Source organism: Poecilia mexicana, unplaced genomic scaffold (genome assembly GCF_051168715.1).
Source record: "Poecilia mexicana isolate PSO_F unplaced genomic scaffold, ASM5116871v1 scaffold_5, whole genome shotgun sequence".
NCBI lineage: Eukaryota > Metazoa > Chordata > Actinopteri > Cyprinodontiformes > Poeciliidae > Poecilia > Poecilia mexicana.
In genome coordinates, this window is record NW_028263374.1 from 29,124,215 (window position 1) to 29,196,303 (window position 72,089).

General features: G+C 39.5%; 1 protein-coding gene across 1 annotated transcript; it reads left to right on the top strand.

Moving 5' to 3' along the window:
- Positions 1–2,020: 2,020 nt before the first annotated feature.
- On the top strand, positions 2,021–32,723 carry LOC106933055 (receptor-type tyrosine-protein phosphatase T-like). Its single transcript, XM_088006000.1, has 14 exons — positions 2,021–2,155; positions 5,434–5,544; positions 7,606–7,642; positions 8,121–8,218; positions 8,359–8,475; positions 15,108–15,262; positions 18,077–18,212; positions 19,495–19,644; positions 21,989–22,162; positions 22,246–22,377; positions 22,494–22,619; positions 24,424–24,587; positions 29,022–29,157; positions 29,994–32,723. The coding sequence occupies exons 1-14, from the start codon at positions 2,021–2,023 to the stop codon at positions 30,045–30,047; spliced, it is 1,725 nt and encodes a 574-aa protein (XP_087862126.1). The 3' UTR covers positions 30,048–32,723.
- The last annotated feature ends 39,366 nt before the right edge of the window (positions 32,724–72,089 follow it).

Genomic DNA, 72,089 nt, shown 5'->3' on the forward strand with positions numbered 1-72,089 from the left:
TGCAGAAATAGCTGCCAAGTCTTTGTCCCAAACCACACAGGCCATGTATTACTGGTGTTTGGAGCAAGAGATGTTTGTTTCCCCAAAAAAAGATTAAAGATTTGCTTTCTTATCGGCATTCTGACTCTAAAAGATGTATAAAATGTCGAGTCCTATCTGAACAAATCCTTATTCAGTTTGCTGTAGAAACCTCTCTCTCTCTCTCTCTCTCTCTCTATATATATATATATATATATATATATATATATATATATATATATATATAAAATTAACTTTTTTGTGATATCAAACTAGGAAGCAATGTTTGAAATTTTGCCTCAAAAATCTCAAATATTGTGAGTTAATAGAAGACATTTATAGAACCATAATATCATCATTATTATATTTATATATAAAATTACAAAATGTCCTCTGTGATGATTCTGGCATTCACAAAGTGGAGATAATTTAACTGTAAAAAGTGGTTTGATTTGATGTGAGAAAACGATTTTGTCTTTCATACAGTTTGTGTAAATATATAATTTCAGCTGTATTTCTGTATTAAAGTGGTCCAGCTTTGTGTTGTGCTATGTAAAGCTGTATGACCTCTGATGTAGAAAACAACCCTCTCCGTCTTGCTGTGTGCACCAAACAGTCATTAGACTCTGGTTACTCCCTCTCATTTGTGTTCAGCAGCGGTCTGCAGGCTCTCACTCGGCTAAAATGTGATCTGATGTCTCCAAATTGCAGCTTTCTGCTGCATTCCAGTGACTCCGAGTCCGTCCAAGATATAAAAAAGAAACAATTTTATTTGGCCTTTTCGGGACCCTCAAGTTAACAAGTTCTCCACTACAAAAACTTTCTTACAGCGGCTGCAAGGGTAACGACAAGAATTTCAAAGAAGATGGAGGCAAATGAAAAGCAGAGAGTCGAGGGGCCAAAGGAGGAAAGAGAGGAGATGCAAGGTTATAAAGAGAGGGAGACTCTGCCAAGGAGTGGAGCTCATTAATGAGTAATGGGTTGGTGACTCTTTGCCCTTGGACACCTCAGCTTCTGATGACTTTGTTGTTACTCCAGTCCAGCGCCACAGATGCCAGCGTGGGGCAGCCTGCTCTCTGGGTGCAGGATCAGTTCCTGGCGACAGATAAACAGACTAACCACAGATCTCTGCTTTAAAAATCTCGCTCCACTTATACTGTACAAGCGAAAGCTTTACATTCAGTCATGATTGTTGCGAACATGATATTAATAAAAGATGATTGTGACCTTGTCTTTTTCAGTGTGAACCAAATGGTAAACCTTTTCTTTGGTGTGGCCTGTCTGTGCCACCCTCTTTTTTTCAGTCCAGTTTATGTGCAGCCATTTCTCAGCCGATTGCTTCGAGTTGAATCCTGGAGGTCAGTGGCTTGATGTTGCTGGGCGAGAATGTAGCGGCAGCAGACAGTCGCTTGTATGGTGTCGTTGACTTTACAGCAGCCAGACACAAAGCAGAGAGCGCATGTAGCGACAGTGGAGAGGAAAAACTCCCCGTTAACAGGAACAAACCTCCGGCAGAACCAGAACCGGCTCAAGGCTTGAGCCAGGAAGACTTAGTGAAACATCAAAGTGTTTTTCTTTTACTTTGCACTTCATACAACTAAGCATTTCCTCTCAAACATAGCAATATGTTTATTGTTTCATTATATGTCAAGTAAATTTTTTTGTATACTTTGTATATGCACAAATATTTACTAATTAGGGAAAAGAAAATCATTTCTCTTTGTCTCAAGAGGCGTTTTTATCCCTGATATACTGTACACAGACTACAGAAAGATCCAACCCACTGTCAGCCTCTTCAAACCTGTGGCCTGTGTCCAGATCTGCAGTGTTTGCGAGCCAGTACCTCCTGCCATTTCAGCCCAATTAGAAGCTCCCCTTCCTGGGCAGAGAGCAGCAGAAAGGGCCCCTCCTTCCTTCCAGCCTTATATCTGTTGCTCTCCTGTTATGACAGCCTCTGACACGAGGTCTGTGTAATTACTGCTGCCTGAAGGAGCAAGACAGTATGGGGCAAGACAGAGGGAAGGGAGGAAGAGATACAGCAGAGGGAAAGCACAGAGGAAGAGGAGAGACGTGTGGACAGGATCGGCTCGGGAAAAGAGGAGAGAAGCGGAAGCGTAGAAGTCAGGAGAAGGAGAGAGTGAGCAGACGGCTGGCAGACGACCTCCTGCTGTTTGTTTGTACATGCGGTGTGGAAAGAAGAGTTACAAAGTGTGAGTGAGCTGATAGCTGATGACAGTATCTAGTACCAGTAGAGTGGATTCATGCTGCTGTCCCGGTGGCCACTCAGCCGGAGCAGCAAGATTTCTCTCATTAGAAAAACACAAGACAGATAATTCTCAAGGCGATCCGAGACGATAATTAGACGGTTTTTTCTGCACAATGTTCCAAATGAGTTATAGACTGCAAAAACACAAAATCTTTCCAAGTATTTTGGTCTAGTTTCTAGTGCAAACATCGTGATACTCTTGAAAAAAGACAAAACTAACTTACAAGTAAAAACGTTCTAGTTCCACTGGCAGATTATTTCACATATGACATGGGAAAAATGTCTTGTTATAAGTATCAGTATTCAAGAGGCACAAGCTGCTGCATCCTGCTGAAAAGGTACTTGTGAGTTAGTTGCACTGATCCAGAGTGCTGAAGGTTTTGTTGTAACATTTGAACTTCTTTGCGTAGTGAGAACATGAAGCCCCAACAAACCTGGAAGTTATCCCAGGTCTGAACCGACGACACACACACACACACACACACGTTTGTTTTGCTATCTTTGTGGGGACTTTCCATTGACTTCCATTCATTTCTACAGCCTAAACCTGACCTTTACCCTTTTCCTAACCCTAACCATCACATACCTAACCCTAACCAACCAAAACTCAATTCATACCTTAGCCCTAACTCTGACCCCTGACCCAAAAACAGGGTTTCTCCTCGTGGGGACCAGGCTCCGGTCCCCACGATTGGTCCCCACAACGTAGTATATGTCAGGAAAATCGTCCCCACAAGGTATTACAAACAAACGCACACACACACACACACACACACACACACACGGCTCCATGTTTGTTTTGGTGACTTCTAACTAAAACTCCTCGGTTAAAAAAAGAAAAGCATCCCTTCAATTTCTGAATTACATCTAAGCATTTCAATCCACTGCAGACTTCACTCTGAGGCTGCCGTGAATAGAAAAGTCACATCTATTCCAAGATGTTCACTCAAACTCCCAAAATGTCAACGCCTACTTGACAAAATAATTGCGCCCATGTAGCCGCAGCGAGCAAAGAGGAAATGGTCTCAGTTGAAGGTCTGAGTCATCGGCTGAACAATAGATTCTCTAAAAGCTGCTGTTGACGGAGAGATTTACAGAGTTCTGAAAAGCTAAGCTTTGAATTTAAAATCGATAACACGTGATTCTGTTTTCATAAATTTATTATGCACAGGCTCAGTTTTGTGGACTCAGCTACATAAAGCAAGGTTCAAGTGTTCAGTAGGATTCTGCACCAAAGGGGGACAAAACAGAGACAAAATGGATATTTTTGAAGCTACGTTTCAAACAACCACCTTTGCATTAGTAAAGCAATGCTCCTCTTTTTTCAGCCTGTTAACTTGATGACTGTCAGTAATTTATACTTTCCAGTTTCTTCTCTAAGCTTTATTTCAGTTCTCCTCTTCTTGTTATTTTCACATTATCATATTACCTCACAGTGGGGGCGGTAAAAAAAAATCCGTGTTAAGCAAGCAGCCAAAGACTGTAGGTGACGGGGAACAAACTAGAGATAATCAGTCTGAATTATGCCCACCTCATCTGCAATTACCTCCTGTTGCTATGACACGACTAAGCCAAATGACTGCCTCCCATTATATGTAATCACTCTCATGTGCATCCGAATATTATAGATGGCTATTACTGAGCCCAGGACAAAATAATGACTTTCAGAAGTGGAAAAAGAAAAAAAAGAAGAAGCTGATTTATTTCTTGTGACATGTAATGAGGATGGAGTTTGAGTGTGAAGGTGAAGTTGGTGCTTCATTTTTTTGGTCAGAGTGGAACAGTTGGTTAACATTATCATATACAATAAATTAAAATATTATTGAAAAGTGCATTTATTTCAGGGGTTCATCAGGTTGAATTACATACGATGGTCTGGAAAGTCACAACACTTTTGACTTTAAATGAGTCTTTGTGCTCATGGATATTCTCTGGTCTAAGCTGGTTGGGTCCATTTTGCATCCATCCAGTGATCAGCTGGTTCCCTGTCAGCTGAAGAGAACGACTCCACACCATGATGCTGCCACCACTGATCCAAGCAGATCAACTGAATCTGGTCGCCACTGCTTGCATCTTTAGGTGAATTGAACAGGTTACACCATCTGACTGCTTTGAACCTCTGCAGAGGTTTATGACTGAGCTGCCTTCTCTTTGGCCTCCATGTTGTTTGCCTACTAATGTTCTCTATTAAAAATGCAGATCGACTCAAACTAGTTTTTCTTGGTTGCACTGGATTTTATTTAAAGATAATTAGAGTAAATGGTGGTAAAAAGAAGCACTTGTCAGATGCATTTTTAACTATGAAAACCATGTTTTTTTTACTGCTGTTTGGAAAATAAGGTTCTATTTTTTGTTACACACAATGTTTGTTGGACTTTCTTGCATAATGACAAAGAAGTTCTAATTCTAAAATCTCTATAAAACATGTTGAAGATTGTTGTGACATGAAATGTAAATTTTGCAACATAAAACTGGTTTGTTTATGCTCACGCCCATCATGTTGCATTCCATGATGCATCTAAAAGCATCATGGAAGTGTCATCTACATTTTATTGAGAGAGAAAATTGTTCTCTTTTAAATTTCAATGACCTTGGAATGTGTTTTATAAACTGCTACTGACTTAATGAAGTAAATCTCTGAATACGTTTATGGTAGATTGGGAAAAGTGTTTTCCAGCATTAAAAGAGCCGCTTCTTGTAAAACAATCTCTCTCTTGATGGTTATTTGGCAGCAAATAAAAGTGTTTGCTGAGAGCAGCGGCTTGTAATGGAAACAGCATTTCTGACACATCCAAATAATGTTGGTTTTGAATTGCATCGGGGAGTTCTTTTATGTTGCTTCTAACAAATCTATCGAGTTCATCAGAGAGAAGCTGCTGTGGGACTGAATGAAATGAAACCATACTGAACCAAACCATGCAGATTCCTGCTCCGTCACCAGGTTCTGTTTCATTTTGATGTCAGATCCTGTTGCTGTGTTTTTCAATTTATTTTAAATTGTTTTGACACCTTTTATAGAAATTGTCTCCAGTGCATACATCTTCTTAAAGAGGACTGATTGTGTGTGTGATGTCATGATTCTGCCCCTGGTAGTCAGATCCCCACCTGCACAGTTAGCTTCTCCGATCTGTGGGTAAAAGTAACTTTAGGCTTGTTGTATTTTTGTGCTATCTGATCCCACAGACGATCACACCAGAGTCCGACTGCAGCTGCTGGATGGAGACCCCCACTCCGACTACATCAACGCCAACTATATCGATGTGAGTTAACACACACACACACACACACACCGATTACAATAAACACAATATCATTCTGGGGAATGTAGGCGGAGGGAAGACTTTAACCAGTCGACCTCAGCAAGGTTTTTGTTTTAATATCTTATATTGTAATAATCTAAAGATCTGCTCGCACCAACAAAGACTTGCACTTAGATTCAGGTCTAGACCTGCAGCAAAGACTTAAAATACAAACTCTGACCACTTCCTAAACCCTCATCGTAGCATTTGATGATCCACTAAAAGATTAATTAACTTAGTCACGTTGGAATCTGGAAATTCATGTAACTTTTCTTCATTTCTATTCCCTCCTCAATGCTCATTATTATTCCCCTCAGTTTATCAAATTTTATTCATTGTATCATGATTGTATTGAGTGCTCTAATGAATTTATTGGAGTCTCTAATGATGAATGCCTTTTTTATTAAGATGTAAGGAACGAGGAATGTGGAAAACTAAAATCTGAGCATCAAACTGTCTCAGTTAAGAAACACAAGGAGGATTTTAATAGCAACAAAAACGTATTAAAGTATTAATCTCAGCCCAGTTATCTACCTAACTAGGAGTAGTGATAACATCAATGGAATAAATGGTGTTTAGAAAGTTACTGACAGAAAAAAAGGATCCATTTTTATAATCCATTATTTAAATGACAACCTTGGTTTATTCAGAGAGAAGCGGAGAGTCGGAGGACAAAACAGGAAAAATAGAGCTGGAAAAAAGGGAAACACACAAATAGGTGGTGAAGGAAATGAAAACAAAATGGTAAATTTGAGCTTCTTTGATATCTGAAGTCAGACTATTGAATTCATAAGTGTTTCACCAAAAGAAAATAATTTCAAAATCAAACGAGATATCAATATTTAAAAAGTATTTAATGAAAGATTGAAAGGAAGAAGAAACACTGATTGTGCTCAGAGACAAATTTTACTACACTTGAATATATTGAGAAGACAAAAAGGAAGAACACCCCAAAGAAGAAGGTGAACCACAAAAATGCTCTACAGAGACTTTTATGCTTTAATTATAAAAATATTAACAAAACAACCAAGATTCAAAAATAGTCTCAAGCAATGATTCAGCAGCTTCTGAAACCGTCTCCTGTAACTGTAGCTGCGTTTCTGTTGACCATATTTTGTGCAAATTGGAATTCAGAAAATAAATTTACTTGATGGATAAATGGCAATTTTGAAAAAAGTCACATTTTTTGATAATTTTTCTGTGTGGATGAGGTGGTTTTTCAGACATGTGCATCCAACACTTTGCATCCATGGAGTAACTGCAGCAGGTTCTGCAGGAAGCCTCAGCATCACAGAGTTCACCAAAAGTTGAGTTTGTTGTTCAAGTGTTGAATCCACAGATCTTCTGACTGTTGTTTCCCTAAAACGCTGCGTGCTTAGAGACTCCCCAGTATAAAGGTCTCTGATGCCTGAATAAGGAATCTTCTGACGGCTGATAGTGCTGGTTCCATGGCTGGAACATGAATATATCCCATGTAAATATGTACATCTATCACCACTTTGATTTTTAATGACTTATTGTGTGAACAAACTTATTGATTTTAATGGCATTTCCTATGAAATTGAAACACAACAATTGTGAAATTGTGTTTTTCAACATTAGCTCGATATTGAAAAGGTTTTGTACACATTTTTATTGGAAATTCAGATATTGTGTTATATTGTAGGAATTTTTCCCAAGGTTTTTCACATTATTCCACTTCACTAAAGCTTGCAGAGATGTTTGGTTTGTTGATCTTTTAAGTTCCCACACCGACATTTTAGTCAGTTTCTTCCTGTTTGATTGGCTCACATTGTTTGATTGGCACACACAGAAGCTTTATATGAAGTGGGATCATGGATTATTCAAGCCAAACCATCAGCCCTCCACCACTGTGCTTCACAGCTGTTATCAGTTTTACTGTATTCTGATGCATAAAACCCTGAAACTAAATGAAATTAGAAAAAAAGAAAAATGCATTAAGCAAAAATGTGACCAGAAGGTAAGGAATCTTTTTAATGCCTTGTTCCTTCTGACTCACAGGGCTATCACAGACCCAGACATTACATCGCAACACAAGGTAATTAAACTGGTGCAGTAAGCATATGACAAGCTGAAGTGTGGTTTGTGTGTGTGTGTGTGTGTGTGTGTGTGTGTATGAGTGTGTGTTGCCGCCACCAGCATGGCGTCACTTCGGAGTGGAAGGCTGTTACGGCAGCCTCCTAAATCTAAACTGCTGTATAAAATCCCCCTGACAAATTTAAGACCCCATTACCTCAACCCCCCAAAACTGCTATCTGGGATTGATGGTGTGTGTGTGTGTGTGTGTGTGTGTGTGTGTGTGTGTGTGTGTGTGCGCGCGTGCATATGCAGTTGTGCTGTGCTTGTGTGTTTGTAACAGTCTGCATTATCACTGCTGATATTTTCCTTTCTAACATGAGTTTGCCCCCATCTGCACACGCGCAACATGCGCGCACACACACGCACGCACGCACACACACACACACACACACACACACACACACATCAGCACTGATTTTGTGTGTTTCGTCTGTCAGGACCCATGCAGGAAACGGTGAGGGATTTCTGGAGGATGGTTTGGCAGGAAAACTCGGCCTCTATCGTCATGGTTACGAATCTGGTGGAGGTGGGAAGGGTGAGTTCAGCGCTATAAAACTGATTGTGTCCTGAGATTATGACCTGGAAACTTTTATTTTCCGTCTTGCAGCTGGACTTTCAGGTTGGTGATTATCACCAGGCACTCTGCTTAAATCTGTGTAAATGGTGCTTTTTCAGGTGAAATGTGTTCGTTACTGGCCTGATGAGACGGAGGTTTATGGAGACATCAAGGTGACCCTGATAGAAACCGAGCCTCTGGCTGAATACGTCATCCGGACATTCACTGTCCAAAAGGTAAACAGGACTTCCTTCATCTGGCAGATTTCACCAACCAGACTGGGATTGTGAAGTTGCTCCTTCCTCTCACTGTAAAGACAGTTGATGTCTCTGTTTACGTAATATGAAGATTTGATGCTAATATGCTCAGATTGAAGGACAAAACAAGGAAAGGAAGTTTTTTTCTATGCTATATATTTTTTTAAATCCTGAATTTCCTCCGTTTCTTTTTTGGAGCCTGCTTTTTATACACAGGGTTTCTGCACATCTTGAAAGTCTTTACGTATCAAAAATTAAGGCTTCAAAATGTCTTAAAATTTTAATTTTTACATAAATTCATTAATTACAGGTGTTGAATTTTGTCGTGGCAGAACCTTGTAATATTGCGTTTTATGTAGGTTTTTTTTCTGTGGCCAAAGACAGACAGTTGAGGCTTCTGGTAGCATTCTGCCTACATAGCCTTAATAGCTAGCTAACTTTTATGTGTCTACCGTGGGTAAGTGCAGATTTCTCACCAGTTCGCCTGATGACGTTCGCCTTGATGCTACATGCATTCTGTGCAAAAAAAAGCTCGGCCCTATTGGGATAAACATGCAGGAAGCCAAATGCAGTGTGAGAAGCACAAAGCTTCTGCCAAGAGCCACAAACAGACTCCAGAAATGTCAGTTTTGATCCTCTGGTGTGGCTAAAGCTCCCCTGAAAATGGTTGTCGGTGATTCTACCAGAACTGATCCAAGAACATTTGGTGTGACGCAAACTCAGAAGTCGGAGGTTTAGTGGATTTTAAACACTCTGGTCAAGCGCCAGTACTAACCATTTAGGAATTTTATTTGAACAAAGCTGTTCCAGTATCTATAGTTAATCTCACAGGTTAACTATAGATAACCTGTGAGATTATCTAGTATTTCTTAGTATTTCTTTCTCAAGTTATCCATTCGTACAAATATATAATGTGCAATTTTATTTTGTACTTTAGTCATGACACAGGTCTTAAATTTTATTCTTCTTGGCCTCAAGGAGTCTTAAATTTAATTCCTCATGGTTTGAGAAAGTCTTAAATTTCATTCATACTGGTCTTAAAAGATCTTACATTTCATTTATAATGGTCTTTAAAAGTCTTAAATTTCATTCTTATTGGTCTTAAAGATCTTATATTTCATGTATAATGGTCTTTTAAAGACCATTATACATGAAATGTAAGATCTTTAAGACCAGTATGGATGAAATTTAAGACTTTTAAAGTCTTAAATTTCATTCTTATTGGTCTTAAAGATCTTATATTTCATTTATAATGGTCTTTAAAAGTCTTAAATGTCATCCATACTGGTCTTAAAGATCTTACATTTCATTTATAATGGTCTTTAAAAGTCTTAAATTTCATCCATACTGGTCTTAAAGATCTTACATTTCATTCATACTGGTCTTAAAGATCTTACATTTCATTTATAATGGTCTTTAAAAGTCTTAAATTTCATCCATACTGGTCTTAAAGATCTTACATTTCATTTATAATGGTCTTTAAAAGTCTTAAATTTCATTCTTATTGGTCTTAAAGATCTTATATTTCATTTATAATGGTCTTTAAAAGTCTTAAATTGCATCCATACTGGCCTTAAAAGATCTTATATTTCATTTATAATGGTCTTTAAAAGTCTTAAATTTCAGTTGGTGAAACGCTGCAGAAACACTTCTATATGCAATAATCTTTTTTTTTTTGCTTTGTATGCAGTTAAATTAAGGGACAAAGTTTTTTGAAGCGTCCAGATTAAATCTGTATTTCTTGTGAGAGTTTAGACATTTCTGTTTGAGGAAACAGAAGAAAACTTCATCGAAAGCAGGACAACTTCGTTTCTCTGACCAAAATTGCCTCAAAATCACATTTTTATATACCTACATCTTAAAACATATTTTTTGACTTCTGTCACATTTTTATTTTTTTTGCTTTTCTGCACTTCACCCTGTTTCTTCCCCCATCCCATATTTCCTTCCTTCTTTCACTCATACGAAAGCAGCTTATCAAGACAAGTCCTCAAGCCTTTGCCGTCAGCGCATTTAGCAAGCCATTAATCCAAAGCACCTCCATGTGTGGGTGTTGGGTGTGTGTGAGTGTGTGTGTAAGTTTCAAAGGAAAGCTGATTTCGAAATGCCTGTCATTTATTTCACCATGCAATAATACATGCAAACGCACACACTCAGATTCTGAATTTTCCATCTCCGCTCTGAAGAAGCTCCTGTTACTGCCTGGGTGTGAAAAACAAAGCAAAGGGAAGACAAAGGCAGAGAGAGAGAGAGAGAAAACAGGTTCGAGGCAACAATTAAATTGCTTCACTTGCAGTGAATAATGAGAACAGGATCTTAATGAAAACATTTATTAATGGCACATCCAAAGAGATTAACCGAGCAGAGAGTAAGGAAGGCCGACAGGGTCTCAAAGAAAGAGAAAATATGCAAATGCATCTGCAAGAGAGAGAGCAGGATAGATGGAGGACAGGAAAAAAGATCACAAAAGGTAGCTTGTGTTTGAGAGTCAGGATCAGTTGTAAAGAAAAGCTGTGGGTGAGGGAGGAACATTTCTGTTCCACGGATTGCCAGACATTATTTTCAAAGAGTTCATTTTATCTGTGAAAGTGGAATTTTCACAAAACATGCAGAAAAGAAGATTGCAACTTTAGTTTCACTGCGTCTCTTTCTCACTGTGCAAAACAGATGTCACCTTGTAGACATGCATGTGTAGCTGGAGACAATTTCTTTCATGAAGCATTTGTTGTTGTAGACCATCACACAGAATCCATTAAAATTGGATTTATCTAGTAAACAACACTTTGAAGTGTGGAAATCAAATATTTTTGTGAAGCCAAAGATTTGGGAGTGTAGCAGGATTATAGTAGTTTAGGGTTTTTCATTAGTTTAGTTTAGACTTTTTGTTTGTCTAACTAGTTTTAATTAGTTTTAGCAGGTTTGATAGTTTTTGGTAATTATTAGCCACATATTATTAATTATAGCAGTTAGTTTTTCATACTTTGGGTAACTTTAAGTGCAGAATTCAAACAGATTAAAGAATCGTATTGTCATGATGGAGACTCATCCGTTCTCCATGCTGAGTTCTCCATGTGCAACGTTAAAGAGTCAGTGAGTTAAATTAATTAATTCCATTTATTAATACCAAAATACAGCTGGTCCATTTCAAGCCACCTCTGGGAGACAAAAAGGGACCAAAGAACAATTTGATCTCGTTTATCTAAGCTGCGGCCCAAAGAGGCGTTCCCCAGTGGGCCACTTCCTCTGAGCGCAGCTCTCATTTGCATTTCCTAACATGTCATTTCCTTTAGGTTTAGCTTAGCAACCAGCTAAAAGAGATAGAAGAAAAATGTATTTATTCTCAACAGAAGTTACCATTTTAAGTTACAGTTAAGGTCCAAGGCACAACTGCAATAAAGACTCACATCTAATAACAGAACTGAGTCATGTTGTGACAAAGCAGACGTGCTTTGTTTCTTTATTAATGAGAGAAAATGGCTAATGACACACATTTGGTTGAACTCTGGAGTGATTACAGTGACATTTTAGAGTAACATCTGCAGAAATTATTCATTATGTCTTTGAAAAATCTGGATGTAGAGCCGATTCACTCAAAATGAAATAAATCGTGTTATTAATAAATGGTAAAGAAATGCTCCATGAAATCTAAAGAAAAAATCTAAAAACAGCACTGATGAAAACTGACAGGAGTTATGCACCGCAGTGGTTTTAGTTTGTCTAATCTGACCTGTAATCAGGCGCCAGTTGGACCATAAATGGTTCTTAAATATGTTCCGGCTCAGAAAAGCTCAGAGCAGATTGATTTGAGGTGCAGCTGCGGTCGGCTTTGTTACAACCAGGAAGGTCTGATGGAACGAAGGACTGGAGAACATTATGCTTTTCATGAAGCACAGAGCAATTCATGTTTCTCCCAGAAATAAAACACTTACTTAGTTTTCCAAGGTCATTATTTTTGAATGCTTACGCAGTTTTCTTTTCTAGTATTAGAAAAATGATGAAGCTTCCAGTGTTTCAGCACAAGAAAATAAACAACAAATCTGTTCTTTTCCATCATGACATCTGTTCTGATGCTTTCTTTCAGGTAAACTCTCCCTCTGTGTTTTGTGAACAATTGTTTTCCTATTTCAATCAACTTGCAGAGAAATGACAGGGAAAACGTAATACAACGTAATTGGTTATTGTCCTCACAGAACAATCTCCTCGATGTCAGAGTGAACCTGTAAGTAAAAATCTAATGATTGTTGCAACTTTCTCATCCAGTCGTCCCAAAATATCCAGATTCACAGCAAAGGGCCGGGTCAGCGGCTCTCACCAGGTAGTCAGAGCTCCGTCTGGTTGGAGCAGGAGAGGATGAAAATATTTATGCAAAAAGAGAAAATGTGGTGAAAATTTGTATAGAATCTCATAAAATTATGGATTCATTTCATTATATCATGTGCTGACAGGAGCTGTTAAAATAACTGCAGATGTTTGAAGGAATTATTCTCATTTTTCACTGCGAGGGGCAATTCTGGATTCTCATTTTCCTTCGAACATTTTAATGTTTTTGTTTTATTTTTTCAACCCAAGTATCGTGAATCTGAGGCCATGTTTTTATGTCGCCTATTGATTTAGAGAAGTAATTTCAACATCATAGAGAAGAGTCGATCGATGCAAAGTCGACTAATCTCATTACCTTGTGGTTTTCTGGGTTTTCCGCTGCCTTTTGTCCTTCCTCTCCCTCTTCACTCAATACTCTGGTTTTTACTTCCGTCTTTTCTTTCCTTCGTTTCCTTTGTAGTCCCTGTTTCCCTTCCTTTACCGTCTCTCCTCTTCTTCCTGTCTCTCAATCTAATCATTTATTCCTTGAACTTTACGCTTTCTTACACTCGTTTTCTTGACTTTTATTCCTTCTCTTTTCACTGCTTCTTCTCAAGCCATCATTATGCTAAAAAACACCTTGAGCCAGGATGAGGGATGCAATAACAACAGTTTCATTTCAGTTTCTATTCTTGGAGCGTAAACTGAACTTGGGAGATCATGACTCTCCGTTTTAAACCGCTCTCAGTTTAGAAGCATAAAAGGAAATCGATTGTTCTGAATAATTAAAGAAAGAGCACACCGTGTTGTAGGGGAACGGGAGGAAAAGGAAACAAAATCCCAAAGTGTGTCGCAGATCTATGTTCAAAATAGAAACAGAGATTTAGGCTGACATATCATAGTAAAAAGAAAGTACACCCTCTGACACTTTCATAAAAGCAATTTAGTCTTTTCTGGGTTCTATTTTGTTTTTTAAGTGTAAAAAACACATCAGATTATGTCTCATTTATTAATGAAGAAGCAAAAAGGGAAAAACTGAGTCAATAACTAATTGACATTAGTTCATTAATGGAACAGATTCTACGACCACCATGTTCAGCAGCAATGACCCATTAGGTCATTTTCTGGAAGACTGTCAGGAGTTTTGTATTCAGACAATCTTCCACTTCACACCTGCTCGCCGACTCTCTCCTGGGGCCTCAGGTATCTTCTGTGGCTGCAGCCTTTGACCTCCGTTCCCTGATCAAAATAAAAACAGCACCTTTTCTCTGTCATTTCGTTTCAACAATTTGACTTTCTTAGTTTTTTCCTGATAATTTGAAGTTTTTCAGACTTTCAAGCTGGTATTGCCACATTAAAGAATAAAATGTTGAATATTGAAATTCACAGAGAATCAGTGGCGATATGGAGGCGTAGGGAAACGTTTGTGCCTTTAGTCTCACTGCAGCGTTTTGGACCAACTCAGACAGACAGAGGGAGAACATGTTGGCCTTTAGACGCCAGCAGTTAAAAGAAATTATCAGATTTTGGGGAATGTTTGTCCTGCTCATCACGGACGCCATTTTTTATTTATAACAGTAATACAGTAAAAAGTATTTCTCATCATTATTTCAATCAATCTGCTATTTTGTCTCCAGAAATGTAGTTTAGAGTTTACCGTCAGCACGGAGAATTTTCATTTTATTTCCAGTATTTATGCAAAACTCTGCCTCCACTGGAGGTAACATGCTTTTAAATTTGCCTCACAGTTGCTGTTTTTTCCTCTTGACTAAGCTATATTTAGATTTGTACTTTTACATTAACGTACGCTCCACCCAAAGGACTTAGGAGGATGCTAGTCTCCTTGGTAGCAAACTGGGAAGCTGAACTGGACGATGGCATTTCTTTCTGTAAGTTTCTCCCTAAAGAACCATCATGAGATTTGTGAAATCAATTAATCTTTTTTATGGAGCTTGAGTGGCCTTCAGTTTCCCCAAATCTCCCCTGTAAATTAAGCAAATGAGCCACGATAAGTCTTCCTGCCTCTCAGTCCCAGAAGTGGCCCCGAGCGCCGTCTTGACATCCACAAGATTGATTTATTTTCCATGTGAAACCAGACACATCAAGGCCCTTGTATTCCTGAAAATCCCTGCTGTAAATTAGGGTCCTGAACCGTGATGTGTCTTCTTGTCAGTTTGCCCCAAAAGAGGAAAAAAGCTTTGTGACATACCTGCATTTATCATAATCAGGAGAGAAAATGGCCACCACTCTTCACCAGCAGGTGGAATCCTTTCCTGAGTTTTCACTGCACGGCGTGTCGGCATGTTTTTCAGAAGGGCCACCATGAGATCCGTGAACTTCGCCAGTTTCACTTCACCAGCTGGCCGGATCACGGCGTTCCCTGTTACGCCACGGGACTGCTGGGCTTCATACGGCAGGTCAAGTTCCTCAACCCTCCGGACGCCGGACCCATCGCGGTGCACTGCAGGTAACAGAACGCGCTGAGATGGCCTAAATAAAACAAAGTGCTAATCTGCCCATTCAGCTTTCATGTTTCTGCAGCCCCTGATCTTTCATGAAACTAATTTGGAAAAATATCTTTAGAAAGGTGAACTATGAACTTTGACCTTAGCGTTAGCGTCTGTGTTGCTGCAGCATGTTTAGCAATCAGATGCTATTTTAGGCTTGACTGACTTCACCGATATGCTAACTCCTGTTAGCACAACTTGAACACTAAAGTCTTTTCCAGCTACCATCAGATCGATTTTGAAGCAAAAATAAATCACTAGCCCAGAGAAGCATCCTGTCGCTTGTGCGTCAGATTTACTGCCGTACCAGAAACACGTGAATACAAAGGTTCTGGACTTTTAGATGTTGAAATATTTTAACCAATATTTGATGCTTTAAAAATATAAAAGCAAAAATGTAAATTTCAATTCATTACTTTGTTTTATCCACCACAATATTTAACATTTCTCTGAAGTCGTCTGGTTGCTTGGTGCCTTCAGAAAAGTCACCAAAAAGGCCAAGTTGTTACTCAAGCTCGAATAATAAACCCTCTGGTGGGATCTGACATGAAGTTTGAACTGAATTTCAAAATTCATTTGAAATAATTGAAACTTGTATTAATGCAAAGTGTAGATCTCAGCAGGAGACTACACAAAATAAATGTCAACACCAGCCATTATTAGTAAATAATGGAGGCAAAATACTGTCAGAGGCGCCTGTTTTCAAAATTCTCATTCACTTATCAAATGTTTTTGTGTTCTTCTCTCTGACCTATTTTTCCTTTTTTGGTATTTTTTCCACACTGACCCATTTTCTTTTGCATTTGGCTGTGAAGCAGCGGTTGCATCTATTATATAAAATAAAAGGCAAACGTGCTGCAAAGTCGGATTGTTGAAAGTTCAGACTGTTGTCAAATTGGGGCACAGTGTGCAGATTCTTTTTCTTTAAGCATCTAAAATAACTGAATGTTGTTGTCCCATGTCAGAAGACCTGACCAAGCAGTTGGGAAATCACTTGTATGTAAATTAAAAAATTTCAGTGCAATATGCATGCAGTGCATATTGCACTGAAAGCTCAAAGCTCAAAGCTTTTTGTTAAAACTCAGCCATTTCTGATAACCTTAAATCTTTAAAGTCCAAACATATTTGACAGAACAGTTTTGTTAAATCAAAACTTTGAGAGACCTGGTAATCAGTAAAACCTCTTCTACAAATCTTTATTAAATGTTTTCTTGGCCTTTTATTTCTACAATATTTGTTGCTCCCCTGTTAATGTCTCACTTACACAAATATACAATGTTTCAAACACACACTTGTGGATTCCTCATCCACTTTATAGAAGTAAGAAGAAGCAGAAAAAGTGCAGCATAACCAGAGAATGGAAGAAAACAGCAGACAGACAAATGAAGAGAGCCGACACGTAAACAGACGAGCGTGGAGGAAGTGGACAGACAGGCAGGAAGTTATGGCAGTCACTTCCAATTTCCGGGGGCACTCTAACGCCGTTGGCCTGTGTCACAAAGCTTTCAAACACACACACACACACACCCAACAGTATTCTGGTCTCTACATTAATCACAGCCGCTGACAGGTAATCTGCTGAGGCGCTTTCTATCTCTCCTTCCCTCCCTCTCTCTCTCTCTCCTTGTTTTCTCTCTCTCCAGCCGTCTCTGAAAACTGTCATAAGGATGCAGAATGAAAGATGGATCTCTTTCCTCCGCTTCCCTCCATGCCTCTTTTCTTTGGTTTCCTCTCCATCCCTTCACCTGTCCCTCTTCTCCTCCCTGTTATGATCACGTCTATCACTCACAGTAACATCTTCACATCGTTCCATGGTTCTGCTTCCTTCTCTCCTCGACTCATTCGCTCCATCTCTTCATCTGTTGGTCTGCCTCGTCTCCCGTCTCTTATGTCCAGGTGTTGCTGTTCAGTTCTGTCACTTGGATACTGAAGTGTCTTTATGTGTGTGGATGATGGAGGAAAACAGTATTTGTGTTTGAGCCTTTGCTAAGTTTGTGTGTTTTGCAGGGAAACGACCCAAGAGCTGTAGAAAGGAGGGAACTTTTCCTCAGACTTTAACGAGGTTTTGGTTAAAGGCAGCAGAAGGGTTTGGGGTAGGGTAGGGGTTAGGGTTAAGGGTGAGGGTTAGGGTTTGGGGTAGGGGTTAGGGTTAAGGGTAAAGGTAGGGGTTAGGGTTAAGGGTAAAGGTTAGGGTTAGGGTTTGGGTTTGGAGCCACAGCTCTGTCACACTTCAGAAATACCAGCCACTATTAAAGCTAAATATTGAAATGTTGGCCTTATGGCTACACAATCAATGTTTATTACACTTTTCTTTTTTTATTTTAAACGTCCTTGTAGTTCTAAATTGAATGTTGTTTTCCAAAGATTAATGTAAAGTTAGTGGATAGTGGTTATGATTTGACTCACTTTTTTATCTTAAACATCCAAATTACTGCCAAGCTGCTGATGTGGCCTAAACTCTTATTCAGGTTTTACTCCACACTGTTGTTTTCATTATTATTATGAGGCACAGCAGCGAAACCTGAAACTGCTGCTGCCAAGGTGCTAAGGTTGTTGCTAGGTAACCAAAGAGTGAGTTAGTTTATTTCTATCAGACGTATTGATCACGTGTCGGTGACGATAGATATTGTAATTGTTTTATTGCCCAGCCGTAATGATGATCAGATTTCTTGTTTATTGGCTCGTCGGTTTTGAATAAATAATTTTTTTAAGCTTTCATAAAACTAGACGTTTTGCTAACAAGCGAGTTGAATCTTTTCCATGTGTTTCTGCAGCGCTGGTGCAGGGAGGACAGGTTGCTTCATCGCTGTGGACATCATGCTGGACATGGCAGAGAACGAAGGAGTGGTGGACATTTTCAACTGCATTCGTGAACTGAGATCCCAACGGGTCAACATGGTCCAGACAGAGGTAGGAGGAAAATATGCACAGTACCAAAGTTGTTACCCAAAGGTAACTTGAAGGAGTGAGAACCTGATGCTGTTGGTTTAATGTCCTTAAACCACCAGATTCCCTCGAGTTGTTTTTGTGATCCAGTTAGAATCATTGTTCTCCAGTGTTTATTCAGCAGCTCTAAATGAGCCTGATCAGTCATTATTAACGAGACGGGTTGCAACTGTTGGCCTCGTCGTTTTGGAACAGAGGTATTCATGTCCTTCCTAAGCTGCTCTAAGCCCATCTAATCCATCCCGGATTTCCATTTGTGCCTTTAATGAAACTAGTGCGCTTCCAAAAAAATGAACTTTTCCACCATTAGGAGGAGAACAGCCTGACTGCTTTAAGCTTCAAGACTAAATGACTTTTGAATGCATTGGAAGTGTTTGGTTCATGAAACCCACCCAGAGCATCACATGGAGGGTTTTCTGTTATGTTGACAACGGTGCTGTTACTGCTACCTTTTTGTGTGTGTGCCTCTTGAAACCAAGCTAAATGCATCCTGCCCTGCCTGTTTAAATGTGTGGGAGCAATTTGTGTCAGCGTACAAGCAGTTCGCCTCTATTATAATCCTGCTCCGCACAACACAAAGCAATTAATCTTTTAAAAGGCGCAGGGAAAAGTGTGTGTGTCACTCATCTGTTTGCGCGTGTCTTTCTGCATGTGGATGTGTATTTGAATGCCACTAAAGTAGGTAATGACCAACAGAGGTCACTTTGATAATGCTTTTAAACTCGCCTCTCCACTCGAAGGGCAACAAATCAAAATTCAGCAGAGACGGAAGCTGAGCGATAACATTGGAGGCAAATTGAAAATGCAAGAAGCTGCAGACAAACACGTGTGGGACACGGACAAAAAACCTGAACTGACACAAGATAAAGCAGCCAGCTGTGAATTAGTATGCACTTTGTCTGCTGCAGCTCTCACCTGAGGGTTTAGGGGTTCAGACAGGAAAGACCAAACTTCACCATAAAGGACCAATGCACTGCAGCACTCCCTGCTCCATCAGCTCTGTCTTAGTCTGCCGTAACAGCAGTAGAATGCAAATTCTGTATTTATATGCATAAACAAACAGAAACTGAGTTCCAGGCTTGCTTACTTTTGATCGAGTGTTGAAAATGCTGCTGGGCCAAAAATACATCGTTTACTCAACAAGTGACATTTGTTGCTGCTCTGAACAAGTTCAAGGCTGAGCAGCTGTTTGCTCACCATGTCAGGAGACAGAAAACAGCCAGACTTTCTGTTGTTGGTGTTGCAGGAGCAGTATGTGTTTGTTCATGACGCCATCTTGGAGGCGTGTCTATGTGGGAACACAGCGATTCCAGTGTGCGAGTTCAGAGCGGTTTACTACAATATCAGCAGACTGGATCCACAGACCAACTCCAGCCAGATTAAAGACGAGTTCCAGGTAAGTCCAGGGAAACGTTTTTGTTCTCAAAAAGGCAAAAAAGTTTTTATCCCTTGTCGAGAAAAGTCGAGCTCAGCCCACTTCCCCATGCTGGAGATTTTAGTTTAATAATAACAATAAATAAAGTTATCTTTAAAACTGATTACACAGGTGACATCAAGACCCAACAGTAGAGTCAGACGGTAATAAAATTAATCTGGTTGTGTGTGTTGTTATTGTGTCCTGCTTTAATTCTACTTTTTTCTATATAATCATAAAAAAAATCATAGTCAGGCAGAAGGAGAGTTATGAAACAGGAAAAGCAGGTTTCCTGGAAAAAGAGGAAGTTTCCAGCATGCAGTGGTTAAAAATAGTTCAAACTGCTCATTTTGAGCTCTAAAGGTTTAAGGAATAAAAACTAGACATTTTGAGTAATTGGATAAAACCCAGAGTAAAATACTTAAATTAATAATGATAACTTATGATTAAGCCGATAATTAATATTGGTTTAACCGGTGGTTGATGTTGGTTTGATTATAAGAATATTTACACTTACTCTTATACTTATGGAAGTACTTAAAGGAGAAAGAAGTAACTGTAACATGGTGTCAAATGATTAGAATAATGAATTATTCTTGGTTTCTTTTCAGAAATGTCTGTAATAACTCACATTATGATTATAAGAGTAACTAATAAGTAATGATTATTATAATATTATAAATGAATGCTAAACCAGATAAACTAAAAGGTTATAAATGTGATTTTGACATTAAACTTGAAATGGTGTAAAGTGTGTAACTGTAACTAAAGGTCACTGATGTTGTGTTGGAGGTAGATGGTAGGTGAAAGGTCAGGGGGAAAGAGGAACTGATGGGAGAGCGGAGGTATCCAACGCCTTATTGCTAAACTTCAACTTACCTAAGAGAAGGTTAGACACAAGAGGGCTGTTGAGCAACTCGGGGACACTGGTACAGACATCAGGTCATGTCCAAAGATGGTGATGGATATGAGATTATCGGTCCAAGCAGTCAGCCAATGAAACAGGCACAGCAACAAAGCTAGCCAATGCAAATGCACCAAAAGGGTGGATTAACCCTTTATAAGGTGAGTGCAAAGAGGAGTCTTTGGTTGGATCCTTCAGGCAGCTTCGAGCCAAGATCGAGATGGACAAAGAACTCTGCAGCTGAAGAAGAGCCGGGGCCACAGAACCGAAGACTGTTCTGCACATGGGGACCAACCCGTTAGCCCCGCAACATGTGGCTTCAAATCGCACTTTTCTCAGCTGGGTTCGAGACCCCAAAGACAAAGCCAAAGACAAAGACCAAGGCAAAGATGAAGATAAAGACAAAGATAAAGAACAAAGGCAAAGAGGAAGAACTGGTGTGTTCCTTCCATGAGACCAGCCCTTCTACATCTCGAAGGACCAGAAAGATGGTGAGACGAGGAGAAAGGAGCTACAGAGCTGCAAGACAAGAAGGAGAGGGCCGCTACGAGCATGAGGAAGTCACCCTGAGGCCCGAGACCTGCCGCTCTGACTCAGTACTCTTCCTGTACTGGGAGCCTCCTGCTGCTGCAACACCTTTTTCATCATCAGGCCAGTTCTGGGGTTCAAAATGCCAAACACCATCCGTCTCTTTCAAAGTTTATCTTTTTTAGTTCACAGTGTCAGCATTAGGGAAAGATAGGCTAGATTATTGATTTTACTTATTTGATTATTTCTGCTACTGATTTAAGCTGCACTGACCCTTGTAAAATTGCCTTACTAATAAAATAATTAGCATTAAGAAAATCTAAAAGATGTTGTGGACATTCAGTTAATGAGTCACCTTAAAGTTCTTTGATGGTTGTAAAATAGCTATGAAGTTTGATTCTGGGAGGAGAAAGTGGAAAATGTTTTATAGGTTGCTTTTAGCCAAAACTAAAACAACACCCTTGGGACTCGCCCGAGTCACTAAAACCAACCTGGTTCAATAACAAGTGCAAGTTGTAATAAGAGAAAGAGCGACCGTTAACAGGTGTGCTCTGTGAAACTAGCTGATTCTGGGCTACTCTATCTGGCTAATTCACAGGGTGAAAAAGGGTGGGACATCTGGATGGAGGTCGTTAGAAACCAGGCTAGTCTTTCTCGCACCCAGCTTAAACAGAGTTTACTTCAGTTCTGGGTAGGGTAAATCTCGGCAGATTTAGGAAACTCAATTCACCCGTTAGACGGAGAGCTGGGAGCAACATCTCCCTCCTCTCAGAAGAGGAAGTAGAGAGAGAGAAGGGGGGGGGGAGGTGTTGTGCAACAACACCCTTTAATTCAAGAATGTGTTTTTTTTAGCTGAATCGTAACAATTTAATTTATTGTTTATGAATCTGATAGACGCTGAATATAGTGACACCTAGAGTTCGTCCAGAGGACTGCAGCGTGGGCTTACTGCCGCGGAACCATGATAAGAACCGCAGCATGGACGTTCTGTCTGCTGACCGATGTCTGCCTTTTCTCATATCTGTTGATGGAGAGAGCTCCAACTACATCAACGCTGCATTAATGGACGTAAGTTTAAACACACTTCTGATGTTCTCCATAACTTCAGTGCTCTGGTTACCGTTTACCTGTAGACCACATTAACCTTCCAGAGCCACAAACAGCCAGCAGCCTTCATTGTTACCCAGCATCCTTTGCCAAACACCATGGGGGATTTCTGGAGGCTGGTGTTTGACTACAACTGCTCCTCCATTGTCATGCTCAACGAGATGGATGCAGCACAGGTACAACATGCACTATGTTTTAGGACTGCTGCCATCTACTGGCAGACATGTCAGATTGAATAAATAATGATGTAAAGGCATTGAAATCCTAGAGCCTGTCTCTTCTGATGTCATAGTTATGTATGCAGTACTGGCCGGAGAAGAACTCGTGCTGCTACGGCCCGATCCAAGTGGAGTTCATATCAGCGGACATCGATGAAGACATCATCAACCGGATCTTCAGGATCTGCAACATGGCTCGGGTCCGGAGTTTTCCTTGTTAATCCACAACAGTTTCACTGAACGCAGCCTGAATGTTTGAAACTCAGGTCGGCAGTGACACACTTCACATCGCCACATCTGGTTCAAAATGTGCCAATGTTTGAGATACGGTGAAATGTTCTGACCTGGAAGCCAACTCAGGTTTAGGCAGATCAGTTTAATGCTCAATAGATGCCAAAGGACAAAACAAAATGATTTTATTTGAAAAGAAACTGAGGCCTGGTTACTATTTACATCATGCAGCATTTGAGGTATTGCTGAAACGATTAATCGTGATTAATCAATTAGTAAATTAGTTGATTCTTTTATTCACTGCATAATCGTTAACTGAATTATACAGACTCAAAAAGACCATTTTCTGAAAGAACAGAACAGAGCAGCAATTGAGCTGAAATTGAATATGTTTGTAGCATTTCAGTAAATAGAAAAATCTCCTAGTAAGCACCTTTTCCAATCCACTTATTAATCTGTTTAAATAAATAAAACACCAAATTAGCCCTTCACTGTACTGACACGTTCAGCAGAAATGCCTCAGTTTTTCACATTAAAAGTATTTTTTAGCTGCAGATGCATTCTTTGCTACAAATAATCAAACATACATGCAAGGAAAGCTTTATTATTCCACTTTAGGTAAGAAAATGTTAATTTTCTCATTTAAAAAAAGGAATTAAATTTCTCACTCGCATATTTCTGTGTGTTTCTAATATTGCACTTTTTAAACGAATAGTTAGTTGCAGCCCTAGTTTGGAGTAGAGCTGGTTCAGATCTTTGTTCTCCTTGATCGACTTTTGAAGGAGCGTTCTTTAGGATGAGACTTTCCCTCACCTTTCCCATCTGCCTCACTTCCCTTTGTTACTCCCTTCTCATCTCATCCATGACGGTACGACTCCAGTGCTGCCCTCTCGTCTGTGAGCTCCTATAGCGCTTAGTGAACTCTCCTCCCACCTCCTCTCTCGCTCTTCCTCTCTCAAACACATCACCAGTGTAGTGTGAAATGGCTCATATCATCGCCATAACAGCACATCTCACTCTGCTAGAGTCTGAAGTACCAACCACTAAGCCATCAAATGAGGGAAACTGTGAAAGAGGGGAAAAGAGGAAAAAGATATAAAATATACAAATTAGTGGGAAAGAGAGAAGACAGATAAAAAGGTGAGAGGAGTAAATCAGCAGGTCTGGATCAATCTGGATGTATAAAATAAAATACATTTATTGTCTTTCACTGATGAAATTATTTATTAGGTTGAGTGGATTTACTCAGCAGAAATGAATTAAGCAGTTTTAATAAAATTATCAGTTATATGGTATTCAGTCGTCCTGCTTTGTATTCACCACATTTTCAATTTACTGACAAAAACCACCAGGCATCAGGTTTAACTGCTCTGATTTTTGGAAGAGAAAACAGCCCACAGCATCATACTTCCTCCACCAGACTTAACAGGGGCTTGGTAATGGTACCCTTAATTATGCCACTGGCTCTCTGACACTGATGCTGAACAGACAATTTAATTCAAATACAAGTTTAATCAAATTCACTTTTCTTTAAAGTACATTTGATCAAAAAACAAAGTCAAAACGAGCATCTTTTGTGACCTCTAGTAATATATTTTCTACCTATTCAACTTTTACAGTTGTAGATATTTTAGGTGCACAGCTGCTTTCTAAAACAGAGACGTGTGTTTCTGTTCTGAACAGAAACACACATATGCATGTGTCAGCAGATGACACATGCATATTGTCATCTGCTGCATTAACAGTCTTTTACATTCCCTCCTTTCTTCACAGCCACAGGACGGTTACCGCCTGGTGCAGCACTTTCAGTTCATTGGCTGGCCCGCCTACAGGGACACGCCTCTTTCCAAGCGCTCCATCCTCCAGTTGGTCAGGAGGTTGGCCAAGTGGCAGGAGCAGTACGACGGAGGAGACGGGAGGACTGTGGTGCACTGCCTGTGAGTACAGACAAAACAAAGACATTTTAAATGTTATTCAGGTTAAACTGGACCGTTTTCTAAGACAAACAAGACAAAAGACAAAGTTTATACATCTGAACCAGCACTTAGCTGGATTACACAACATTATTACACAATTACTAATACAATTTTCTAAAAAAACGTTGCTGAGACTTAACTCAGCAACTTTATGAACAGTATTCAAACAGGCAAAGTTTGAATTGAACAGATGGCTGCACTGAGGACTAATCATCTGCACCACACAGATATTTGTTAGAGCTAAAGATGATTTGTTGTTAGATTGAGAGAAATCTAAAGCCTGACGTGCGTCTCAACAGTAGATCATTATCCAGGTTTAGCTTTGTTTCAGACATGTATTCATATGTAGTTTAATAATTAAAACATGGTGAGAAGCTTTTAGTTTCCTGTTAAGGAAAACGATAATCCCAGTCATGATGCTTTACTGTTAATTTATTTACATAGCAACATTTCAGCAACAGGGCAGATCAAAATGCTTTACATCATAAAAACATAACAGCTATAAAACAAGCAGTAAATTTTACATTTTGCCAAATGCCATCATCAAAATCATAAATCAAATATACATTTTTGGGCCTGATCTTTAGCTCCCAGCTGTGCATCGACTCTGGATCGTTCCTGTTTCGGCCCAAAGATGATAACTTTAGTTTGTTTCTTTCTGTTCAGCTGGAGAAAATGATGGCAGCTCCACATTTTACCTGTTCTGATCACGTGTTCAGTGCTTGGATGGTTCAGAATCACCTGGTAACATTGAAAAGTCTGTATGAACGAAGCAAAGTGAAGCTACAATTTCATCATTTTCAAAAAGTTTAATTTCAGTTTTAAAACATTTTTTCTGTGGACAGACCAGAACAATTCACCGTTCCCCTGTTGAAGGACCCAAGTCAAGACAGGAAACGGTCTAAAACATGCAGTTTGTTGACCCCACAGCTGGAGCGGTCCAACGATTTAAAGGAATAATTTAGGATTGGGGTTCTATGAAGTAGTCATCAGTAGTCAGTACCTTTCCTGCAGCTGGGATTCTGACATCTTGTCCTGGGCCCAAAAAGCAGCTTTAGCCTTAGAAAACAACATATGAACCTAATAGAAGAGGAAACTTCTATTTGGATTAGTTAAGCTTCCAAAAATATATTCGACAAAAAGCATGAACATGAAACGGTGCCGATCCTCTGGTCTTGATAGCCTTCAGGTTATCCCAGCAGAGCGGAGAGGCTCAAACAGACTCAGACAAGTTGTTTTGTGTGGAAACACTAACTTTGACTTTCTGATGTATTAAATTCATTTTTCTCTCAGCTCATTGTGGCAATAAAGTCTCATCTACCAACAAAAGCTCCACACTATTAGATTTTCCCTTTAAATATCAGTTGAGAAACGCCGTTTACAAACTTGGTTCTGAGTCATTTAATAGCAATTTCATCCTTATGCACAGCTTAAAGAAGAAAAACCCGAATCTTCTGCACCAACACTGCAACAAATTACACAGATCATTTATCTTTACTGTTCGGAGGAGCTTCTGTTGTGTTACAGCTCATGCAGTAAAACAATCCTTCAATGTCCACTTTTGAAATTTATAACACTGTTGGTTACAGGCTGATTACACACACTCAAATTCACAAACTGCTGAGCTCCATAAAAATCCATCTGAGCAAAACAAATGAGGTAAAACAGCAGGAATACACACCGTCTCCCATTTCAAACTGGTGGAGGAACAAGAAACTGCTGTCAGGTCCTGTAGGTTAAATTACTCAATATAATGTCCACAAAATTAGGTATAGGTTCATTTTCATTGCCCTGATTAAACAGAAGTTAAGGTCACTGGGCTGGAGTTTCACTTTCAGTTAAAAGTTCAATCCAGACATTAAGTTTTATACAGGAAAATGAAGTGCTTCTGTGAAGACACTGACTAATCAAACAAAGCGATTGATTCTGCTCCTCTGTAACATCAGTAATAATAATAAAAGATGATGATTCAATTAGCAGCAGGTGAACATTGATTCCCTCTCCCCCACCGCGCTTCACGTCTCAATTTAAGCAAATAAACCAGAATCTGTTTGTTCAGTCATCAAAGCAAGTTGGATAAAGCAGAGTTATAATGTTTGAAACTAGCGTAAGTTGAGACCTTCTTGAAGACATGATCATAAAATATGTGGATTTATAAGAACATTCAGAGTCGAGGCACCGGAAGAGGAGCAGTCAGTTCACTGCTAACGACCGAAAAATGATGTTTGATTTATTTGTGATGGTTTTAAACATCTGCAGATGCCATTTCACTTCAACCACCATGAGATCTGTGCACCGCTGCTGCCTGTTGAGTCACATTGAACACGTTCCACTCTGCTGCCTGGTAATGTTCAGTTTGCATATTAAATATCAAAATCTGTGTTAACTCCACAATAACCACAACCTAAATTAGAGAAACACGTTTTAAACATAGTAAACACGTTTTCCTCCAGGATCCCACCACCAGCTGCTGAGGAAAGCAGTCGCTTCATTTGCCGTCTTCTATGATAAAAATAATTTATTAATCTTTTACACTGAAGTGCTTTGGTGGATTAACTCCTACTCAGTCCTACACATGGACCATTACATCAGGAAGCTTATGTTCTTTGAAGGCATATGTATCAATCAGACTTTATTTTCTTATCATTAGTAAAAAGATTTTAAAAAATTACTGTAAGTTTGATACCAGCTACTTAATTTAAATATAGAATAAAGGTAAAAGTTAGAGGTCGGTGCACACCGAGGGATTCGAGTTATTTTTTTGTCCAGCGTTTAAACTAATATTTTGTAAAACCTTTCAGAGAAAACAAGGTTTAAATAAGAACTTTATTATTCATTTCTATCAGTTCATTTTCCCAGCAGCAGTCAGACGGAGTCTGGTCATTACCTTTGCTAATTTTACTGAGCAGCGTCAGAGTAATCCACAAACATCAGTGTGGATCCAAGTACAACCTGAAACAACAGCCAGGAAACAGAAATATTCATAACCTTTGATTTCTGGGACCTAATTACCAGAATAATACAAATTCAGATCTAAGAAACAGTTTGCAAATGAAATTCTCTGTGGCTTTAATTAGATTTCTAGTGCAGCAACTTTTAGATATTCACAGTACAAAGTGCTGGACTTTTCTCATACATATCCGATTATAGTATGAAAGTTATTCAGTTGTCTTGACCCTACTGGCCACTCGAGTCCTGACCCGTTTTAAATCAAATCAGCTTTCCTGCTTCTTCTTCTTCAGTAATTAGGTTCATCACATTAATGTCTTTTAGCCCTAAGATGTAACCTAACGCACTATTGCAAAATGGATTTAAAATATTATTTCTCCTGCACCTTCATGTTAATTTTTATCCCAAAGCAGAAAAAAACCATCAGAAGTAGATAAAGAATTGCTAAAGGAAAACCTTTGCATTCTAAATCTGGTCTCAAAGCAGAGAGGACCTGAGGTGTTGCATCGCTTTCTGAAACAAAACTGAAAATTACACATACCTCACAACAAAAAATATTATTTAAAGCTTCTGTTAGTTTGACACCATCTAAGCTAAGGATCCAGGAGCCGAATCCCTCCTGGCATTAATGTTTTACACAGAAAGTAGCTTCAGCTAATCATTACCCAGGTGGCATTTGGCTTCAACCTAAATGACTTAGTGGTGAAGACTTAGTTAATCTCTGCACTACTAATAGATTTTAACACATTAAACCATTTTTATTTTAGTTTTTACAAAAAGCTGGAACCTTTTTGTGTTTCTGTTACATCCATAAATCTGACAAACAAGCAACATCTGCAAACAGCAGCGGATGACAGAGCCTCTTCTCTCGGCCCACTAGGGATCAATTTCTGCTTCAAAAACCGATCTGATGATGGGAAAGACAAGGGTTTTGTTAAAGTTGGGCTAAAAGGAGCTAGCTGGTTAGCGAAGCTATTCAAGTGTAGAATAGCATCCCAATGGCAAACATGTTGCAGCAGCACCTACAGCTCTGCTCTGGTGGATCTGCTGCATCCATAACCTGCGACGTCTGAGGCTTCATGGCTTGTGACAAAATGTGACATTTTGGGGCCTTTTATTGTCTCCAGTCCAGGGATTATCTGGACATGATCCATGTACCAAGTAAAAAAACAACTCATTGAATAAATACTTACTGAAAGCAGGTTGGATTGAAAATTACACACAAATCAAGAGAAATATTACTTTTGTACAGCAAATTCTCATTCAGAACAATATTTGACGTGGGACATTTATGTTTTTGTTCAGCCTAAAAAATTGAGATCTATTTTTCATTTCAGTGTTTCATGTTTTGTACAACTTGTTCTATTTGTGACATTTGATGGTTTTCAGAATACTTCCAGGTTTGTAAGTGATAAAGACCTTCGGTCTCGTTGTTCTGCTCTGCAGCACTGGAGGAGGACGCTCTGGGACGTTTTGTGCCATCTGCAGCATCAATGAGATGATCCAGCAGCAGAACATTGTGGATGTTTTCCACACAGTCAAGACACTGAGGAACAACAAGACAAACATGGTGGAGACGATGGTGAGAATTAGGGAGCTTCTGGACAGAATACCAACAAACTTTAAATAAGTCAGATTTTACAAGAGATGGCGTTAGATTTAAAGCTAATTTGCAAATTGAGACAGATGAAAAACATTAGGTTTAAATTATTAGGTACAGTCCAAACCTTGAGTTATCACCAAAGGGATTCATTTCTCCATTCTCACCAAATGCTTTTAGTTAGAGCAGAAAGCTGAAAGAGGTCGAGCAAAACTCACCAATAAAGCAGCTTCAAGGTGAAATATGAACAAAACGTAGAGTTATGGGTCACCGCAGGAAAATGAGCTTTCATGAAAAATCAGAGCAGAGCTGTGAAGTCAGGATGTTCACATCCAAGGTAATGAGCTTTAGTAAATGAGCTTTTTTTAATGTAAAAAAGAAACTTTTCAAAAGTCATAAGTTCATGAATAAGAGCATCTGATTGGTCATTTATGTCCTTTTATGAGTAGTAATTGTAATTTTATGGTTTATCTCCTTACTTATGCCTCAGAGGCCAAGTTTTTACTCCAGAAATATAACGGACATATTTCACTACTTTTTACTTTAGTCAAGATTATCCATACGTCTGGCATGTTTAGATGATAGTTTTTCTTTTGCAGCCAAGAAGTTTTCTAATCTAATTTTAAATGAGACAGATGCGTCCCAAAGGACAAAAAAAAGAAAAAATTAAAATTGATGGTAATAACTGGTTTTATATTGTTTAGAAATGGTTTTAATCGGCCACCGACTATCACGTTTTTAACTTTTGTAGTTCAAGTTGAATTTCTGAGCCGTTCAGATTAAATAAACTGATCCGCTTTGCTTGGTCTTCTCCTCAGGAACAGTACAAGTTCTGCTATGAAGTGGCTTTAGAGGCTCTGAACTCCTTCTGATCCGACGCCTCCCGTTTTTCTCAGAGCTACCCTGAGACACCCGGAGTGAAAACCTGCTGAGCTGAACTCAACCTGAGAGCGTGTGTGCGCATCCTTTTGGTGTGCCTGTGACCTGTACAGAGGACGGGGGGGAAGCCGCCAACAAACACACTCATTGTTTTGTGTGTGCATTTGCTTCAGCAAGACAATGGACTTTACATGCTTGTATAAAGAGAAATTATGTTAAATTGAGATGTTTAAAAAAAAAAAAGCCAATTTTTTCCCTCTGTTTTCTTTCTCTTTCCTCTCTGCCAGGCTGTGATGTGACTAATGTACAGTATTTCCTTTTTAGATATATTCTACGCCTTGAATGTTGTCTCCCTCTGAAGGCTCGAAGCACACTGGAAGATTTTACAGAGTTAAAGTCACGTTAAAATAAATCTAATTTTTTATAGCATATTTGCTCTTTGACCGAAACAAACTGTTACTAATGCAACAAAATTAGGTTTACCAGTTCAGAAAACAACAACATGGATCAACATGTCCTACCTTTGAAGGCCAAAGCAACTCTGAATTTTTCCTCTTTCTGGATCTGTACACTGATGAAGTGAGTCTTCCAGTGTGCATCCTCTCTTTCTGTAAATAAGATAAGGCAACCACAGTCAAACAAACAAACACCAGAACAAAATCATTTCGCTGCAGCTCTGAGAAGCTGTTTGTCATTTTCATTCATTTATAATTTGGTGCGTTTTCTTTCTACAGCCTGTACATGTGTGAAAATAAGATTTTTTTATATTTTGCATTTTCAGCTGCTGGAACAGGATCCAGGTGGTTGATTGTTACGTTAAAAAAAAGTATCTGTTTTGGAAAGAAACCTGCGTCCATCAAACTATCGGTGATGCATTTGCATGTGTGACACTTTGAGCTCAGCTGAGCAGGACTAGCCTGTGGAAAGGTGTAAATATGGAGAGAGGAAACCTTTTTCGCACTATTTTTGCAATGAAAGATGGATTTGATCCATTTAAGATATGTGCTCACCAAGTCTGATCAGAAAGAAATTTACTCTGTTAAGTGTCCTTGATTTCCATCCAATTATGAAGCCATGCTCTAAGGTTTAGAGGTGAAGTTTCAGTGTCAGCCCTCCACTTTCTAATCATCAAAATGACAAAGATATGGTTCACATGCATTTTTACTCTGCTAAAAGGAGAGCAGGTTTAAAAAATCTCGGATTTTTGGGTAGAAAATTGTTTCAGCCTATAAACAGAGAACCTACATGAGGTGAAATGTGGATCTAATGAGAATTTTCCAGGTGGTAGAGACCGTAGGCATCTGTTCCCTCCCATTTAGTCAGAGGATAGAGGAAATGCACCCTGTTGGCGTTATCAGACTTTACACACCAGGACACAATAAAAATGGTCGTCTTTACCAGGTTCTACGATGATTCAAATGCAGTAATCACCCATCTGCTAAATGGGGAACGCAGTGTCACGCACACTTCTGCTAATGCGCTAATAGCAGAGCTAATATTCCTCGACCATTTTAGCCAACTATGAAAACATTTAGTGCACTTACATTGGATAAATTCTAAAGCTAATTTACTTGCCAATCTTCAGTTGAATAAAGTTTGGGTTATCGACCGTTACAAATTCACTTTCATTCTATTGGCTGAGAGGTTGCCAGGCGACTGTGCCAAAAGGCAGTTCCATATTTCTTAAGTCAGCAGAGTCTGAGCAGAGACTAATTGTGAGCGTGAGGAGAAGTTTTGAGTACAAGCGTTACAAGTTTTGAAACGAAAGACATGAAGTCCTGCTTTCAAAATATAAGTAAGCAAAAATATTAAAAGTTTTGAGAACAGAAGACATGAAGTCCTGCTTTCAGACTGAAAATGTGTGCTCTTGGATTATGACAGCAGTGAAAGGCTTGATCAGCTTGATTTTATGAAAAACCTTCAGAAACAAATGTCTGCAAACACAAACAGAAGCAACTTTGTAAGGAAGAGTAGCTGAGAATTTCCTTCACACTGGGTGATTACTGAAAATATTAGATTATTGGATCTGCTTATAACGTCTTCATTTTGGCATATTTGTTTTGATACCTGTGGAGGTTTTAGGGCGTTTTTATAAACTTGAGGTCAGATTTCAATTGTTTTGGAATTTGTTTTTCTTGTTTCCTGATATCTAAAACATTAACAATGAAACAGGGATTTTCCTCCTAACCTAACTTTACCTTAAGCCTTTTAGAACCTGAAAGTATATAATTCACTCCTTTGTTGGTTATTTTGTTCAGAATCAAAAAAAGCAGCAAAACGTATAGAATAATACGACAGTCTTTGTTTACGTTCCCTTCTGCCCCCCAGCTCGAGTCCATTTGGACTTATGGACCTACTGAGACAGACTATAACAGTTCTATACTGAAGACAGCATGAATGACAGAAATCTTTATCCATTTTTCATTTTTACAGAGGCTTTATTTTACTTTATGTGCTTGATTCACGGCTCTTAACTTGTACTATATTTTATTTCTGATCCATTCATTGTGAGGTTTTGTCCTGAATTTGTACATTTCTTTTGTAAAATTCTTACTCTGATGATTATTTGTCAAGCAAAGTGCTGTTTAGATCTGGTGATGCCATTTTCATTGGTTGTTTAGTTGTTTGAAATGTGGTTAACAGTAAATAAAGGGACCAAAACACTGGAATCTTGCTGCTGTTCCTTTTTACAGTTTCATAACAGATCTAATATTCATATAGGAACGTGGTTTTTCCAGAGTAACTGGAGAAAACTCACATGCAGGAAAACTCCGAGCAGAAAGTCCTCAGGCTGGGACTCCAAACCAGGAACTTGCTACCAACTTCACCACAAGACCTTCCAAGGAATCCATTAAAACAAAATTTGTCCCAGTGATCACCAGGAAAGAGTGAAATAGCTGTTGGACCAGAGGGTATTTGGACGTACTTCACGCTGTGGAGGTTTGCGTCTACTCAATGCAGACCCATAGCGCACAAAAGTGTATTTTTGTTTCGGTACTCTTGCTTACTGGGAAAGTTTTCACACCAAACTGTTTTCTATTCAACACAGAGCTGAAGAGGTTGAGATTTGGCACAAACCTCAATGCAGAATGTGAAGGCTGAGCTACAAACACGCTTTTGAAAGTTTGTGTTGACCAAATGGTGTGGCTGTTATACTTGATGTACTGAATGTTGTTGCTCTTTTCTCCAAAAAGGAGCCCTGACAGAGGGAAGCGCTGGTACAGGTGAACCTGCTCTGTAAGAGCATCTTCCAAATTGTCCAATTTGACTGAAAGGTGTCTGCGACCAAGTTACAGAAATTGCATGACCAGGCATGGTAAGGTTGGAGACTGTGTGAATGCATCAACTAAACCTAGCTGAACTGCCAGTCAGACAGGCGGTCAGTGGCTGCGCCGGTGGAGAACAAATGGAGCTAGGTGTCCAATCAGCTCACTAAATTTACCAGCATCTATTAGGATTGTGGAAAATGAAGGAAGAAATGTTGCCAAATGGTTCACTTCAGTGTGAAATACAAACCGTCCATGAACAGTTTACGGTTCAGAGTCTATATCACCCACAGATTATGCAGAGTACGGCCAAATATGTGGGAGCCTTTACTTATGAATCATTACCACCAAGTGATGAGGCAAATCCTGTCAACAGGAGACTGGAAATATAAGATCAGGCTGTATTTAGGCAAATGTGGCCTGGTTGAATTTGATACTGTATATGTGAGATTAACCCAACTTGTAAAGTTACCATTTGGTTTGAACTGAAACTAAATAAAACTAATTTTAACCTAAATTATTCAATGAATCTGTATTAATAAAAGGTCAACTTGTGATGTCCAAACAAATATTACATTTTTACCACACTAACCAAAGACTTAATATGAACAAAGTGTTGCTTTAATTCAATATTAGTGTCAAGCACACACCTTCATGTCTAAGACCTATAATAGCTCACACACACTTTACCAGACAAATCCATCTGCAGACAGTTTTGGGAGCAGACTTTACTTAAGAGAAATATTGTGGCATTTTATGATTATGGGATCTTGCCATGCCTCTGCCTCGAGGTGAAACTAGGAGATAATAACATGTTAACGAGTTTGGCAATCATAATAACACTAAATTATCAGACTCAATCCTGAGGTATTACCCATTGTTCCCACTTTCTCATAAAACTAACAGTGAGTTATATTACCTGCTTTTAATAACTTAAGAAAATATTCATCCTTTTACACAATTCCATTTTTCTAAAGTGAGAATTAACTATAATTAACCAAATTATTTAAATCAGTCAAAATCAAACTGACATGACAAATTGTAGTGATAAAGTGCATTTGCTTTTAAGAAACGGAGTTATTGTGATTAAAAATACAAGAACCTACCTGGAGGCTGAGCTCCCGTTGAAGAAAGTCTGTCTTCACAATTTCATGTTTTATATTCAGTAACTTGCTTCTGGATCAGCAGGACTGTCGAACAGAAAAAAATGAAAAGTTCGGTCATGAAAAATAAACCAGGTTAAGGAATATTTCATCACTCACTGGGTTCAATCAGGGGGACACAGCCGAACAAAATTAAGGAAAGAAACTGCAAAAAGGAACGTTTCAAACCAACAGGACTTCATCAGAAGGGACCAGGTTTACTTAGCATCCGACCATCATGCTCTCCCATTATGTTCCCCAACATAAAAATAAACCTTTGGTCTTTCCAGAGTGATTTTTTTTGCTTTTCTAATCAATCAGACGGTGATCACTGCAGCGCCAAGCCAACAGCCTCATCCTTTATTTAGCTGCTTGATTCCCAAGGAGCTCATAAATATGCATGAGGCTGCGATTAGCATAGGCACCAAGGACGGGGCCTGTACCTCGGCATTATGACGATCAATCAGAAACACCGAGGGGCCCCACAGAGGGAAGCTGTCTGTCAGTTCGGCTTTGGGCTCAGTTGAAGCTCACACACACATCAAAAAGAGGTATCCTCAAAGCACACACAACACACACCTCACCCAGGCCCACAAACGTCTCAGTCACCGTCTATCAGCTCCCATTCTTTACTCACTTTCCTGTTTTCTGAGCCGACTTTGTAATGAGTTCGAAAATTGGCCCATTTCATTTGCTCTCACTGAAATGTCATTATCTGGGTCTGAGAGGGAGGGGCCCGCACTGCCGCTGTAATATATTTGTTCCACTCAAACAGGGTTATTAATATTTCCTCTACCCTGGAAATGTGTAACAAGGTTATTGGAAGTCTGCAGCACATCCAATTCATCTCCCTCTGTCGGTTTTAGACTCATTGTGAAAATTTGATTCCTCTTTAATGTGCCTGACGCTCTTATGCACTTCTTATTCTGAATCTTTGTGCTCTCTCAGCTGCAGATGCATCGCGTCACGGCGTGTTGGAAACGTGAGCAGATTTTAGGGAGACCTCAGCAAACTTCAGGATTCTTTGGGATGTCCTTTATGAACATGTTTGACGTTCAGTGGCGTGTAGAGTAGGGCACCCGAACCCTGCCCTGTCATTTCCAAAGCTTAAACTTCAATTGGATTTTATGTGATAAACACACTGTAGTGCTCGGAAATTTTAGCTAAATTCTGCACTATTTTCAGATCTGTTGCATTAAGTCAATTTTTTGTAGAACCTTTTGCTGTGATTGCAGCTCTAAGTCTTTTGGGGTATGTATGTTTCTAAAGTTATTGCATTTCTTTGCAAAATAGCTAAAACGCCATCAAATTGGTTGGATGCTACCATAGAAACGATGTTATTGTTTATGTCCAAGTGAGAGGAAAGTAGGTCAGTTATAAAATATATTAAGGTTTGTGGTTGTGACCTAAATCCACCAAATAAATTTATTCCATGCATTAAAACTTCTCCAGATCAGTAAAAGTAGTTCATGATTGAAATCATTGATCAAAATAAAAAGGTATAATCATTCGACCCAGCAGTATTTTGTTGTTATAAAACACTGCTACTCACTGACGGAGGTCGACGTTTATGCATTAACAATAATTTACTGGTTTTAGGAATCTGATTTAATTACAGTTCCTGAGTTAAATCCATGCCTCTGCAGCTCAGCTGACAGCTTTGTGAAATGTTTTCGCTTGACTTCTGTTTTGTTTTCTTGGTGCCTCCAGGCACCAACAAAACGCCAAACTTGTTAAGAGAATAACTCCAATTAGACGGCAGCTGCAGCGTCTGATGTTTTGACTGCTCACTCTTGTGACACCGGATATGGTTGTGAAACAACAGAACAGCTGCTCTGGTCAAATCCAGCCCCTTTTTTCTTCTCTCCAGGATGGCGATTAATTAAAGCAGGAAGGCTGTCAAATCCAACACAGAGGAGTAATTACCAGACGCTTCGTGCAAAAGGTTGTGCTGACGGCGCCGTGGATGTTTGGAAACAAGAAAAAACTCCTCATCTTTAGGATAATTACAAAACAGCAGAACAGCCAGATGTGTTATGTTCCTACAAATTTCTGTGTACCCTTTTAGATATTTCAACATCCTTCAATTGATAAATTGAAGTAACGTAACTAGAAACAAAGCACTAAACTTCAGCTGATTCTAAAACTAAATAAATGTACCCTTCTGTTATAAATTTATATACCAAGGTTTTGTGAAATTATGGCTTAAAAAACCCTACTTTGCATAAAACCTGGTGATCCCTGCAGACCGACTGGAAAAACCCAAATCAGTGTTTAAACCTTTGACAGTTGCATTAAATATTAGATAATGTTTGAAAGTCAGAGTAACAGAAACAGTTTAAGAATAAAATCAGGATGTGTGTGTGAGTGTGTGTGAGTGTCAAAGTAATGAGGCACAGCAGCATTTTGGAGCTTCATGAAGTTTCCATAAAATTAGTGAACTATATAATGACAAACTGAGTTTGCATTTCTACTTGAGATTAAATTTTTGAATCACCAACTTCAATTAGCTGAACATCTGAAGGACATAGCTGTGGAAAACTGAACATTTAAGGCTGAGGAAGTTGGAGAGATGGAAAAGGTAAATCTAATCACGTACTAATTGAGTTATAGCCAGAGTGCTGAATCTAAGTTAGAGTTTGCTCCACTGAAATCAGCCTAATTGTCTCCCTCTGTACTTATCTGCTTTGTTAGAGACTGACGGCCATGATGATTATTACTCAGGCAGACTGTCTGGAAATGAAGCTCCTTGACGGGGCTTTGTGTGTAGTTTACCGACTCCCATTAAAGAGCTCAGTATCACAGAGCGCATGCAGCCAGACATTCAGTCAGAGAGCTGACAGTACAGCCTTTGTGCTGTGTAGGTGTGTGTGTGTGTGTGTGTGTGTGTGTGTGTGTATCCAGCGCTAATTTCAGAGAGCTTACTTATGCGTGCCGAGCTTAACGGAGTGTGTTGGCCTATAGGACCCCTTCAATAGTTATTGTTGTTCAGAATGATTGTGTGTGTGGATTTTCTGTGGACAGGAGTGAGACTCTCAGACGAAGAGGTTTAAGAAAATAAGATAGAATGGACTGGAACAAGAAATGGATCAGGACAAATGGGATGAGAGAAATGGAGAAAAAAAGTCATTTACTCAGCATTTAATGGCATTGGCCATAAAATACGGAATAAACTATGCAGTCAGTAAACAATACGTTTTGAAACAGAACTAAATGTCAACATCTGACGTAAAGTAAATGTCAGACTGTGTATTACATGTTTACGATCTGGTCAGAAACTCCAGAGCGTCTCCAGCACGTCCCACTGGGAAGATAGGCCAGAGAGCAGCCAGAGCTCACTGGAGGGAAGATGCATCCCGTCTGGGATGGGAACACCGCGGAATCCCCAGGACGAACTGGAGGGAAGATGCATCCCGTCTGGGATGGGAACACCGCGGGATCTCCAGGACGAACTGGAGGGAAGATGCATCCCGTCTGGGATGGGAACACCGCGGGATCTCCAGGACGAACTGGAGGGAAGATGCATCCCGTCTGGGATGGGAACACCGCGGGATCCCCAGGACGAACTGGAGGGAAGATGCATCCCGTCTGGGATGGGAACACCGCGGGATCCCCAGGACGAACTGGAGGGAAGATGCATCCCGTCTGGGATGGGAACACCGCGGGATCCCCAGGACGAACTGGAGGGAAGATGCATCCCGTCTGGGATGGGAACACCGCGGGATCCCCAGGACGAACTGGAGGGAAGATGCATCCCGTCTGGGATGGGAACACCGCGGGATCTCCAGGACGAACTGGAGGGAAGATGCATCCCGTCTGGGATGGGAACACCGCGGGATCCCCAGGACGAACTGGAGGGAAGATGCATCCCGTCTGGGATGGGAACACCGCGGGATCCCCAGGACGAACTGGAGGGAAGATGCATCCCGTCTGGGATGGGAACACCGCGGGATCCCCAGGACGAACTGGAGGGAAGATGCATCCCGTCTGGGATGGGAACACCGCGGGATCCCCAGGACGAACTGGAGGGAAGATGCATCCCGTCTGGGATGGGAACACCGCGGGATCCCCAGGACGAACTGGAGGGAAGATGCATCCCGTCTGGGATGGGAACACCGCGGGATCCCCAGGACGAACTGGAGGGAAGATGCATCCCGTCTGGGATGGGAACACCGCGGGATCCCCAGGACGAACTGGAGGGAAGATGCATCCCGTCTGGGATGGGAACACCGCGGGATCTCCAGGACGAACTGGAGGGACAGGGATGTCTGGAGTTCCCTCCTAAACCTGGTGCCCCTACCATCCCATCTCAAAGAACCAGACGATGGATGGAACCTTTAAGCAGGTATTAAACATGGAGTTCAAATGGATTTTGATGCGTCAACCTGTAAAGCCACGTTTATAGTTGAGGCTTTGAACTGGGCGAGAGGATGATGACCCCCTCACCTGGTCATACAAGCCCAAGTTTTTCTAACTTGGCACAGATTTCATACGCCACCATCAACTCAAAATGGACACTTTGGAAGGTGATCTCTGTACAGCAGGTTTGTTTGTACCGTCATTTATACAATCACTCTATGAGGGCTCTTTTTGGAGAAAACTGCACCAACTTATGCATCAAGTATAAAAGTCACACTCAACATGAACCCTTAACAGGGTCAAGAGACGTCAGCTTTAAGAGGAGATCCTGGCACTGCTGAGATTTCATGTCCAATAATGTCACAGTGGCCCAGTTCAACATTAAGACATGTTCTTTGGAATTAAGAAGGGTTTCTGTATGGGCGGGTGTGCGTGTGTGTGTGTGTGTGTGTGTGTGTGTGTGTGTGTGTGTGTGTGTGTGCGTGTGTGTGTGTGTGTGTGCGTGCGCGCATATATTCGTGGGTATCCTGGTCTTCAATGTTTGAGCTTGACATTCTGATGACCTGTAGAGGATGATTGCCAGCAATCACATCTCTGGACTGTCCTCCTCCCCTCTTTTAGAGACACCATTGCTCACCGTTGGTCCTTTTCTCTGGCTCAGATTCTCACACACACACACACACACACACACACACACACACACACACACACACACACACACACACACACACACACACACATAATAGGGGTTCATTTCACAGCACATTGCCACCATTATTTGCCATTTCTACCGACAGGCATAATCATGGAGACTGAGATGAGTATAGGGTGAAATGATTCCCTCTCCAGTCAGATCAACCTGCCCTCACTCTGTCTCCCTGTGTGCTTTTGCAAAACACTGCATGCATTTTAGAGTTTAGTAGTTGTGCGTTGTTTTTTTTTTTATCTTCCATGCATGCATTTTTTTTGTTGTTAATTTTGTTTGAAGGATGAATTGTACAAAAAACAAAAAACATTTCTTCCTTGCTGATTATTAGGGCCAGCAGCATGGTGCAGTGTGATTGGTTGGTTTGTGGATGTACAGCTATAAACTAACTACATGGTTGTTGCTCCCTTTCTGCTTCATCGTTGTAAGTTTATTTTCCTAAATAAACTTTAATGAAATGCTTAAGACCATGCATGGTTTGGTGTTTGAGGTGATCCCAGGAAGGCGGTAGGAAAGTTGCTTGGTGTAGTGGGGATGACTTCCTGAAAGGCATCTCTGGAGCCGACTTTCATTTTGATCAGTTCCTTTGCTCTCAATCCATGATGAAGCATGGAAATACACAGTGGCCCAAAAGAGGAGCCTTATTTGTCAGGAAGAAGTCCTTTAGGTCACAGGCGTAAAGTTTGTTGTCCTGCTAAGGAACCAAAGGTCATGACCCAAATGAAGGTCCCCAGTCAAGAGACATGCAACAATTCCACCTGTGGCTTGATGCTGTTGCACAATCTGAAGCTTCAGTGAAGGACTATTCACTGAATAGTGAATAGTCTGTAAAACCGTTTTTACAGATAAAGTGGATTATCCTCACTGGCTTCAGTCATTATCAGTGAAACCTTTAGTTTGCGTCCAGATGTAGCCATGTGAAATTAGTTTTAAAACCTAATTTTCTGGATCTTATAATACATTTTAAATGACTTTCTGGACCCAACCTGAGCACCACTGGAGCTCTACAAAAACCCTCCAGCAATAACAGACCGAATGTCTTTTTACCTTTGCCATTAGGAACACAAGACAGCATTATTGACCACTGGTTCTTTCAGCAGGACAACTCTATTATTTCAGAAAATGACATGAAAGCCAGAAAACAGCAGGTAGCTCATGTGTCTTGTGTTTTTATGTTGTTGTGTTTTTGATGATCTGGCTGTGACAGGTGTATTATCCATCTGCCTTCTGCAGAGTCTGCACTGCTCTGAATGTCGAGGTTTCTTCTACTCCCTCTCCACAGCAGCAGCTTGCGTTTTAAGGCCAAGAAAAGAATTTGGGATGAATATTTTGGATTAATTGCAAAACGGAGACATAATGTGGATTAGTTTCAAGATACAAACTCCTCTGTGTCTTGGTAAAAAAACTTGTCTTAGCAGTTATGCGCTCCTCCTCACCTGAATATCGTACATAGTTTAGCATTTTGTCCACACTGCAGGTCAGTCAATGACTGAAAAGCTCCTTTTGTTTTAGAATCACCGATAATTTTTGTTGATTGTGTCAAGTTTATTTTTTAAGATGGAGCATTGGATATTAACATCCATCCATTTTAGCTTCGTTATTCAAGTTTTAGCCACATGTTAAGTTCAAGACTTTGCTATTCTATTGTGCCACACTTTGTAATGCAAGATAAAGAGTTTTATAATGTTTTACAATGAGATTCCATGAATTTTGCTAAACCATTTCGAGAAGAATTGATCCATTTAAGAAAAATATTTGACTGCAGAATGAAGCACACGAAGTGTAAGAATGGGTTCAGGAAAGACCATTTCTGGCTGAGGAGGAGGAGATGTTCTGTCCTCAGGCTCGCTTGTGGGTTTATTGCAAGACTAAACAGAGATTCAGTTTTTCCTCCATAGAGGAAGGATTTTGTCCTCAATTCTGGATGTGATGGTTGGTGTAATTTAACTCCTGGGGAGGAACACGGTGCCACAGCTGGGTCACTGGAAAGCATCGGTTCACCAAAATGCCAAGGAGATTATTTCTACACGCAAAATGAGAGGAGTTGGGGAAAAGGGCAAGATTTGAAAAGAAGAAAAGATGAGATAAATGTTGATAAAAGTTCAGGCCAGAGTTTGATTCATCAGATCCAGATGCTGATTCTCTGTAGAGTCTATAGTAACGTTAAAAGACACTTTAATGTTAAAATCAATGTGTGAGTTCACAATCTGTTCTGTGGAGTTAGGATAGCTGAAACTAGGAGAAGATTAAACCACACAGATTTTATCTGGAAAATTGAGTTTTTCATTCTACCAAAGCACGTCTTCAGGGAGGTAACAGTAAAAGAGACAGAAACCATCAACGTCTGATTCGTGTTGAATCATTCTGAATGGACTTCATCCATTAATTCAGTAAAAGTTGCAGAGGGTTTATCAGCCAGCTCTCCAGCCCTGCTTTCTCTAAAACCCTGTAAATGATGCGCAGTCAAACTATTTTTATGCGCTGGTATTCTTTAAAGAAATGTGTCCTGGAGCTGTGTTTATGATATACAGCCATGATAAAAACACACCTTTTATTCTGTTTCCATGTTTTTAAAGATCCACTGCTCTAAAACATTTTTACTACATTTAATACATGGAATCGTTCTCAAAGTTTGAGCTTTCACCTGATCGGTGCCCATTTTGAGCTTATTAAGCAATGCGCCGTTTCAGCATCGTATTGCTGAAATGAGCTGCTGCTGGCCCCGCCCTCTCGTGTTTACATCATCACCTCAGACACATGAAGATGGCTACAAGCAGACGGACAGTGGTACATCTGTGAAGCGGAGCCTCCTGAACAACCAACAGGCCCCAACCCCTGAGGAATTAAACGATCTGATGAACATTTAAATTATTACCGACTCAAACTGAGGGTTCTGCTCCGCTTCCGTCCAGCTGCTGACATCAGCACAAAAACCTTTTTCCCCCTCAAATGTAGCCTTTTTCTAAAAATATACATTTGTGAGATGTTGAGCAAATCAGAATATCGACGTGTTTTCACAAACGCTCTACAACTTTCAGTTTACTAAAAATCCGGCAGGTCGTTGGAGTCTTTGTCCATCAGCTAAAGGTTTTCATATTTTCCAGAAGCAACAGCAGCGCAGTACACTAAGCCTGTTGCTAAAAACGTGTAAATATGGGAAGGTCACAGAAATGGATTGAGGTGTTGAGCTTTACAGTACGGCTGTGGCTGCTGGAGGATGGACGGTGTCCAGCAGGGAGCTGGACGAGGACGGCGTCATTATAATTCAGAGTCGAAGCCTGACTTATCACCTTCTGGTCCCCCGCTAGGTGCTTTCCAGCCCATACTAATGTGCGCACACACCCTGCTGCACAAATATGCCCTCAGCATCATCACGGCAGGTGGAAACATGACCCCTCGTCCTGCTGCGTGAATCACAGCACACATGCCGAACACAAATATGCTAATATATGCATAATCCTTCACATATGCCCAGATGTCGCTACACAGATGATTACTCAATTCTGCAGAAGGTGAACACACACACAAACAAACACACAGAGGGAGATAAAAAAGGAATGACCCTTGACCTTTCCTGCTGCAGTGATGTCTTTAGGAAAGCAACATCCTTCCTGAACTGTTTTCTTTGGCTTGTTTGGGGAGATAATGCTCTTACTGTCCTACTGTTTTTTACTCAGCTGCTCTTCCTGCCTTATTCAGTCTCTCCCATCCACATTAGGGTCCACTCAGCAGTGCAGACAGGACGCGACATCAGGGTGACCTCCTGGTCTCCCTGTTAAGGCCTCCTGCAGCTGCAGGTAATAGAAAAATGGGACAGATGGAGAAAAGACCAGCGAGGGTCCCTGACGGATCAGCAGCCTGTTTACCTGGCAGGCATCACCGAGGTTTGTGACGAGAAAGTCTTCAATTCCATCCTCTGAATTTACCCTAAATTATTGTCAGGTTGCCATGACAGCGGAAACAAACTCACAATAACCTACTTTTTAAATAAGAATTAAAAACAACAGAAAAACTATTTCTTCTTCTGCATTAACAGAAGAATTAGGACACATGTAGACCAGGGCAAGCGGATATTACTTTATTACTTTTTAAATATGGGTGTCACCCACTCGTACTCTAATGTGGGTTGTGAGACACTTAGGGTTTATCTTTTCAACATAGTTTTTAAAAGTACTTATAACTGTCTATCTAGTCACCAAATATACAATAATATGCATTAATAGGCACAGAGGAAACTGTAATGGCACTAAAGCAAAGGCCAGTATCCACAGTCGTCCTGATTCCTACTCTTAGCAGCCAATTATTGCTAAGGAAAATAAATGCTGCTTCTGAATCGGCTGCTTTCCAAACACCAGCCCACATCAAACCAAGCAGCATTGGGTCTCAGTGTTTCTAAGCTTTAGGAAGCTGAAATGTCAGGTACCAGAGATGGACCTCTTAGAAAATCTGAAGACCTTTAAGCTTAATAAGACAGCTAGTACTCTGTGACTTAATGAAACCATTTTCATCCTTTTGCAACGTTCATGTTTGGATTGTAGCTTCATGTTATTGCCGGTCCATAACCCAGACCTGCTGAAGAGGTTGTTGTCCTCAGACAGATGTGGGGCGCTGATTGCATTCTGTCAGACAAATTTACAGCAATGAAGGTGGCATGTGTTTGTCCTATCTATATGATAACAAGCTGTGGAGCTACGGCATTGTTATTCTGAACGCTGCTCTTTGTAGACGCTGATTACACAGATCTATCATCTAGAAAGACATCTGCAATTGTTTTTCCAACCCACTGCAATCAACAGATGCTCAATCAAGTTTGCATCCCAACATTCACGTTTTGCCTCAAACACTGGACAGATACGTGGCGAGGTCCGGCTCCGACCGCAAAGGTGAACGACAACGAGCAGGAGGCTCGTCATCAGCACCAGAGCTGAGTGAGGAGGAGGAAATCAGAAGGTTATTTGGGGAGAACTACATGTTTAGTGATTGAATTAAGAGACAAAAAGAAAATCCAGATTTACAGAATTCCTTTAAAAATTGTGAACTATTTCTGTGCCTGTTAGAAAATATCTCGTCTTTCTGACTTTATGAAATTAAAGAAGCAGGAAGAGATCATGTTTTTGGTAGGAATGGCTCCAGAGGAGTTTGGTAAAGTAAAACTCTGTTTTTGCTCGCCTTCAGAGTGCTCTAGGAAGTTTTGTCTACTTGCAAATTTATTGTTTTTGCTTTTTGCTCACACTTAAAACTTTCAGATAAACGTCATTTTGTTATCAAAGAGTTTTCAAATGATTAATGCATTAAGGGATAAAAAGCTGTATAAACCGCTCCTATGTGACAGAACAACCGAACTCCTGTTAAATTAATGATCATCATGTTTATGGAGAGCGGCTCCATTTTAAGTGAGAAGACCCAGAGAATCAAGAATCACTTTTACTGGACTCGCCTGACAACATGAAGCAGGTTCTCTAAAGTCAGAACTTATCGTGTCACGTTTCGATTTAAAGACATTCAAGAATAGTTGATTAAAAAAATGTTGCGTTATCAGTGTAGATTTAAAGCCATTTACGGTTTTTGGTTTCCACAAACCACAATCTTTTCTCTGAATGTTACAGACATTCATAGTAACAAGAACTTCACTTTTCTCTAAATCTTTATTGAAACACTTTATCATAATGGATTAATTGCTTACTTTGCATTTAGCAGCCTTCAGAAATACCCCAGTGGGGTTGCAAAACAAACAGGAAACAAACTACAGGGATGCAGGAGAAAAGCTCTACTTTTTGATTTGGTTGAATCAGAAAACATGTGAAATGTCTCACTAATATTTTATTGTGCAGGGAACAGAACATCAACAGCAGTCTGAAACTAGATTATAACTGTTTGTACCGATTTTATGTTACATTTTGTAATTTTTGATTCAAATGAGAACTTTTTTTTGTCTCCAAAACTCAAAGTGAGCTGCTCACAGTGATCAGTTCACAAATACAGACATAGATTTTTTGTGCATGGGTGATTGTGATGTACTGAGAACACGGCACAGAAAGTTCTGCTCAAGATTAAATATACTTTATTCTAAAACAAAGCGCCAAGCTGAAGGGTGTGCAGACCCAGTCCTGACCTGTCGTCGTGCAACACATGAAAAAGTAATGGCTCAGAGTTTGTGAGAAAAGGGCGAACTGTGAAGCTACATCCAGGTCTGATCGCTAAGGAAAGTGACTTTTTTCTGTTCTCAGGCTGTAATCTGAGCACAGCATGGGTTTATCTACCAAGAAACTAAACCAGGGCACTTTAAGTGCCTGATTCTTTCTGACTGGGTGGGTAAAGGAGGGGGTATTATGCAAAATCAACATTCCCTCATTAAAAACATACCTGCAGAGTAGCTTTGAATCTTTCATGCATATTTGAGAAATCCTTTAATCTCCCATGGCAACCAGTCAGGGTAGCCCAAACTATGGCAACGTACTGCCTGTCTACACAAAACTCCACCTTGGAGCCGCCGTCTCCAGGCCGAGCGTCTGCTCCACAGAGCACCCCTCCCCCACTCAGTTCCTCTAGACTAGTGGCAGCAGCAATTAGCAAACAATGGGACTGCACCTGCTGGTCTTATATGACAAACAGCATCAAAAGACAGCATGGAGAAGCATTGTTGTGATGAAATGCTGAAAGGGGAGTGTTGGAAAGGGTAGGAGGTTCTTAAAGAGACAGAGGCCAATTTTCAAATTTCCTTCGCCTTTGACAGTTTTTTCCATCACCACTGAAGGTAACAGTTCATTGACCATGCCATAAAATGGCACCATGTGCCTGGAAAACACGCAACACCTTCCCATTATGGTTTACTAAGTGGAGAATTATTCTGTAATATTCTAAGGATTATTCTGATAGTCAGGTATTTATAAAATACGAAGCCCAGTTCCACCGAAAAAGATACAAAACTTAATGCTGTATTTCAAACCTATCACTTTTACAGAGAAAAACATCATTTTTCTCAACATATTGAACAGAATTTGGAGGGACAACATCACTGCCAACCTCTGCTTCATGCAGCATCACTGCCTTCTCACATTTTCTCTTATATCTGGTCAGAGTTGTTCTTGAATCCAAAAACTGTCGTAGTGAAGCACAAGCTTCCGTTTCAGGCCACATATATTCTCTGATTATTGCCCTGGACATGTTTATTTAAATCAGAGTTCCTACACTGCAGTAAAGAGAAAACTTTTTTCCCAGAACAGAAGGTAGACATCTTTATGGACAGAGTGGTGAACATTTTTCACATCCTTATGGCTCCGTTATGGATACGTCATCCCTGAGAACCGCAGCAGGTTCCTGCAAACGTACAAACCCTCTCTCAAAGGATAGCTGTGGAACTGGAGATAAAGAGCCAGCTTTGCAGCGAACATAAAACAAGCACTGCTCTGTGTAGATAAACTGTCTCTCTGTGGTCTCTTGCAATGATTTAGAGTAGACTCGAAAGAGGTTCAAACAATATAATGAAAGTGACAAAACACCACAAGTCATTGGCGGTCGGTTAGACGTTCTGATGTTAAATCAGCTCTGATCCCACAGCTGAGCACGTGGTTGCAAACCTTTTGGATGATGTCCAGTCTATTCTGGACAAACTCTTGTTGTTTCTGCTGCTGCTGGTGTAAATCATGCTCGGCCTGTTCATCTCTTCATCTCGTCTCATGTTGGTGATTTGCTCATCAGCTGCTGCTCTTCGATTTGCCTATTTAGACTTTGGCACAATCAATGCACTCCACAGCTGTAGCTGCAGTTTGGTCCCATACATTAAACAGTAGGTGATGACAGCAGACAGATGCAAAAGCCATTTACAACCAATTTGCAGCTCAATGTGTGAGTATTAGGAACGACACGTTTAATTGGCTTGGCTCGGCGTGCCGCCATGTTGGAACTTGCATATCCACAACAAGAAAAATCTGTTAAAGGACGTTCTGCACAAAACTAGATCCATTTGCATAATGCATTAGCATGAACACAACTCAAATGTCTTTATAATCCATTATAGCTTTTGTTTTGCAAGATTTAAATAGGAAAAGTACCAATTCTTTGTTGCTGATGAAACTCATGTCAGTAAATGATCATCACCAGATTGACCACCCATAAAAAACTGCAGTCGTGGCAGTTTGCTGCTCTGGAGCGCACAGTTGGGCTTAAACACAGTGAAAGACATCTTAAAGAAGCCATCGTTTCTGCTCATCAAACCGAGAAAGACCATAAAACAATTTACAAACTACCTGAAATCCCTCATTTCACAGGGAGAAAGAGAGAGAGATTCAGAAGTTGCTGCAGGCAGCCCAAAAAATGCAAAAACCCAACAGTTAAAACTGGAACTCTATAGACCTTAATACGAGTCTGGTTAGAAAAGACAAAACCAGTAAAAACGTATTTCTGGATTATAAGTTAGACTTTTCCCACAGTTTAGCTGGTCCTGTGACTTACATACTTATATTTCTTTCCCTGTTCATGACTGCTGACTGAAGTTAATTCACACTAATGGAGATGAATCAAGGATTAAACATTAACAGCCATGAAGAAAGCAAACCGGAGGCTGAAAGAAAGATGGCCAGAGTTTGAGTCGTCGACATTTTGGGCGCTTAAGGAAACACGGTGGTTCTGTCTCCTCCTGTTGGTAAAAGCCAGGGAGACACTGCAGCTGATGCTCCAGCTTCATGGAACCAGAAAGCCTCTCCATAGCTGCTTTTACACTCACCGTAAAATTAAACAAACTGCAATTATGGAAATAAATTTGTTCAATGAAAACAAGCCACTTTAAAAAACACTGAAGTTTCTTGATAAAAAGTTTTTGCTTTGGGCTGAAGTAATTTTTTGGCTGCATTGAAATGAGTATATTTTGCAAAACTACAATGAAAACACATTCTTCACATTACAAGTTATGATTAACAAGAAGATGATGCTACTATGAAGAAGACGGAGTGACAGGAAGTCGACGGTGCGGCATGTTTTCAATGACTTTTAATGACTTAGCATGTGAATCTTTGGGAAAGATCCCAACATGCCAGCAAAACTACAACAGAATGACTGGGAAAAAGAGAAGAATGAAATGGTTTAATGACTTTGTTTAGCTGAATTGAGATGCAGTAGAGAAGCATTTTCTTATTATTTAAACTCGTCTTAAAACAGATTTTTATCAAATCATGATTAAAAACATTAGAAATTAAAATGCCTCTCATAAAACTCTTACTGTTGTAGAAAAAGCAGATTATTTTTTCAACCTTTCACAGACCAAAATTTCAGTTGTAAGTGCCTGTGAAGGCCTTGAACGGCCCAAGAATATTTTTCTCTAATCTGTCCGCAGCATGATGATGGCAGTGAGCAGATCAAACAGATTGTCTTTGTGATGGACCTTCCTTTGAAAAAGTGCAGCTGAAAGAATATTAAAAGAGTGCAGGAGAGAGAACAGGCGCCACGCAGATACACCTGCCTGTGTGAGTGTGTGTATGTGAAGAGCTCTCTTAAAAAATAGATGAAAGTGCTGACATCGACAGTCATTCTGGCACACTACACTCCTCTACACACAGTTAAATATGCATTGCTGATGCACACTGACTCCCAATGTGTCTCTCCCTCCTCCTGCTCGTTGTCTCCTGGATGCTCACAGGAGTTTAGTTGTATCTGCTTTCCATTTTGCATTGTTGGTCAGTCACTTTCTCTGAACTGTAACTGAATAGCTTTTAAAACCGACACCATTTGACGCTTTGCACAATAAACAGTCATGTGTCGGTCATGTGGTCTGGTTAGCTGCACAGGTAGCAAACAACTTCAACCTCTGACATCCACAACCTCTGCTGAGTTGTGGATGTAACTCCTCTCTAAAAATAAAGAAATATTAAAAATAACAAAATTCTACTTACAACTAAATACTTTGTGCTGGGTTGCATTTTGGAAAGTTAAACCTTTAACCAGTAGCACAAAGCTACTGGTTAAATTAGGACGAGACCTTGTCCAGCGTCTTGGAGTTGTTTGGGAATGTTCCTTCCTGCACGCTCAGCAGAAAGATCCTCTTAACAGTGAATGACATTACTGAGTTGCACTGACGGTTGCAGTAACTGTAGCATTCAAATTACCTGAGGCTAAAGTTTATTGCAGCTCAGCTTTTTTTGCAGGGCGCTCAAAACCTTGTTCAGCCGTGTGTCATTCAATAACAGCTCCTGCACCAATATTTTCAGATCAGCAATTTCAGTCAGACCTACATGCACATTGTACATGTAAGGAGCAGTAAACACAGCCAGGTTCAAATCAGACATGCCCTTGGGATGTGCTTGTGCTCCTGCCACAGATATGTTCTTGCAGTTTTATATGTATAATCTCTTATTTTATCACTTTATATTAAATAAAATGTAATTTGGGTATTAATATAAAGGAAATCTGAAACTTGAATTTAAAACAATGACTAAGGAGAACTTCTCTGAAGCAAACACTTCCTGTTCTTAATATGTTATATTTGCATAATGATAATAATATGCTTTAGTTTGGACCTTAAACTTTCTGAATGGCACTAAAGTTACAGCAAAGTATAACCTAATACAGAGTTTTTCAACCTTTTTTGAGCCAAGGTACATCGTTTTAATTGAAAAAATCACGAGGCAACCAAAAATGTAAACAGATACTCTGTAGCCGCCTATATTAAATTTATAGTCATTTTTAGTGTCTTGAATAGGATTCAAATAAACAAAAGCATTTATTTTTATCATATTTTACATTTCTTATTTCAAATTGCACGTAACATGTCCACTTCAAAAATACACCTGAGCACCTGAGCAGGTCCACAACACTGTGGTGTGATGCATGAATGTCACTAATTCTCTTGTTTTAATGTAAAATGCTCTGCACCTTCTGCCATCTAGTGATAATAAAATTATATGATTACGCCGCTAGTCACTACTACAGCAAAGACACTCAAAGATGGCATCATTTGTAGATAATTCGTTTTCAAAAAATCTTTTAAGACCAGTTACCGTATTTTCCGGACTATGAGCTCACCATGCTATAAGCCGTACCTTCAAATTTTTTGAAGGAAATACAGCATTTCATTCTCACCTTCCTTTATTTCACCTCCTCCTTGCATCTCTGAAATCTCAACTGTTCTTCTAACTCTCATTCTGTTTCAATAACTGCACTTGTTTTTTCCTGACTCTCCTTCACCGCTGCGCTCAGATCTCTATAACTCTGTCACAGTACAGTATGTGCTCTTTTCTCCCCTGTCAGGTCTTGTTCTCGCTGCTGCTGTGCAGAGGTTTAATCAATTCCACAGTTGCTGTGACTTCCATTGGGATGCCGGGACCAACTAATTTAAATGTGAAGCATTTAAAATGTCAATTACAAGCTAATTAAATTAATGGCACAATGTCATTTAGCCATTTCACTCCTCTCGCCGTGAGCGACGGGTAAATTGTCTCGGCTCAAGAGAGGGAAAAAGGCTAAGTGTTTAATACAGCTGGCTCTTTACTCGCACAAACACATGTGTGCACTAAGACCCCACCCGACCTGTGGGGAAATTGGTTTTTAGAGAGAAAAACACGAGGAGTGGATGGAGGGATTATGAAGGAGTGCAAAGGAAATGTGAACAGGTTGACAAGAGGCTAAAACAAAGAGAAAGATGTGATCGGAGAGTTATAAACCTGACGAAAAATGAAAGAAGGGGAGAAGAGAAAAGTGACAGATGAGAAGAGGAATGCAAGGCGGAGGAGGGAAGGACATGAAAAAAATTCAAACACAGGAAGTAATGAATGGAGATTAAAGAGCAGAGGTAAATTAGGATGCAAGCCAAAGAGATGAAGAGAACAAACAGCGAGGAAAATGTACAATTGAAAAAGTGTTGCAATAACAATGACAAAAAAATCTAAACAACTGAGTTTCAGAAAAAAGGATCACAATGAGAAGACAAGATGAAAAAGAAGGAAAAAAAACAAAGAACATGAAACAAAAGTGCACCGAAGCAGGCGTGGAAGAGGCGGGAGGAAGGGACAGCAGTACGGCTCTCCTTACTCAGCTGGACTCTTGTGAGCTTTTGGTAAATGGAGTATTGATTCAGAGGAGATGAGATTTTCAGAGTAAACACATAACCAAACTCCATCCTCTGATATGGGCCGAGTGCCCTCACAGGAGGCCAACGTTCAGAGCTAAAAACATCACTATCACTGCTCTCACAGGAGCCGGGTCCACTTCTGAGCCCAACACACGTCTTCATTGTCTGCAGCTTTAGGAGCCGCTTTTCATACAGCTGCTGCTTCAGCTGAGCTCTGAGTTATGATGGAGCCGAGGAGCAAAGGGCAGGAGAAAGACGCCCAGTCACCAAACCGAAAGCAGTGAAAATGCGTCCAAATTCAAGATGTAAGGATCATTTCACCTTAATCTGATTTTGTAGGCAGCTTCCACAGAAACCAGGGCTTCCTGAACACTTTAGCACAGCAGACTGGTGTCCTCCATGCTACGCTGCATTGATGCAGTAATTCATGCAAAAGGAGGTCAAACCAAACATCGAGCGCATACATTTCTTTTCAGAAGCCTGAGATTCCTCTTTGCGCCTCTTTTTTAAACAATCTTATTTAATATTAACATTTTCTGATGCATACAAGTTTGGTTTTTTGTTATAAACCAAAATAATTGAAATATTTCACGTTGTGTGTAATAAATCTGAAAAGAAGCAATTATTGCCTGATTGCTTGAACTAGACCAGGACAGTTCAAAATGAAAACATGAACAATTACAGATGGAGAGGAAAAGATTAGAAAAGATTATAAAAGGGAGTTAAGAAGGTAAATCCTCACCGAATGTGGAAAAAGACTTAGGCTGTTTCTAGACAGCTGAGGTATTTTCAAACTTCTACAAATTACATTTTTATTTTTATTCTGGGGTTTTCCAGAACAATAATTTAATAACTGCTGGGTAAAAATTATAAAACCTCCTGGGACAAGAATTAATGCCAAACTGATTTTTGTGATTTGCTTTCTGCAGATCAGTTTCTCAGTGTTGGTATTAAGTGTTTCCTCTGTTCCAAGTAACCCACTGCTGTTTTATAATGAGGCTTTTCCATTTTCACAACAAAGCAACTTTATGTCCTGTTGAGTATAGTACACAACATGCAATTTGGCCTGTAATAGATTTCTGTCTAATGAACATTGTAAGCGCTCCATCCAGCTGGTGTGGCGGCCTCGCAGTACGCTGATCGATGCGGACAGATCATAAAGGAAACAGCGGTTTGTGATGGAGAAAGCACTGGCCGAAGGCAGCAGCTAATTAAGTGCTGCTGCTCTGGTTGGTGAGAGGACAGTTTAACTGATGCTGCTATGTAAATGTTCTCAGAAAGCCAGAACGTGACTGTAGGAATGTTGGTATCATGACACGACCTAAAAGTAACCAAATGAGAATCAAATTTAAATGTAATAACATTGTGATAGTGCAGTACTGTTAAGACTGTGCATATTAATGCATAATAATGTTTATTTGGTGTTTGAAATATCAAAATAAGAAGTTCTAAGCTGGACGTGGCATCAAGCATTTGTGAGTCTTTGTGATCCTGAACCCCTCAAACCCTGGAGGATGGCTGAATTCCTCCTCTTATGCATTAAAAAGTTAGCTTGGAGTATGTGCATCTTTAAATCTGAAAAAATAAAATATGATGTTTAAACATAATAATTTGGTCGTTTGCAGAGTATGTGCAGACACCACCGGTTTCTCCTTTGAGTTTTGGAGATATGACTCAAGTTTCTTAAAACCGATAAGGTATTGGACTGAAATGAGCAAAAATAACATTGAAATAAGATTTTACTCTGTAATTGTGTACAAATACAACCTCTAAAGTGGTGCCTATAGATCAAGAATGGGAAGAACACACCTACATAAATTATAGGAACAATTGGCAGCAAAATGTGTTTCTTTAGTTAAAAAGAAATGAGCTTCTGCACATTTCCTGAAACCAAAGACCAGATTCAGTAAAAAAAAGAGAAAGCATGCAGCTTATACCTGTTCTACATTGGCAAGTATTTAAAATTCAATTTGTGTGATGCTACCTTCCTAGTTTCTCGTTTCCTACCTCTCAAAGGAAAACATATGACTGCTTACAGCAGGAAGCATTTCTGCTCATTACCAAATTCACAACTTAATTCAAATCTTGGCGCACAGCACAGCTCCATGCTTCAACATGCTGAGTCTTAATGTGGAAAGAGATTAGCCTGCCTGACAGACAGTACAAGAGAGACAGAAAAGGAGACAGAGATAAATAACTAAAATCAGCAAACAATCTGAAAGATGCACAACGGTGGCAAAGATGAATTTGCTGCCACTTGTCTTTACAACGCACATTTCATCCTCCCACACCAAGATAACATCTGCAGAATCCAAAAGGGGCCACGGCTCATGTTTTCTTCACAAACGCATGCAGAAGCTGAAGCACACTATGTATACTTTAACACAAACATGTTACCCACTAACAGGGGGTGCAGACAATTGTATGCCACATGCTAACAGATCTCATTCCAAAGCGAACGCGAGACACTAATTACCACCATCTTCAATCATCCTGTTAGCATTCAGCTTGTTGTTCCCTTATCACACAGAAACACTGTGATTCAGCACAACAGGAGCAGCGCAGCAAGTGAGCCGAGGTCCAATCAGCGGCGCACACTCGAACACAAACGGAGATCTGTCAGTGAAATCCTGCCACATCACTGGCTCCTTTTTGTTGGTAATTAGCTGAGCTGAGCGTTGGGTCCACTTCTTCCATGGAAACCGTTGACACGCGTGGAGCTTCAGTTTTTCTATTATTTTTAAGTGCTCCAGTTTGTTGCCTACAAGTTTTTTTTTGTTTTCCAGATTTTCTGGGAGTTGAATAAAATGTTTTCCATCCTTTACTGCAGTCAGCCAAACCTCCACCACTGCATTTGTTTCATTCATATACACTTTAAAATGAACATGTCACATGTTGACAAACAAAAGTTATGAAGAGGAGTTTGAAGAAAAATAATATTATATAGTCTCAAAAGTCAATTAGTTCTAAACAGCCAAGTATCAACCATTCATATAGATATATATTTAAACATAAAGCAGGATATATATAATTTTTGCAATGACAGCTTTCTACTGAGCCAATACCTTCATAGTTATATTTATTTTCTTAAAAGTAAAAATTGATCTCTTTGGTTTCTTCATATTTTCCCATAAACAGAAAAACGTTCTGTTTGTTTAGTTCTGATTAATTTTAAATCTCTGATCTTCTCCAATTATAAATTCTCTCTCTTTTGATAAATAATTTTTGCAAATGTGCTGGAAATATACTGTTATGCATTTTTTGCAGAATATAATAATAAACCAAGTCATGAACTTTTATTCATTTACAGCTGAACGGCGATGGATTTGTTGGACCTCTGTAGCGTTTTCTGCTTATAATTCTAACAACTCTTTTTAGCAAAAATGAAAATAGAACTTGTAAATTATTTACAGGCGTTTCTGCCAAACTTCTGCTTAATAGGTCAAATAGGGAGCGATCAGTGAACTGAATAACATCAGCAGTGCTGAGGAGGGGCGTGTCCCGTCTATGTTCTGCTTTCTGGATCACAATCTACAATGATGCGCTGCGACATATTTTCTGGGGGTAGCTGTGGAGGTTCGGGGTATCTGGGTGGGTTTTAAGGGCAATCTATTCCTCATCTGTCCAGAGGAAGAGCTTTGTTTTGGTACACAGCCAAACCTTTATTAGAAAGATATTTCGTTCCAAGAACAAATTAAATGTAGATTTTTAAGATGTTTTCTGTGACGCCTTGTTCATTTTTTAATTACCTTCAGATATTATGTTCAATTACACAATAATACCTGTAAGGACACACAGTGTTGCTTGTTAAGTCACCGATGATTCACTCATTGAATCATGCAGTTATAATGAAAAGCCTCATCTCATTAAATGAAACCGTTTATTATAGTTTACAATAACAATGCAATTTTTATTAAAACTAAACATCTAATATATAAATAGTCTTCTATGTAATTATGCCGATTCCTACAGAGTTTTGTACACAGGCCAAACACACACACAGCTTTTCTCCCTGCTAATTTCTGACCTTTTGTTTGCAAACACAAAGCACTTACTGCTTCGTTATTTAAATAAATGCTGATAATGATCAGTAATTGTTGTTTCTCTGTACCCAGGAGCAAAATGTTAATCGGCCAGGCTCAGGCTAATGAGGTTAAAACAGTCCCACCAGTAAACAATGTGTTGACTTAAGTTAACAGACAAACCAAACCATAGCAGTCATCCCAGTTCAGCCCTGCTGTTTGCTTAATGGGTTGAGTGTCATTATGTTTATCAGATTAATGTGAACTTTCTGCATATATTCCACAACATTTTTATTAAACACCAGGGCAGCACTGATTTACTCGGTTTAATGAAATTCAGACATTGAAACTGGAACTCATTATTTCCTCCCCATTAATGCCAGAATTCCTGTTTAAAGACCCTCGTATGTTTTCTCTCCATCAGCATGGAGCAGTTACAAAATTTAGTGTTTTCCTCAATTTCAAATGAAGTTTCCCCACAGGTTTTCTATTTTCAAAATGATTATTTTCCCCAGCTAAAATTGAAGTTTGTTTACTTCTTAAACGATACAAAACCTCAAACCTCCTCATGACATGTGGGAAGTTGTCCACCCTTCATATGAAATGCTAAAATCTGTTCCTAAAGTGAAATTCCATTAATTTGGGGGTAAGACGACTGCCCCACTTAGCTGCATATTTGCAGCATTTACATTAATAACTAGCAATTTGAATATGTGTTTTTAGAAAATGTTTTAATATTGGTGGACTCACCTGAGATAAAATGATGAGCTCACATTAGAGTCACTGCTTCTCTGCATCAGAGGGAACATTTGAGATGATTTGGGAACAATCAGAAGAAGAAGGTACACCATGACTGGCTGATCTGCCCAGAGTCGCTCCTGATCAGCTGGCTGAGGCAGTTAGAGACGGGGAGGCCTGAAAATCTTTGTTACAGATGTGACTGTTGTGAAAAAATGTGGATAATCAGTAGAAGGTGGACAGTTTTATCCTTTAGAGAATGAAAGGAAGAATAAAATCTGGAAATATATTTGTTCATGCCCACGCCTGGAGAAGATTAAATCAAGTTCTACAATTATTAAGATGTCATCAAACTCTGCTTACTCAGGTCATCAGCAGTTAGATAATGGTTAAGTCTCAAGAAAAAGGCAGACGTAGCTGTACAGCTTAGCATGAACTTCACTTCCTTCATAGTTATTTAAACAGGAAATAATTGGATCCAATATCCATAAAAATTTGGCTTTTTTTTCTTTACAGAAGTAAAAGTGTTAAACCTTATAATGTGAAACTAAACTATGTTAGAAAGACAGGTGAAATGATTGAACAGGTCTTACAGGAGGGCTGACATTTACTTAACTTGGAATCAGATGTTTGCCTTGAGGCGTCGAGATCAAATGCCACTGGTCAAATTGTTTCCACCTCCAAACATCCAAAAGCCACAGCAAAGGCCAACAACACCTGAACACACAAAATGTGTATGTGTTCACACATTCAGATGTGTGTGTTGGAGTGATTTATTTCTAGTTTAATCAGGTTTGGCAGAGCGAACCGAGTTCAAGCTCAACATCAACGTCTATTTATGGTGTGTGTTTGCTTCCATGTGTGTCTCAGAGACTATTTATAGTTCTGCTCCAATCTGGGCTCCATCCAGCTGCAGTGAGGAGATAGTGGTTTCACACACACACACACACACACACACACACACACACACACACACACACATTTGTGTTGCTATCTTTGTGGGGACTTTCCATTGACTTCCATTCATTTCTACAGCCTAAACCTGACCTTTACCCTTTTCCTAACCCTAACCAACCAAAACTCAATTCATACCTTAGCCCTAACTCTCACCCCTGACCCAAAAACAGGGTTTCCCCTTGTGGGGACCAGGCTCCGGTCCCCACGAGGAGCGATTGGTCCCCACAACGTAGTATATGTCAGGAAAATCGTCCCCACAAGGTATTACAAACAAACGCACACGCACACACACACACACACACACACACACACACCAACTCTTTCACACAAATATGATACGTAGACACAAATGAACATACAGCACAGACTACTGACTCATGTAGGGGAGGAGACCTTGGTGACGATTAGGAAGACGAAGAATTCGGATATTAATGCTCAATTTAAAAATGTCAACATTTCTCATTACAGCAGACGTGTATAAAGAATTGCATTCTTAGATTGCATTCTTTTTGAGGTTAGATTTTCTCCACGACTAGCCATTTTAATAATTTTATGATCTCTGAGCTTATAAATATTTTTAGATTTCAGTAATTTTTCACACAAAAAAAAATCTGCAGCAAAATAAATTCAGTTTGTATTTTATTTTCAATGGCAATTTCCATAGAGTTCACCATTTTCTGTTTTCATGGAGGAAACCGTAGAAATCTACTGATGTCCTGTGAGCTGAACCTCTACAATGGGCTGGTAAACAAAATCAGCAACACTCAACAGCTAAGAAACAGATCATGAGTGAAAAATCTGTTCCAAGGACCCACTTCCTGAAGCGCCACTCCACAGTTAGGAGCAATGCAACAGATTTGACCCTGGGTGATTTACTGTGTTGTAGCATGTGCCATTGGCTGATGGGAGATATTAAAATAGTTGAATTTGACACTTTAGCATCATCTTATGCTTATGTCCTGACAGCACACACCCCTTCACCTAGCCTAGCTTTGTGAGTTTTACAGATTCTGCTGCTGCAGGTCTGATCCTCCTGCTGCTTCCTCTGCTCCTTGATCAGAGCTAATAGACAGAAATAAGTTTGACTCTTTGCTAAATAAAAGTCATTCCCTCTGCTACACTTGATTTGTTGCTAATCTGCATCACCAGAAAAGCTTCAGTATCTCTAAATTGCTTCCACTCCAGATAACTACCACACACCCTTCTGGTTTTTGTGCTCATTTGCATATTTGGCTCCTAGTTTTCCTTTTTGTTCTCTTCATGATGGCCGTCATAAACTGGCTTATTTTTTTTGTCCTGGCCAGCCATAAAATGTTTGAATTTGCAGCTGTGCCACTGTGCTTTTCTTTCTTTTGTGTTTTGCAGCTTTGGGCTTTCCACAGGTTCAGGTTGTTGCTCCTCAGCATCTCTGCGTTGCATAATGTTGTGCAGTTTGTCCTCTTTTAGATTCAGGTTTTCTCCACCATGTAAGTGTTGACGTGGTACATCGGGGATCTGGTGACAGCTGAGCTGCTCACTGGTGAGCTCCAGCAGCGCCAGCATTTTAAATTCCCGTTTTTATATCTGAGTTTTAAAAATAAATGCAATAAGAAACTTTTTGTAATGACTGGAATTACCCGTGGGCCTTTTTGAGGTTGGTGAAAACAACTTAAAAAATAAAATAATTCTCAAGTTGCATCCCTCCCATTTTGTTGTCACATGTAGTTCCTTCAACTTGTCTGGGGTCTGCTGCAGGGGCTACAGTCAGCAGAGGAGCTTTGAAGACATGCGGATCAGATGCCTGAACCACCTCAACTGACTCTAATGTAAATGAGCAGCAGCTCCAACTCATTGAAGCTCCTCCTGGATCAAGGGGCTCCTTACAGTAGCACATTTCAGCCACTTGTATCCAGATTCTTCTTTTGGTTATGATTGATGGCTAATGACCATAAGTAGGGATGAAAATATAGACAGAATAGCAAATCAAAAGCTTTCCGGCTCATTTTTTCCTGCACAATGACTCTAAACCCCTTAATCCATCAGGAGACAGAAACTGAAGGTAGAGGGAGCAGTCCAGGTATCTCTGGTTGAGAATCAAACAGACTGAGGGAGTTTCTAAGCTGATAATCCAGCAGACTTGGTTTCAACTGGGAACCAAACGTGCAACATTATTTTTTCAGCTGCTTCTTTCAGAGCCAAACCCTTGGAGCAATGTGTTCCCCTCCTCGCCTGTGGGGGCGCTGGATCAAGAACCACTGAACAAAAACATCTGAAGAAGACACTGAGCACAACTTCCTTATCTGTGAAATGTTAAATGGAGTGGCGTCAGATTGTGGCGGCTATGAGATTTTTCTTTAGTTTTTACCAAAATATCACGCGTCATTTCTTCCACCAGCTCTGGGCAGTTTTGATTTACGTTAGAAATAAGAGTGGAAAAGCTAAATGAACAAAAACATAGATCCTTTTTAATAAGATGATTCATTTAGATTTAAAAATCTCCCCAAGGTCTGAGAAAATAGTTTTGTTTTTCATGGGATCATACTTGATGAATCTAATGGATTAGATTCATTTCAATCTGACAGAACCTCATGGTGATCAGTTCAGTGTCTCTTTCCAGTTTGTCAAGCCCAATCATCCTAAGTGATGCCCCTCATGACAGCCTCAAATCAAAAGAATTCATAACTCCACCAGAGCCGGTCGTCTGTTTGCAGCTTTCATTCCCGATTAGCAGACGTCATTTAGCCACAAGGTCTCGTCAGTACATTGCTCCTTGTTAGTCGCTGATGGATTTCCCTCGTTAGCTGGCATCTCAATGTGTGTGTTCATTTATTCAAATATATGTGTGTGTGTGTGTGTGTGTGTGTGTGTGTGTGTGTGTGCGCGTGTGTGTGTGTGTGTGTGTGTGTGTGTGTGTGTGTGTGGTTAACAGGCTAATTCAGCGTGAAGCCCGCAAGGCCTTTGGAGTCTGCGCGCTGTCATTATGAAAATCCTTGTGGATTAGAGCAGCTCCAGAGAAGGTGAGGAGCGAGGTTAAAACTGGGATGCAGACAAACATGGAAACGAAGAACCGAGAGGAAGAAAAGAGAATATTAAACTGAATGTGAGAAGAGATGAGGATAAGAAAAGAACAGCTGATGATGAATAAAGCAGAGTAAGGAGACCCTTGGGGTCATGAATGATACCAGAAGTATGGGGAAGAAAAAAAAAGAAAATCTGATTATGAGAAATACGGGAAGATTTGTTCACTTACATTTCTGTTTTATCAGTTCAGGCTCAGAAAAGGTGAGATTACTTAATACTCGCTAAAATGTCTTGAGTTTAATGATGAGCTGTCCCACAGATTGCCTTCTTAATTACCTCACAGGCCTCCACTATTAACAGCAGGAGGGAGCTCAGTCTTCAGACTTCATTCCTCCCTCTCTGCTGGATGATCTTCCTTTTTGAATAGTTTGTTTTTTTTCAATGTTTGCTGTTTAATCTCGTGTTTCTGCCTTTATTGCCTCATCATCCCAGAGTCGGCCCTTTTCCCTTCATTTTCTCAATGTTTCCGTCTAAATTCATACTTTCTTCTCAGGCCATCTGCTTCTCTCCCTCCTATATTTGTTTCTTTTTCTGTGAGGAACAGGAAGGAGGAGGTATTCAAGGATTTTAATATTTCTCAGTTTTACAGTCAGCCTTCCCACTCTCCTGCCTCTGCACTGGTTTAATCTTCAATTCTCTCAGAGAGACTCCAGAGTAGTGGATCAAGGTGTGTGTATGTGTGAACATGTGAGACCAGGACTCCATGTTTAAAAAAAAAAAAAAAAAAAGATTCATTTTGATATCCTGAGTAAAGGAAAGTCCAGGAACAAGAATAGAAGGAGTTTTCTTAGTGAATGCAATACTTCAAGCCAGAATACAGTTTGATTATAAATATCATGAGAAAACAAGTGCATGTTTTTTATTCAGTGTATGTTAGCTTATGGCTTCATATGTTTCCACGTCCACGTTTTGTGTCAGACATTTTATGAACTTTGTACTCAGAGGAATCTAAAAGCAAACAACTCATCAGATAATTATTCTCTCACTGAGTGTACATGAGGTTTTATTTTTTTTAAACCAACAGAATATGCTTAAAGATTTTTTTAATTGACTGTGAGCCTGGCAGTTCAATTTCAAGCGCTGTTTATCCAAACTAAAGATGTTAAGTGGTGTCTAGAGTAAGATACCACTTCTACAAAACTAAATTATGCATTCAAGTCTCTAAATTGAGATTTTATTTCTTCAGGTATCAAAACTCAAAGACTGTTTCATTTTGAGAAAATGCTAAAACTCTGTGGACTCCAACATTTTTATATTCTGAGTTATTTAGTAAAAGTCGACCATCATAAGCAACAATCTCCGCTGCAGCTCCAGCTTCCGTTTACATCTGGAAGTTTTTTTCAGCAGAACTTTTCATTCCAATAAATCTGACATGTAAACAAAACAGCTTTTTGTTTCGGAACCAGTTTTCTGAGGCAAAACTAAAGAGCCAACAAAACTTTATAAGCATCAGTATTTTGTCTTCCCTTTGGGGGGTACTCTGATGAATTGGGTGAGCTTATGTTCTCATTAAAATAATTGGTAGAACAGCTAAATCGCTTGTTTTGTGCTGCAACGAGTGATTTATCCAAATGCTGTCAAGCTGTCTGAAAAGAGGAAGAGGGAGTCAGTAGAGCTCAGGTTTCCTGTCGTGTTTGTGCCCATTCATGGCAGCACACAGCATTTTAACATCAGTACATATTACAGACAAGTTCGACTTTAGTTTGAAACGGTTTTATCTATATGAAGACAGGTTGGTGATCAGTTTAAATCACAGTAGATCTCAACAGTAGAACTCATTTTGGTAATCGCAACCAAGATTGGAAGAGTTTATTCAGAACAAATAGACTATGGGAAACAAAAATACTTTAAAAAAGTTTAAAAGTTTCATTGTCTAAGAAAAATATATTTCTTCAACTTCGGCCTTTCTAGCAATAACTGATCAATATGTTTTTATCAGTCATCAAAATCATTCATCCCTTCACAAAGCTCTTATGTTGCCCTTTTCTCAAACAACTCAAAGTTTTTGGTAGAAGAATATTTTCTGTTTTATTTTCAGATGAACAGAAACAAGCAAATCATGTCTAACAATCAGAAATCCGTTTCTCTGTGAAAGCAGTGCAGCTTAGTGCTACCCTGTGGTGGCCATTCAAAGCCTTTACTTCATTTGTGGGAAAATGACAAACCTATTCGTCATTTACTGCAACAGTTTGAATTACATTTTATTGACCAGTGAACAGAAACTCAATTACTGAAAATAAAAATACAGTTTATACACATCACAGAGCCGTTACTGGTGCTTAACTTCAAACTGGATAAAACGGTGTCACAGTTAAGAGCCTTCATGCGACTCTGAAATCATTGTCCATGACTAGCTTATCATTAAGCTTTGCTCAACCTTTACTCTGTCCCTGCACCTTCAAACTCAATAATTCATGCCCTTATTTTACCCTCCGCCTCCTTCAGGTTCCCAATAAACAACCATTTAATTTATTAAGGAACAGAAATATTCAAAAAAATATTTTTATTTCTAGTACGGTTCCCTGATCATCCCAGCGTTGACTGAAATGCAAATAGGATTTTTTATACATCCAGGATGCCAATAACAGGAACCAATGCACAACAGGCAGGAGCTAAGAACAGACGTGACGATGCTCATTAGATGGAGTAAATCTACATACAATGCTCCATATTGAAACTATAAGGAATTTTTCCATCTACTGCTGCACAGAAGGTTTTCATCTTCTGCTGTAAACAAACAAGATGTCCTTGAATAAAAAAAAGGGGAAATATTTCTATGTTTACTGTAGGGAAAACTAAATTGTGTGCATAATGTTGACATTTCCCAGATTATGTTTTGTCTGAATTTTGTGCAACTTAATCCAGAACTTCAATCTGATTGATGCTGTTCTTTCAAATGACAAATGAAGTTAACGCTGCTCATTCTTTCTCAGGCATACAAATAGATGAAGCCTGTTTTTCAAGCTTTTGATGCTTTCTGTAACATTCATCTCCCCTCCAAAGGAAAGACTTGACAAGTGATGTGTTTGTGTGTCTGTAGACAGAAGTACGGTTCATCCGTTAAGGCCAGAGAGAAAGCATCTCTCCTCTAGCTCTACATTTCCTAATTAAGTTAAACAACATGTCTTAATTTCTAATGTCTGACATTTTATCAGATTAAATGATCATGTTTCATTTGGAAGAAAAGTTCAAGCCTGAAAACACAGTCCTCTCGTTCATTTGAATGGGGATAAATATTAAGTACATTTATAGCATTAGCTAGTTTACAGTGCACATCCCCAGATGGGCCTTTTACAGCATAAAAACAATCTGTACAGTAGGAAGGTGACATCAGCACGCTGCAGGGGTGTTTGTTGCACTTTATAACCTTGATGGCATCATGAGATGATGAGAAATACACGTATCAAAGCATCCAAGACAAATAATTAACCGAATGACTCAAAGACCAGGAAGTCAATATTTTTTAATTGTTCATTTTATTCCAAATGTAGATTTGAAAAGTTGTCTTTAAGCAAAGCGGCTCCGTTGCTCATGAGGAGTAACCGATCAAATAATATCATTATTTTGACACGTAACAAAAAAACTTGCATCTGTTTCAACAAGTGATGAGAAAAAATGCAATCTTTATTACATACACTGCTTAAGAAAATATTTCTAGCTGGGAATGAGCAGTGGGCAATTTAGGTATTTTTAAGAGACGTGATTCATGTTTCTTTTATAGACCACCAGAGTCACCAGTTGATGTTAAATGTCAGGGTTATAATGGCAAATTACTTTTCCTGATTTAATATAGTAAATCCTTCTTGTGTATAGTTGAAGTCTTAAGCTCCTTTCTGCTCACTGTGTCTTTAATCCCCAGTGAATACTGTGTAAAAGCTGCTTGGCCTTAGAATGAATCTGGTGTAATGTACATCTAATTGTGGTTTGTGATGGTGGCTTCTAATATGTGTTCCTGTCTGTAATATGAAATAATATGCTAATTAAGTTGACAAATATTTAATGTTGAAGTTTGTCGCTCTCATTTTACACGTTTAAAACCAAACAGAATTAAGGACAACTGAAACCAACTGGTTTCTTTCTGCTCTGGTAAATAAACATGGCAGCTTTCCTAAATATGTTGTTTATGAGGACAGCTCCACTGAGAGCTCGTCTTCACAGCACTAGCCTCCTTTTCTTATTATGAGTGAGAATTTGATATTTGGTTCCACTCCAAGACCCTGGCAGAGTTTAGACAAGCAACATAACTGGTTCTGCAGCCTGCAGCAGGCATGCTAGCTACAAAAACAGAACGGCTTTATGCAGCACTTACACAGCAATCAAAGTCTCAAATTCAAGAAACCTCCCTGATGTTTAAACATCAGGATCTTGAAACAATTGAAAACTAAAAAAAGTGACAATACTTAATGCATTTAAAGCTGCAGTGCAGCTCAGATAAGGTAAATAACAGTATGTCCACGATAAAACCCAGCAAAAAGTAACCGTAGGCTTTCTGCTGACATATATTCTCCATACATTGGATTTGTCCTCCATCTGTCCTCTAATCTGCGTTAACGATATGAAAACAAAGCCACCAGGGAGCCTCATCTATCATGATGCTCTGTAAACAGCTATTTGTTTAGCATTTTTATTCATAATCTTTTTTCTTCTAAACTTCTCTGCCACATTTGAATATTTCTTGTTTGGCAAAGAAATCCTGCAAACCCCAGAACTCGTTAGCGGTCATGTTTGAAAACATAATTATGGCAGTGCAGAGCCAATGTGCATTTATAAATGGTGGTGTTCTGACTACTAAATTTGACCAAGTATACATTCACAAACATTTTGTCATTTAGTTTTTCAAAGATTTTGTCACCTCATAAATTTCATGGTAAGGTGTTGACCATTTAGTCTGACTCATTTTGTTTTCAGATACTTTACTATTACTAGTTACTATTTTTGGTTTAATTTTCACTCAAACATGTTTAAAGAAAATTAAATATTTTTCAGAGAATATGACAAAAATCACTACCATGTCATTCTCACAATCACAAGGCAAAAAAAATACTGGGCAACACAAATTTTATTGGGATTTTACTTGAGAGATCAAAACTGAAATAGTGCAAAGGCTAAGAAAATGACACCTGCTTTTCACAATTCCTTCCAGATGAAAATCTGAAAGGCCCATTTGCATTCAGTCCCTCCGGGTCCATACTTTGTAGAGACACCTTTCACTGCAATTACACCTGCAAGTCCTTTGAGGTACATACCACATTTGCATATCTACAGAGTTAAATTTATGCCCATCATTTTACAAAGTAGCTGAAGTTCACTGAGCTTTGAGGCAGTGCATCAATTTTAAAGTCTGACCACAGACCTTTGGATTTAGGTTTGGACTCTGTATGGGACATTTTAGGTGTTTTGTTCAGGGCTGCTGCCCTGCTGGAAGGTGAACCTCTCCCCATTTCAAATCTTTCAGGCTTGTTCTGTATTTATTTCCATCGATCTGGATTCCCCATCCCTGCTGAAAAGAAAGCATTTACACAGTTAAAGCAGTAACCAACACGGTGTGCTTAGGGTGATGTGAAGTGCTAATTTTCTGCAACAGATGGCATTTTACATGTAAACTGACTCATATGACTGCAGTACCTTTTGACACATTTGCCGTCTCCCTCCTGTGGCTTTTGGCAAATTGAAAATAAGATTTCTTCCGATTTTCCTTCAGATATCACAATCTTTCTGCTCTTCTTTCATTAAGGCCAGATATGTGGATTAATAGTTTACTTGTCAAAATGCCATATCTTGTTAGGAGTGCAGCCGTGCTTTACTGTTCCTTCATTTTGAAGATTGAGCAGAGCTCTCAGGTTTCTAAACACCTTCAAAACAAGCATTGTTTTTCTTTCATCAAACAACATCGTTGCCGCATTTTAAGATAATAGATATTCTTGAATATGTGTTATAGAAAATAGACAGTCCTGACATCCAGTGACAGTTGTAATCGTCCTGCTCTGGGAGATGCCACACAAATCCCACCACAGGAAGGAATCAAGCCTTAAGATCAACTAGGAGAAAACAATACTGTGACTAGGTTTTAGTCCAAATTCACAGGCATACAGTTCCTTAAACAGATTTCACAGGGGAGCTGGTCTGTGGTTAAATACTTTGACTCTTCAATGCTGAATTAATGAGGACTTCTTCAGAGGAAAGAGCAGACAGACAACAGGATGGCATTCCCAACAAGAGCGAGAAGGCTTACGCCAAACAATAGTCATCTTATAAACGCGAAGAGTCATCACTTCTCGACTTCCATGCTTCTCATGCACAGCTGGAGTTTAAGCCTCATGAGCTCACAGAGGAAACAATAGTCCAAGTTGTCTCTTTTGTATGTGTTTTTCTTTAAAAGGCCAAAAACCCTTGAGGGAAAACAGTGACATTTCTTGCCACAGCCCCCTCAATGATTTTAGCTTAGCTCATAGCCCAAGATCTTGCTGTAAAGCCTAGCATTGGAACATGTAAGCATTTAGAGGAACTAAATCTCAAAAAGGATAATTGTTAGAACAAAAAGAGTGAACAGGGATTGGGGTGGGGAGAAAGAAAGAAAATTCTCCACTTAGATTTGTCTGCAGTGCGTCATGGCCGTCTAATCTTTTAAGCATGGGGCTATTGTTGGGCTATCATCGAAACAGGACGTTTCCTGCTGGTTTTACCCTATACTGCTCTTTTTGGTCACCACAAAGGAGCTTAGTGTGAGCAGTTAAATAAGGCAGCTCTAAGCTGTAAAGTGTGCCTGCAGCATCCATTACATGATGTCATCGAAGGGATATTGTGTCAGCGAAGCGTCTGTCCACCACGCTAAGGGACAGCTGACCCCCCAACACTCTGACTGTGCTAAGCTGCATTTATCCTCCATGGGTTAAAGTGGGTTGGTGTGTGTGTGTGTGTGTGTGTGTGTGTGTGTGTGTGTGTGTGTGTGTGCTGTTGTCCTTAAGCCATCCTCAAAGGCTCTGACTTTTGTCTGCCTAACAATGGTTTCCTTTTTGGGGTGGGGGTGGAACATTTGTGCCGCTTGTCTCCGTTTCTGTGTGTTTCCTTAGATCTGAGCTTTAATTTGCATTTAATGTTTTGTGTAATTTAACAGATGGGATACTGAAGTGTATTTTGAGGATTTTTCATCCGACATTGTGTACTCACTGTTCTCCTGCTTACTTATTTTATTGTGTTTATGTGCATTCATTTTCTTTTACACTTTTCTTTTCCATGCTTTGTCACAGGAATGCTGGAAACTGACTAAAAACAAACAAAAAAAATCACTCCTTTCCATGAGAATTTGTATTTCCTTTATCATTTTTTTCAGGAAAACTTAAACTTATTTTCCTACACAAGCAGAAGGTCTTAAAATATGCTGTACAGTAATTGGATTTATGCATAGTTGTATTGCCTTCCTCCTCACTGAGTGTCCTGACATCTCCTGTCGGTACAGCAAACATCTGACTGTGATGAAACCCGGTGTTACCGTCTACAACCAGCATCGTCACAAGGTCTCCTGCTTTTGGTCTGGTATTAGTTTGTACATTTTGGATCAGAACATGTTCATTAACTGCCTTGTTGCTGAAATGTCCAGTACAAATAAATATTTAATTATGTCATCATTATAAACAACTAATTTTGGGTTTCAGATGATGGAACAAGGAACAGCAGTTTTTCAACATGCACAATGTTTTTTAATCATTTTAAAAGCTGGCAATACCAGATTATTCTTTTTCTATTTAAAACCTTAAATCTAGAAGAAAATGACTGAGAATTAACATGAACAATGTATTTTAGCCTTGTATTAATATATGTTCAATATTGTAAAGAAATTAAAGGTTGGGCTGAATTTTATACCAGTTAAGTATATATTTTACTGTAGAAGAGCATCTATAATATAATTTTTTTAAAAAGGGTAAAAACTTATATTTCAATGGAGTTTTCTCACCATTAGTGCAGGTTAAGGACAAATTCACCGAGCAACCATTCCTTTTTTTATTTTAACACTTCAATCACACATGATGCAACAAAGGTGCAACGCTGTGTTGAGCCAGCTTTCATTGATTTCTAACCAAGTATTCCCTTAAAGACTGATGGCCATACTGATGACCAAGGTTGCACATTCTGTTGCATCTGGCTTCAAACAGAACATGCACCTTTTTAAAGCTTCTTTTCTGTGTCATGTGTTAGGAAATATCCAACCAGGCTAAGTTTTTTTTGTTGGAAGTTTCAATTGATTTAAAGTTGGTAAGATTTCAAGAAACAAATCCTTTCCAAATTGAGTTCACATGCCTTTCTTATTCAGGCTCAAGAGGAGAGAAAGAAAAGCATCTTAAGGGCTAAACCTAAGGCAGCAAGGTGAGGAGAAAAAAACATGGAAAATTATGTTTACTTATTCGGTTCACATGTGAGTGCAAAGTTGTCATTGTCACAGCAGTGACATGGACCAGAAATGCACACTACCATCTGAAGACCTGCCAAGTAAGTGTAAAGGTACAAAGAAGCCAGATCTGCCGCCTCACACATGCAAAAGCTTATAGAGAAATTTGCTGGCAGTCGCTCATTTTGGCTCGGATCCTCTTAGAAGGGGGAAAATAAGCCAAACCTTTCATCTTGGTAAACATTTGCCATTTAAGAAGTCTGTCTGCCATTTGCATACTGCAAGTATGCAAGTGTGTGTTGGTGTCTTAGAAAGCATATTGTGTCAGGTTTGGATTAAATCTTCTACTCTGAATATGATTTTCTTCAAACATCCTAAGTGTATTAGTTACACTCTGCCTTTTTTCCACAGAGACACGTGCAGAATGTTTTCGCCAGGTGACTCTTGGTTACCCCCTCCTGATTACCTGTGTGGCATCTTCACACAGTCAAAGTGTCAGAAACAAGATGCTTCAGCAAGAAATCTTATCCTATTATCTCCCATCTCTCTGTGCGATCAAACTTTAGTCGTTTTTAAGCACACAGTATAACTATGCTCAAATACAAACACCATCTGATATCACATAAAAGCTTTTCTGCTGTAATTCCATCAAATATGATATCTGAAGAAAGAAAAAAGGACTAAATCTCTCGCTGCTGAAATAAGATGCAACACATTGCAGGACACTACTCACAAAAAGTCAGGGATATTCAGCTTTCTGACAAAATTTCAGAATCCACCTGAAAACACTGGCTTCAAGAAGTGAAGTTATTCACACGATGTTAGTGTTTAGTCCTCATTCATTGAACTCCAGTTTGTTTGCCTGGAAAGTCCAGTTCATTTAGGGAGGTGAGAATGTGTAATTTAACTCTGATCTCCTCAGTCTGGTTGAAGTGAACTCTGGGTTCAAAAGTATATGAACGCCAAGCGGACCGGAGATCGCTCCAAAAGCAGGAAGCACCAAAACAAACTCATGTCTGGTGCTTTTTTACATGCCATTAAGAAGGAAGTTGCACTCGGTGTCTTCTTCGGAAACACCGAGTGCATTGTTTCCTTCACTTGTTGCAGCACCCCCACAGGCGAGGAGGGGAACAGGTTGCTCAAAGGGTTTGGTTCATTTGATAGTGTGATAGACAGCAGCAGCTGAAAATGTTACCAGTCAAATCTGATGGAGAAAAACATCAGATTTTGATCTTTTCATTCAAATTCTGAAAAGATCCCAGTTATGAATTTGTTTTTGACATAATCAGAAGTTGTTAGTTTTATTTTGTTATGGAAGAGAAATGACTGTGGGATAACTTAATCATTCTTTTTTACATGATACAAAGCAGAGTCCAGTCAGTTTTCTACTTTGATCAATGCATATTCACAAATAGTTTAAGTTTCATCTAAAGCCCACCATCAAAAACAACAAAAAACTGTTTCATGGGTTAAATCTGTCTGTCCTCATGTCCAAGACCAAACCATCTATGCCTGTGACTCACCATCTTTCAAACACACAAACTATGTCAGCAGCAAAAAACAGCAAAAATATCTGAGTTATGGCCTGATTAATGAACCACACTAATACATGCTGGTACACACACACACACACAAATAAATCCTTACACAAACATTGTTTGCTGATGCAGGGTGAAAATAATCGTGTTTAATTATCACACCATCAAGTTGCCATCATGGGAGCCATTTATCTGTAGCTAGTGTTAAGTTAAGGGAGTGTGTTTGCATGTCAGAGCTACCTTCATTGTTTGTCTGAATGCAGAGTTATCAATGGTTTTGTCTGAGCTGCAGTCATTCATTTATTTCAAATCCAATGTCCTCAATTCATGTCACTGCTGAATGGAAGTGAAAAATTCATGGTATAATGAATAAAACTATTAATCCAAAGAGATGGTATGTTAATATGCGGCTCAGAAAGCAAACAAAACGTAGGTTATACTTGTAGGTATAAATGCATAAAGCGCCATTGCTTTTGGTGCTTGATTACTTCCAGGAATGGATAGTTTTAGACCTGAAAAGTTCCTGCAGACATTTTGGCCAGTTCTACACACAGACAGATGATGGTCATCCTTGTCCTCACAGAGGCTTTGATAAAAGGCGGCAACATCAATTAGCCTGCTTTTAGTGCCGATGCAGTCAGAGTAAAACAATGGCCAGTGGTCGGGGATTAGTATTTTTTGCAGCTTAGCATTCTGAACCAAACCTACTGGGTAGTGGCTAACTCGGAGTTAAAAGGCAGCTAGCCCCAGATGGCTGATCATATGAGGGCATTGCAAGCCCCACAACAGTAATCCAAAGGCTGAAACTATTGTGGTCAAGCGCTGAATGGCAGGCCATTCGAGAGAGAACATTTGCACTGGAGAAGGAGATTACATTTTAAATAAATTGGTGGAATCTGACTGAGGGAAAGAAAACTAACATGTTACGAACAAGTTCAGCTCCAAAAATGAGAATATAGGAATAAATAGAAAAACTGAAGTACAGCAGATTTCAGCCTTTTAGCTGTGCATATATGTCAAAGAAAAAATGTGACAAAAAAACAGCTGTCAGAGTTAAAAAAACAAAAGACGAGTCAAAAAAGTCCCAGAGTAAAAAGAGAAGGAAAACAAAAGGCTAACTAGAAAATATATATTCAGAAATCTAAAAAAAGGTGCATTACAAAAACATATAGATTTGCAGATAAATAGTTATATTTTTAAAGTCAAAAGAGGCATTGGATGGGAAAAGGATGCTTTCTTTTTGAAAAGGTAAAAACAAAAATGTCTATTTTTGGCAGCAGATGTTACTGCCACTACTTTGCACCACTTTCTCTCCCAGGTTGCTCCTAAAAATCCTTCCCTGCACAAGTGTCATAGTGCATTTCTGTTCCTCTCAGCTACGTTGCCCATGTTAAGGCTGAAGGACTAGATTGCAGCTTTTTTACTCGGCGTACAGAATTCTGTTAACCTGAACGGCCGTCTTCAGTCAGACTAAAACCTCAAAATGCCCTCGGAGGTAGAGCAGCTGCGTGGGCAGGCCGCACTTCTAAGACGTTTGAATACATGGTTTTCAGTGTATAACACAAAAAAATAGTTTCTTCCACTGTTGAATAAAAACAAATATTTAGCTTGCTTTGTCACTAAAATTAACTAAGTGTGTGATTGGAATGAAACTGATTTTTCAAACACTGCTCATTTTATAATGTGCAAACATCTCAATCCAGAATTTTACATCAAATCAGCCAGACTTTATATTGCTCTGCTTACATTTTCTCTTGAATTTTGCCTTTTATTTTTAACATTTAGTTCAGTAATTGATCTTTCGCA

Bases quoted from the DNA above. Each gene is read 5' to 3' on its own strand.
- LOC106933055 (XM_088006000.1), top strand. From the start codon at position 2,021: ATGGGGCAAGACAGAGGGAAGGGAGGAAGAGATACAGCAGAGGGAAAG. The intron at 2,156-5,433 runs GTGAGCAGACGG...AAGTAACTTTAG, and splicing joins GAAGTCAGGAGAAGGAGAGA to GCTTGTTGTATTTTTGTGCT. The intron at 7,643-8,120 runs GTAATTAAACTG...TTCGTCTGTCAG, and splicing joins ACATTACATCGCAACACAAG to GACCCATGCAGGAAACGGTG.